Source organism: Dipodomys merriami, unplaced genomic scaffold (genome assembly GCF_024711535.1).
Source record: "Dipodomys merriami isolate MVZ:Mamm:240054 unplaced genomic scaffold, mDipMer1.0.p SCAF_404, whole genome shotgun sequence".
NCBI classification, from domain to species: domain Eukaryota; kingdom Metazoa; phylum Chordata; class Mammalia; order Rodentia; family Heteromyidae; genus Dipodomys; species Dipodomys merriami.
In genome coordinates this window covers 659,875-731,963 of record NW_027205649.1, presented here as the reverse complement: position 1 = coordinate 731,963, position 72,089 = coordinate 659,875, and positions in this window count along the sequence as shown.

Sequence of the window (72,089 nt, the reverse complement as noted above, 5' to 3'; positions counted from 1 at the left end):
AGGAGGTTTAGATGTGTCATTAAATTGTTAGTTTCCGATCTCTCCAATTTGTTGATGTAGGAGCTCAGAGCTATAAACTTGCCTCTGAGTATTGCCTTTGCTGTGTCCCAGAGGAGCTGGTAATTTGTGGGTTCATTTTTGTTGAATAACATGAACATTTGAATTTCCTTTCTAATCTCTTCCATGACCCACTCATGATTCAGCAGTGTGTTGTTCAGCCTCCATGTGATACCAGACTTTCTTTGGTGGCTTTTGGTGTTGAGTTCTAATTTTATTCCCTTGTGGTCAGAGAGAATGCAAGGTATAACTTCAATGTTTCTGAATTTAGACAAGTTTGCTTTGTGGCCTAAAATGTGGTCTATTTTAGAAAACGTTCCATGTGCCGCTGAGAAGAACGTGTATTCTGATGCTGCTGGGTGAAATGTTCGGTAAATGTCTGTTAAGTCTAGTTGATCTATGCAGCTGTTTAGATCTGCGGTTTCTCTGTTGAGTTTTTGCTGAGTTGATCTATCTAGTGGGGAGAGTGGTGTGTTAAAATCCCCAACAATTAATGTCTTTGGATCTATATGGGATTTGAGGGAAAGTAGTGTTTCTTTGATAAATTTGGGTGCTCCATTGTTTGGCGAATAGATATTTAGAATTGTAATATCCTCCTGAAGGAGAGATCCTTTAATTAGTATGTAGCGACCTTCTTTATCTCTTCTCACGAATTTTAGTTTGAAGTCTATTTTATCTGATATTAGGATTGCAACTCCCGCCTGTTTATGAGGGCCGTTGGCATGTTCCAGCCTTTAACATTGAAGATGTGTTTGTTTTTACGGGCAAGATGTGACTCCTGCAGGCAGCAGATAGAAGGGTCTTGTTTTTTAATCCAACTAGACAGTCTATGTCGCTTAATTGGAGAGTTCAGTCCGTTAACGTTAAGAGATAGGACTGAGAGGTATTTGGGAGTTCCTGCCATGTTTTCCACCTTCTTGGGGGCTGCGAAAACTGGGTTCTTCCTAAGGTTCTTGGATTCTCAATTTGGGTGCAGTTTCTTGGCCTTTGTTGCGTTCTTGTTGGTTTTCTATGTGTAGGACATCTTTAAGAATCTTTTGCAGGGCTGGTTTGATGGAGATGTATTGTTTCAATTTTTCTTTGCTATGGAAGGTTTTTATTTGGCCTTCAGTTATGAAGGAAAGTTTAGCTGGGTACAGTATTCTTGGTTGATAATTATTTGTTTTTAGGGCATGGCATACGTCATTCCAGGCTCTTCTTGCTTTGATTGTCTCTGCTGAGAAATCTGAGGTAATTCTAATTGGTTTCCTTTGTAGGTGATTACCCTTTTCTCCCTGACAGCTTTAAGGATCTTTTCCTTGGTCTGGGTCGATCGTGTGTGGATTATAATGTGATGGTGGGATGTCCTATTCTGGTCTGGTCTATTTGGGGTTCTAAAAGCTTCTTGTATCTGAATAGGCCTATCTTTTTGTATGTTTGGGAAGTTCTCTGCTAGGATCCTGTTAAACAAATTACCTAGACCATTAACTTCTGTTTCTAGGTGCTCCTCTACACCCATTATCCTTAGATTGGGCCTTCTGATGGTGTCTTCCAGGTGTTGGATAGACCTATCATATTTCTTGGACTTGTCTTGGATGGTTATATGTTCTTTCTCTATAATATCTAGGCTGTCTTCAATCCCTGAGATTCGATCTTCTGCATGGTCTAACCTGCTGTCAAGACTCTCTACTTTGTTTTTTTATCTCTTTTCCTTCTAATTGGTCACTTTGATGGCTTCAAGTTCTTTGTTGAAGCTCTGTTTTAGGTCTTGTATGAATTTCTGTACTTCCTTAATTTGGTGTTCAGTGTTTGTTCTCAAATCACTTAGTTGATTGGTTATGGTTTCTTTGGACTCCCATTCCTTCTGTTGGGTTCCATTCAGCATTCCCTTTGTGGTCTCCCTGACTTCCTTCAGCTCTTTGTTAATGGATTCCATGAATGCCTTTAGTGATCTTTGTGTATTCTCTACCTGGTCTCTTAATTCGTGAATTACTCTTTGATTAGTTTCCTCCCTTCTGTGGGATTCCTGCAGTTCTCTTTGAGTGTTCTCTGCCTGCTCACGCCATTCCTCCCTTTCTCTTTGAGTATTCTCAAGTTGTTCACGCAAATCCTGTATCAGTTTTTGAGAAGCTTCCTCACGCTTATGATATTCCTGTATAAACTTCTGGGATGCCTCCTCTCTCTCCCTATCACGCTCATACAGAGTCCTTTGTACATTGTCAAACTTCTCATTTATCATGTTTGCTATTAATGTTTGTAGAGCTATTTGGGAACTCTCCTCTGGATTATTCTTTATCTGTTCTAATCCCTGATTATCAAGGTTGGGAATTGAGATACCCGAATTTGCCATTATTCTTGTGTTTTTCCGAATTACTCGGCCCATTTGAGATAAAGATTGCACCAGTTTTGTGCTAGAACACTATCTTAAGGCAACCATCAACTAATGTTTGCTATAGTACAGTCAATAGTATACAGATACAATCTAGTTCAACAGATACATCTATTCAACATCAAACGACTATATGTTAAAGGACTTCGAACCGCAGAAAAGAATTTGGAAAACCAGAAATTATTAGGATTAGGGAGAGATGTGGGTAAAAAATAGGAGTAGATTGGTGTGGGGAGGCACAGGGAGAGTTAACTATGTCCTAATCACAGTGCAGGAAATGGGTTGGGTAGGATGCAAGTAGAGAGAGAGAGAAAAAGGAGAGAGGGAAAGGGGAATGAAAAAAGACCATAAAAAATATAAACGTAAAGATTAATGTTATTATAGAGAATAAAAACCATCTATTTAGAGAGGAATGTGAATATGTTGAGAGAAAGGGAGAGACAGAGAGGAGATGTGAAAATCTTTAAGGATGGGAAAGGGAGAAGAAAAGATCAGAAGTTCAGTAGAGCTAGACAAAAAACAAAAAGATAATTAAGAAAGAAAGAAAAAGAGAAAGAAGTCAAGAAATGAAAGGAAATCTCTCATTCACGTATTCCTAAAATAAAAATTATAAGATGAGAGAAAAAAAAAAGTTACTGGAAAACAATTATTTTTTCAGAAGAGGAAAAATTAAAGATTAATAAAAGTTTTAGAAGGGAAAAAAAAATATATATATATATATATAAGGTAACAAAAAACAAAAAACAGGCAAAAAATAGAAAAGAAGAAGAAGAAGAAAAAAAAAAGAAAAAATAAGTCTTTTGATTTTTTTTGGGGGGGGAGGAGTGGGAAGAATCCTGTATCTCCCTTTTGTCTGCAAACAGTCTCTTGTTGGAGTCTCTGGTCAGCTTGAGGTCCTGTGGCTTGATTGGTTTCTTAAGTCGGTTGGTTGGAAGAGGCAGAAAAATGCTCTGCTTTACCCAAGATTTTGAGATCCCCCTCCCAGGTTAGTTTTCTGGGAGGGTGGTCTGCTTTGAGAGTCACAAAAGAGGGGGATGTGGTGATGAGGCTAGGTTCTGGGTAGAGTTGAGGCCTTTCAACAAGCAGTAGCTTTTCCCCGGGGCTATTTTGTGATAAAGCTCACAGCGCCCAGCCTGGAGCCATTCTCAGGGTTTCTGTTTTTCAATTGATTGTGGTGGCTGCTAGAGGGAGGGGCAGCCTCTGGCTCTGGTTACCCATTGAGGCAAGGCACTCGGATGGCTGGCGCCTGAGCTGGGTGACTTTTCCCTGGATGAAGCTGAGTCTGGCAGGTCACTTTGCCGTTAAGTTCTTGTGACCTGCTAAATGACTCATTTTATTCCAAAGCCTGAGCTGGAGCTAGCAGCTCCTCCGAGCTTTGTCGGTATCCAAGATGGAGATCACCGGTGCTGGGGGAGGAGGGGTGGCCTTCCCTCCTCTGCTCCCTGAGGAGTGAGGACGTCGGGCTTGTACTCACGCCGAGTCTTGGATCCTGGGTCGTCTCTGGTCTGCAAACAGCAGGATGAAGATGTTCGCTCCTTGTCGGTTCTTGTTGGTGTTGAGTAGAATCCGCTCGTCTGCTGCGTCTGGCTCCTTCGTCCCGGACTCTCTGTGTCTCAGGTATGGCCCCGCGTCGGTGGTCGCCACCGCGACCCCGCCGCCGGAGCGGCAGCTGATGCGTTTCCTTGGCTTCCCCTCTCTTGTCTAACTCTCTGTCCTGTGATGGCACACTTGGTGTGATTCTCTTGCTTAGGACTGTTCACTGGAACTCTAAAACTACTTTCTATGCGAGAGCTTGTTCAGATTCCAGCTTCTCCTCCGCCATCTTCCCGGAACTCCCCCAGTCCTTGGTTTTAAACTCATGGCCTAGACGCTATCCCTGAGCTTTAGTGCTCAAGGCTAGCACTCTACTACTTGAATCACAGCTCTACTTCTGGCGTTTTGGGTGTTTAATTAGAGAAAAGTGTCTCATATAGACTTTCCTGCTTGTAATTGTGATTCTCAGAATTCAGCCTCCTGAGTACCTGAGATTACTGGGGTGAACTACAAGCTACCTCTTACCTCTAACTTCGGCCCTCCTGAGTCCCAGAAGAATATGTCTCACCAGGCTCATTTTTTTTTTTTTGCCAGTGTTGGGGCCTGAACTCAGGGTCTGGGCATGTTCCTTAGGTTCTTTTGCTCAAAGCTAGCCACAGTGCCACTTTTGTCTTTTTCTGTTTCTGTGGTACTGAGGAATCAAACCCAGGGCTTCGTACGCACTAGGTATACACTCTACTTCTAAGCCACATTCAAAGACCAAGGCTGACCTGTAACAGAAGTTATGAGGGTGGGATTTATTGGCTTAACCTTTTGGCATAGAAATCACTGACTATTTCATAACTTTGCTGAGATTTGGGACCAGTCTTTGACTCGGCAAAGAAGAATGATGAATAAGTGAGAGCCACCAGGTCCCAGAGGCCTAGGTTCACATCTTACAGAGGGATAGAGAATGTGGATCCAGAACCTTCGACCACTCCTGGAGGCAGTGGCTGGCTGCTAGTTGTCCTAATGGGACACCTCAGCTAGAACATAATGCATCTGCTGCATACACCACCCTAGGCAGAGCCTTCGGGCTTCAGTTATTAAATGGCAGAGGGTTGCTTTGTTCAACCTGCCAGCTCAGACTTATTGTTCTCTGAGAGGTGGGGTAGGTTGGGCGTGGGCAACCTACTGAATGCCCATCATCCATCCATCATCCTCCATACACAGAGACATGGAGTTACTGCTCCCTTTTTTTCCGGGGGTGCAGGTATGGGGTTTAACTATGAGACTAGGCCCTGTCCCTTAGCTCCTTTTGCTCAGGGGTAGCATTCTGCAACTTGAGCCACAGCCCCACTCATGTTTTTTTTTTCTTTCCTGTGATCTCTTAGAAATAAGAGTGTTGCTGACTTTCCTTCCCTGGATGAATTAAAATTGGCATTCTCTTCCTCTCAGCCTCCTGAGGATCTCGGATTCAGCAGGAGCCACTGACACGTGGATTTCTTTTCTTCTTCTTGTTCTTTTTTTTTTTTTTTTTGGTCCACTCATGGGGCCTGAACTCTGGGCCTGGGCGCTGTCCCTCAGCTCTTCAGCTCAAGGCTAGCACTCTACCACTTGAGCCACAGCACCAGTTCCAGCTTTTTTCTTTTTGCTTATGTGGTGCTGAAGAATCGAACACAGGGCCTCAGGCATGCAAGGCAAGCACTCTACCACTGAGCCACCTTCCCAGCCCTTGTTGTTGTTTATTAATCATGACAATCTGAAATATTCAAGGTATTCCAATGGTTTGCATTCGAAGTAAACTACCCAGTCCTGGAGTTCGAATGTACGACTGCTACCCACAAATGGAAGGAGATCCTGACAAACTCATTCTTATTTTTGTGAATGCTAATGGAATATTATAAAAGTAATAATTAAATTTGCAGTTAATTCATAATTGTATTTTAGAATGCCACGCAAATATTATTGGATTTATGTCTTCCATTCTAGCACCATGGTATTATTCCCCTAATAGAAGGATATTGATTAATTTTTAATTAATTCTCTTATAAATATTCTACCATGATACTTCATTAAATAGTGGCATAATGTAATAATTAATTATTGGTAATAATTTACATAATTGAATATTCTCACATTCCCTCTCTTTCTGTATATTACATTATATATATACATACACATATACATATCTATCAATGTATATATTGGGCACGACTGTGGCTTGATCAAAGGTCCTCAGAATTTCCTCGCAGCTCAGTTTGCTGGAGGCTGGTGTGCTAAGACTAAGACCCAATTTATGGATTGGGCATTCTAGGTTGTGAGTTAAAATCCCAGCAAGGCCAAAAATTTTTTGGCCTAGTAAGAAGCCAATTTTTACACATTTTTTCCTTTTCTGTGGAAGTCTTGGGTCTCAGTATGATGTATAATCAATATGCAAATATAATCTATGTGATAGGATGTAATAAATGAAGTGTTATATGTATAATAATACTAAAAAATAAGGGTAATAAACGTTATAGGCAGTAAACCCATGTGTGTAAATAGATCTCATATATGAATATTAATTTTTCCAGTGCTGAGGCCTTAATTCAGACCCTGGGAACTGGTCTGAATTTCTTGTCTTTAAGGATGGTGACCTTCCTCTTCACCCACAATGCCACAGAGTTACCCAGACCCTGAGTTCAAATGCCAGGCCTGCCAGAAAAATGAAACAAATTCAAAGCCAGGGCCTTATTATTTATTTGTTTGTTTGTTTGTTTGTTTGTTTATTGGCCAAGCACGGGGCTTGAACTTGGGTCTTGGCACCTCTGCCACAGCCGACTCTGGGATCCTAGGACCCTAGTTCAAATCTCAGGGCTGGCAAAAAAAAAAAAAGGAAAAGGATAAAACACAAGTTCAATAAGGTGGTTTTGCTTTTTTTTCCTTTGTATTGTGACCATCCTGGGTCTAAATGACAAGGCCCACAGAGTGCACATGTCCTTGCATTGCTGATGTTTGGTGGGCTATTTGGGAAGCCATACCTGAAACCGGCAACTTAGGCCTGGAGGTCTAATCCCGGAACTATCACAAAGGAATGGCATGACGGTCTAGAGCAGGATGAGAATACAAAAATATCGCTAAAGGCATTCATGTAATCCATAGAGAGCTGAAAGAAGTCAGGGTAACCACAAAGGGAATGGTGAATGGAGCCCAACAGAAGGAATGGGAGTCCAAGGAAACCATAACCAATCAACTAAGTGATTTGAGAATAAACACTGAACACCAAATTAAGGAAGTAAAGAAGGTCTTACAAGATCTAAAACAAAGATCCAACAAAGAATTTGAAGCCAACAAAGTCAACCAATTAGAAGGAAATTTAAAAAAATATAGAGAGTCTTGATAGTAGGTTAGTCCATGCAGAAGATTGATTCTTGGGGATTGACGACAGCCTACATATTATAGAGAAAGAACATACAACCATCCAAGACAAATCCAAGAAATATGATAGATTCTATTCAACACTTGAGGACACCATCTGAGAATAATGGGTGAAGAGGAGCACCTAGAGACTGAAGTTAATGATCTAGGCAATTTGTTTAACAGCATCCAAGCAGAGAACTTCCCAAACATGCAAAAAGAAAGGCCTATTCAAATACAAGAAGCTATTAGAACTCCAAATAGACCAGACCAGAAAAGGACATCCCACCATCACATTATAATCCACACAGGATCAATTCAGACCAAGGAAAAGATTCTTAAAGCTGTCAAGGAGAAAAGATCAATCACCTATAAAGGGAAACCAATTAGAATCACCTCAGATTTCTCATCTGATATAAAGCAAGAAGAGCCTGGAATGTTGTATGCCATTCCCTAAAGACAAACAACTATCAACCAAGAATACTGTACCCAGCTAAACGCTCCTTCATAACCAAAGATCAAATAAAAATCTTCCATAGCAAAGAAAAATTTAAACAATATATCTACAACAAACCAGCCCTACAAAAGATTCTTAAAGATGTCCTACATATAGAAAACTAAGAAGACCACAATAAAGCCCAAGAAACCACACCCAAACTGAGAATCCAAGAACCATAAGAAGAACCCAGTTGCCGCAGCAACCAAGAAGTGGATAAAATGGCAGGAACTCCCAAATACCTCAGTCCTATCCCTCAACATTAATGTAATTTTCTCTCCAATTAAGTGACATAGGCTGTCTAATTGGATGAAAAAGCAAGACATTTCTACCTGCTGCCTTCAGGGGTCACATCTTGCCCATAAAAACAAACACATTTTCAATATTAAAGGCTGGAACAAAATCTACAAGCAGACAGACCCCATACACAGGCACGAGTTGCAATACTAATATCAGATAAAATTTATTACAAATTAAAATTAGTGAGAAGAGATAAAGAAGGTCGCTACATACTAATTAAGGGATCTCTCCTTCAGGAGGATATAACAATTCTAAATATCTATTCACCACACAAAGGAGCACAAAAAATATTTCCAAGAAACTCTACTTTTCCTCAAATCCCAAATAGATCCAATGACATTAATTGTTGGGGACTTTAACACAACACTTTCCCAACTAGATATATCAACTCGGCAAAAACTCAACAGAGTAACCACAGATCTAAACAAGTACATAGATCAACTAGATTTAACAGACATCTACCAAATATTTCACCCAGCAGCATCAGAATACAAGTTTTTCTCAGCAGCATATGGAACATTTTCTAAAATAGACCACATTTTAGGCCACAAAGCAAACTTGTCTAAATTCAGAAACATTGACGTTATACCTTGCAATCTCTCAGACCACAAGGGAATAAAATTAGAACTCGGAGTCCGGGAAGATGGTGGAGGAGAAGCTGGAGTCTAAGTAAGCTGTCGCATAGAAAGCAGTTTTAGAGTTCCAGTGAACAGTCCTAAGACAGAGAATTACACCAAGTGTGCCATCACAGGACAGTGAGTTAGGCCAGAGAAGGAAACACAGGCAAGGAGACACTTCTGGGTTCTTGCCAGCAGCCACGGCGGCGGCGGCAGCTGTGGTGGCGGCAGGCAAGCTCAGGATCCATACCTGAGCAACAGAGAGTCGGGGACGAAGGAGTCAGACGCAGCAGGCGAGCGAATTCTACTCAACACCAGCAAGAACCAACAGGGAGCAGACATATTCATACTGCAGTTCGCAGACCAGAGACGACCCAGGAACTAAGACTTGGCATGAGTAGAAGCCTGACGTCCTCACTCCTTCTCAGGGAGCAGAGGAGGGAAAGCCACCCCTTCCCCCCCAGCACTGGTGATCTCCATCTTGGATACCGACAAAGCTCGGAGGAGCTGCTAGCTCCAACTCAGGCCTTGGAATAAAACGAGTCATTTAGCAGGTCACAAGAACTTAATGGCAGCGTGACCTGCCAGACTCAGCTCCACCCAGGGAAAAGTCACCCAGCTCAGGCGCCAGCCCTAGGAGTGGCTTTCTTCACTGGGTAATCAGAGCCAGAGGCTGCCCCTCCCTCTAGAAGCGTTGACAATCAATTGAAAATCAGTAAACAGAAACCCTGAGAATGGTTCCAGGCTGGGCTCTGTGAGGTTTTCACAAACTAGCACGGGAAGAGCTACTATCTGTTGAAAGGCCTCAACTCTACCCAGAACCTAGCCTCATAACTGCATCCCCCTCTTTTGTGATACTCAAAGCAGAACTGCCTCCCAATGAACTGGCCTGGGAGGAGGATCGTCAAATCCTGGGTGAAGCTGAGCATTTTTCTGCCTGTACGAATAAACTGATTTAAGAAACCAACCAAGCCACAGGACCACAAGCAGACCAGAGATTCCAACAAGAGGCTGGTTACTGACACAAGAGAGATACAGGATTTTTCCCACTCCTCCCAAAAAAATCAAAGAAGTTTTTTTTTCTCTCTCTCTCTTTTTCTTCTTCGTCTTCTTATTTTTTACTTTTTTTTTTGGTACCTTATATAAAATTTTTTATTCTTTTCTAAAACTTTTTTTAACCTTTAATCTTAGCCTTTTTTGAAAAAAAAAATGTTTTCCAGAAACTTTTTTTTCCTCTTATAATTTTATTTTAGGGATACGTGAGTGTGCGTTTTTCATTCTTTTTTGGTCTCCCTTCTCTTTTTTTAATCTTTTTTAATTATCCTTTTGTTTTTCGTTTAGCTCTACTGAACTTCTCATCTTTTTCTTCTTCCTTTCTTATCCTTTTCACCTTCTCCTCTCTTTCTTTCTTCTTTATGTGACTTAATTCCTGTCCTGCACATCCTCAGATAAACCCGTAGTTGACTATTAGACCCTATCCCCCATTGTGTACACACTTAATCCACAAATTTATTACTCAAGTCAAAACCTCTAAGACTTAAATTCCTTAATAGCAGTACTACCTCTTTATACCTATATAATATTTTAAGCATTTTTATTTTTAAATTTTTCACATCTCCTTTATATCCCACCCTTTCTCTCAATAACTTCACGTTCTTATCTAAATAGATTGTTATCGATTCTACATTATTTTATTCATTTTTACCTTTCTATTTTTTCCGGTCTCTTTTCTTTTCCTGTTCCCTTTCTTCTTTTTTTCTCTCTCTCTACTTTCATCCTACCCAACCTATTTCCTGCTTTGAGATTAGGACTTAGTTAACACTCCCTGAGCCTCCCCACATCAATCTATTCCTATTTTTTTTAATCACATCTCTCCCTAACCCTAATAATTTCTGGTCTTAAAAATTCTTCTTTGCGGTTCGAAGCCCATTAACGTATAGTGTTTGATGTTGAATAAAAGTATCTGTTGAACTAGATTGTATCTGTAGACTATTGACTGTGTAAATTCAGACTTTGGTTGATGCTTGCCTTAAGATAGTGTTCTAGCACAAAACTGGTGCTATTTTCATTTAAAATGGGCAGAGTAAGCCAGAAAAATACAAGAAAAATAGCAAGTCCGGGTATCTCAACTCCCACTCTTGATAATCAGGGGACAGGATCGATAATGAATAATCCAGAGGAGAATTCCCAAATAGCGCTACAAACACTGTGGGCAAACAGGAATCCCACGAATGGGAGGAAGCTAATCAAAGAGTAATACAGGAATTGAGAAAGCAGGAAGAGAATACACAAAGATCACTAAAGGCATTCATGGAATCCATTAACAAAGAGCTGAAGGAAGTGAGGTAGACCACAATGGGAATGCTGAATGGAACCCAACAGAAGGAATGGGAATCCAAGGAAACCATGACCAATCAACTAAGTGATCTGAGAATAAACTCTGAACATCAAATTAAGGAAGTAATGAAGTTCATACAAGATCTAAAACAAAGCTTCAACAAAGAATTTGAAGCCATCAAAGCTGACCAATTAGAAGGAAAAGAGATAAAAAACAAAGTAGAAAGTCTTGCCAGCAGGTTAGACTATGCAGAAGATCGAATATCAGGGATTGAAGACAGCCTAGATAGAACGACAAGTCCAAGAAATATGATAGATCTATCCAACACTTGGAAGACACCATCAGAAGGCCTAATCTAAGGATAATGGGTGTAGAGAAGGACCTAGAAACAGAAGTTAATGGCCTAGGAAATTTTTTAACAGGATCCTAGCAGAGAACTTCCCCAACATGCAAAAAGATAGGCCTATTCAGATACAAGAAGTTTTTAGAACTCCAAACAGACCAGACCAGAATAGGACATCCCACTGTCACATTATAATCCACAATGGATCAACTTAGACCAAGGAAAAGATCCTTCAAGCTGTCAAGGAGAAAAGATTAATCGCCTATAAAGGAAAACCAATTAGAATCACCTCAGGTTTCTCAGCAGAGACAATCAAAGCAAGAAGAGCCTGGAATGATGTATGCCATTCCTTAAAAACAAACAACTATCCACCAAGAATTCTGTACCCAGCTAAACTCCCCTTCATAACTGAAGGCCAAATAAAAACCTTCCATAGCAAAGAAAAATTGAAACAATACATCTCCACCAAACCAGCCCTACAAAAGATTCTTAAAGATGTCCTACATATAGAAAACCAACAAGACCACAATAACGGCAAAGAAACTGTACCCAAACTGAGAATCCAAGAACCTTAGGAAGAACCCAGTTTTCACAGCCCCCAAGAAGGTGGATAACATGGCAGGAACTCCCAAATACCTCTCCCAAATACCTCTCAGTCCTTTTGCTTAATGTTAACGGACTAAACTCTCTAATTAAGCGACATACACTGTCTAGTTGGATTAAAAAACAAGACCCTTCTATCTGCAGCCTTCAGGAGTCACATCTTGCCCGTAAACACAAACAAATTTTCAATGTTAAATGTTGGAACAAAATCTACCAAGCAAAGGCCCACATAAACAGCCGGAAGTTGCAATCCTAATATCAGATAAAATAAACTTCAAATTAAAATTTGTGAGAAGAGAAAAAGAAGGTCGCTACATACTAATTAAGGGATCTCTTTTTCAGGAGAATATTACAATTCTAAATATCTACTAGCCAAACAATGGAGCACCCAAATTTATCAAAGAAACACTACTTTCCCTCAAATGCAATATAAATCCGAAGACATTCATTGTTGGGGATTTTAACACACCACTCTCCACACTAGATAGATCAACTCGGCAAAAACTCAACATAGAAACCGCAGATCTACACAGCTACATAGATCAACTAGATTTAACATATATCTACCGAACATTTCTCCCAGCAGCATCAGAATACACGTTTTTCTCAGCAGCACATGGAACGTTTTCTAAAATAAACCACATTTTAGGCCACAAAGCAAACTTGTCTAAATTCAGAAACATTGAAGTTATACCTTGCATTCTCTCTGACCACAAGGGATAAAAATAGAACTCAACACCAAAAGCCACCAAAGAAAGTCTGGTATCACATGGAGGCTGAACAACACACTGCTGAATCATGAGTGGGTCATGGAAGAGATTAGAAAGGAAATTCAAATGTTCATGCTATTCAACAAAAATGAACCCACAAATTACCAGCTCCTCTGGGACACAGCATAAGCAGTACTCAGAGGCAAGTTTATAGCTCTGAGCTCCTACATCAACAAATTGGAAAGATCTGAAACCAATAATTTAATGACACATCTCAACCTCCTTGAAAAAGAGCAGCAAGATAAACCGCAATCCAGTAGACGAAAGAAATAATCAAAATTAAATCAGAATTAAATGAATTAGAATCCAAAAAAACTATAGAAAGAATCAACAAAACAAAGAGTTGGTTCTTCGAAAAAATTTACAAAATTGACAGACCCTTAACAAATCTTATCAGAAAAAGAAGAGAAGACACCCAAATAAATAAACTGAGAGATGAGAATGGAAACATCACCTCAGAACCAACCAAGATACAAAACACTATAAGGGAATACTTCTCAAATCTTTATGCTAATAAGCTTGAGAACTTGGCAGAAATGGACCTTTTCCTAGCACATATTGACATGACCAAACTAAATCAAGATGACTTAAACCATCTTAACAGGCCATATCAATCAATGAAATAGAAAGAGAACTAAGAGACCAACCATCTAAGAAAAGCCCAGGACCAAATGGTTTTACAGCGAAATTCCTCAAGGCATTCTACAAAGCAAAGCTCACACGAATACTCCTCCAACTCTTCAACGAAATTGAAAGAGAAAGTTCACTACCTAACACATTCTATGAAGCCATCATAACCCTCATCCCAAAACCAGGCAGGGACTCATCAAAGAAAGAGAACTATAGATCCATTTCTTTGATGAACATTGATGTAAAACTTCTCAACAAAATGTCTGCCAACCAAATTCAGCAATTCGTCAAAAAGTCATACACCATGATCAAACAGGATTCATTTAAGGGAAGCAAAACTGGTTCAATATATGCAAATCAATTAACATAATTCAACACATCAACAGGAGCAAAGATAAGAACAACATGATTATCTCAATCGATGCAGAAATAGCATTTGACAAGATCCAACACCCCTTTATGATGAAGGTTCTGGAAAAATTAGAAATCCATGGTACATTCCTCAATAAAATAAAGGCTGGATATGACAAACCTACAGCCAGCAGTATAATTAATGCTAAGAAACTAAAGCCATTTCCTCTTAACTTAGGAACGAGAGAAGGATGTCCACTCTCTCCACTTCTCTTCAGTCTAGTATTAGAAAGCATAGAAACAGCAATAAGACAAGATTCAAACATAATGGGGATCCAAATAGGGAAAGAAGAAGAAAAACTCTCCCTCTTTGCAGATAACATGCTCTTGTATTTAAAGAATCCCACAGATTCCACTCCCAATTTACTGAAGCTGATTCAAAACTTTGACAAAAGTAGCAAAGTATTAAATTAACCCTTAAAAATCAATGGTTTTTCTGGATGCCAACAATCAGAAGTGTGTGGCTGAAATCAGGAAAGGAACTCCATTCATATAAGCCGCCCCCAAAATAAAATACCCAGGAGTTAACTTAACCAAAGTAGTGAAGGACGTCTATGATGAAAACATTAAAAACTTGAAAAAGGAAATCAAATCAGTACTTAGAAAATGGCAAAAAAAAACCTCCCACGCTCCTGGATTGGACAGATAGACATCGGGGAAAATGGCAATACTTCCGAAGCTATCTACAAATTCAAGGCGACACCTATCATTATTGCAAACCCATTCTTAAAGGAAATAGAAGAGGCAATCCAAAAATTCATATGGAACAATAAAACACCATGAATAGCAAAAACGATCCTCAACAGAAAGAACAGTCATGGAGGAATATCAATTCCAAATTTCAAAACAGTACAAAGCCATAGTAATCAGAAACAGCTTGGTACTGGCAAAAGAACAGACCTCAGGACCAATGGAATAGAATTGAAAACCCAGAAATGAACCTACAGACCTATAGCCATCTAAACTTCGATAAGGGAGCTAAAAAAATAGAATGGAAGAAAGACAGCCTCTTCAGTAAATGGTGCTGGCATAATTGGTTAACTACTTGTAGAAAACTAAAGCTAGATCCTTATATACCACCCTGCACCAGAATCAACTAAATGGATCAAAGACCTCAGAGTCAAAGCAGACATGCTGAAAACATTACAGAATGGAATAGGAGAAACCATAGGTCTCCTTGGAGCAGGCCGAAATTTTCTCAATAGAGACCCGGAAACACAAAAAAATCAGAGAATGGTTGGACAAATGGGATTGCATGAAGTTGCAGAGCTTCTGCATTGCAAAGGACATAGCTAGCAAGATCAATAGAAAGCCCACGGATTGGGAGAAGATCTTCACTAGACGGAAGTTCCAGGAAGATGGCGGAGGAGAAGCTGGAATCTGAACAAGCTCTCGCATAGAAAGCAATTTTAGAGTTCTAGTGAACAGTCCTAAGCCAGAGAATCACACCAAGTGTGCCATCACAGGACAGAGAGTTAGACAAGAGAGGGGAAACCAAGGAAACATATCAGCTGCCGCTACGGCAGCAGGGTCGCGGCGGTGACCACCGCCGCGGGGTCATACCTGAGACACAGAGAGTCCGGGACGAAGGAGCCAGACGCAGCAGACGAGCGGATTCTACTCAACACCAACAAGAACCGACAAGGAGCGAACATCTTCATCCTGCTGTTTGCAGACCAGAGACGACCCAGGATCCAAGGCTCGGCGTGAGTAGAAGCCCGACATCCTCACTCCTCAGGGAGCAGAGGAGGGAAGGCCACCCTTCCCCCCCCATCACCGGTGATCTCCATCTTGGATACCGACAAAGCTCGGAGGAGCTGCTAGCTCCAGCTCAGGCCTTGGAATAAAACGAGTCATTTAGCATGTCACAAGAACTTAACGGCGAAGTGACCTACCAGACTCAGCACCATCCAGGGAAAAGTCACCCAGCTCAGGCGCCAGCCATCCGAGTGCCTTGCCTCACTGGGTAACCAGAGCTAGAGGCTGCCCCTCCCTCTAGCAGCCACCACAATCAATTGAAAAACAGAAACCCTGAGAATGGCTCCAGGCTGGGCGCTGTGAGCTTTATCACAAAATAGCCCCAGGGAAAAGCTACTGTTTGTTGAAAAGCCTCAACTCTACCCAGAACCTAGCCCCATCACCACATCCCCCTCTTTTGTGACTCTCAAAGCAGATCACCCTCCCAGAAAACTGACCTGGGAGGGGGATCTCAAAATCTTGGGTAAAGCAGAGCATTTTTCTGCCTCTTCCAACCAACCGACTTAAGAAACCAATCAAGCCACAGGACCTCAAGCTGACCAGAGGCTCCAACAAGAGACTGTTTAGAGACAAAAGGGAGATACAGGATTCTTCCCACTCTTCCCCCCCCCAAAAAAAAAAATCAAAAGACTTTTTTTTCTTTTTTCTTCTTCTTCTTCTTCTTCTTTTCTTTTTTTGCTTGTTTTTTGTTTTTTGCTACCTTATATATATATATATATATTTTTCCCTTCTAAAACTTTTGTTAATCTTTAATTTTTGCCTCTTCTGAAAAAATAATTGTTTTCCAGTAACTTTTTTTTTTCACATCTTATAATTTTTATTTTAGGAATATGTGAATGAGCGTTTTCCTTTCTTTTCTTGTCTTCTTTCTCTTTTTCTTTCTTTCTTAATTATCTTTTTGTTTTTTGTCTAGCTCTACTGAACTTCTGAGCTTTTCTTCTCCCTTTCCCAACCTTAAAGTTTTTCACATCTCCTCTATGTGCCTCCCCTTCTCGGAACATATTCACATTCCTCTCTAAATAGACGGTCTTTTAACTTCTATAATAACATTAATTTTTACGTTACTATATTTTTTCTGGTCTCTCTCTCTCTCTACTTGCATCCTACCCAACCCATTTCCTGCATTGTGATTAGGACATAGTTAACTCTCCCTGTGCCTCCCCACACCAATCTATTCCTATTTTTTACCCACATCTCTCACTGATCCTAATAATTTCTGGTTTTCCAAATTCTTTTCTGCGGTTCAAAGTACTTTAACATATAGTTGTTTGATGTTGAATAGATGTATCTGTTGAACTAGATTGTATCTGTAGACTATTGACTGTACAAACGCAAACTTTGGTTGATGGTTGCCTTAAGATAGTGTTCTAGCATAAAACTGATGCAATCTTCATATCAAATGGGCCGAGTAAGCCGGAAAAACACAAGAAAAATGGCAAATTCGGGTATCTCAATTCCCAATCTTGATAATCAGGGATTAGAACAGATAAAGAATAATCCAGAGGAGAGTTCCCAAATAGCTCTACAAACACTAATAGCAAACATGATAAATGAGAAGTTTGACAATGTACAAAGGACTCTGTATGAGCGTGATAGGGAGAGAGAGGAGGCATCCCAGAAGTTTATACAGGAATATCATAAGCGTGAGGAAGCTTCTCAAAAACTGATACAGGATTTGCGTGAACAACTTGAGAATGCTCAAAGAGAAAGGGAGGAATGGCGTGAGCAGGCAGAGAACACTCAAAGAGAACTGCAGGATTCCCACGAACGGGAAGAAAGAGAACTGCAAGAATCCCACAGACGAGAAGAAGCTAATCAAAGAGTAATTCAGGAATTGAGAGACCAGGTAGAGAATACAGGAAGATCACTAAAGGCATTCATGGAATCTATTAACAAAGAGCTGAAGGAAGTCAGGGAGACCACAAAGGGAATGCTGAATGGAACCCAACAGAAGGAATGGGAGTCCAAAGAAACCATAACCAATCAACTAAGTGATTTGAGAACAAACACTGAACACCAAATTAAGGAAGTAAAGAAATTCATACAAGACGTAAAACAGAGCTTCAACAAAGAACTTGAAGCCATCAAAGTGACCAATTAGAAGGAAAAGAGATAAAAAAACAAAGTAGAGAGTCTTGACAGCAGGTTAGACCATGCAGAAGATCGAATCTCAGGGATTGAAGACAGCCTAGATATTATAGAGAAAGAACATAGAACCATCCAAGACAAGTCCAAGAAATATGATAGTTCTGTCCAACACCTGGAAGACACCATTAGAAGGCCCAATCTAAGGATAATGGCTGTATAGGAGCACCTAGAAACAGAAGTTAATTGTCTAGGAAATTTGTTTAACAGGATCCTAGCAGAGAACTTCCCAAACATACAAAAAGATAGGCCTATTCAGATACAAGAAGCTTTTAGAACCCCAAATAGACCAGACCAGAATAGGACATCCCACCATCACATTATAATCCACACAGGATCGACCCAGACCAAGGAAAAGATCCTTAAAGCTGTCAGGGAGAAAAGGGTAATCACCTACAAAGGAAACCAATTAGAATTATCTCAGATTTCTCAGCAGAGACAATCAAAGCAAGAAGAGCCTGGAATGACGTATGCCATGCCCTAAAAACAAATAATTATCAGCCAAGAATACTGTACCCAGCTAAACTCTCCTTCATAACTGAAGGCCAAATAAAAACCTTCCATAGCAAAGAAAAATTGAAACAATACATCTCCATCAAACCAGCCCTGCAAAAGATTCTTAAAGATGTCCTACACATAGAAAACCAACAAGAACGCAACAAAGGCCAAGAAACTGCACCCAAATTGAGAATCCAAGAACCTTAGGAAGAACCCAGTTTTCGCAGCCCCCAAGAAGGTGGAAAACATGGCAGGAACTCCCAAATACCTCTCAGTCCTATCTCTTAACGTTAACGGACTGAACTCTCCAATTAAGCGACATAGACTGTCTAGTTGGATTAAAAAACAAGACCCTTCTATCTGCTGCCTGCAGGAGTCACATCTTGCCCGTAAAAACAAACACATCTTCAATGTTAAAGGCTGGAACATGCCAACGGCCCTCATAAACAGGCGGGAGTTGCAATCCTAATATCAGATAAAATAGACTTCAAACTAAAATTCGTGAGAAGAGATAAAGAAGGTCGCTACATACTAATTAAAGGATCTCTCCTTCAGGAGGATATTACAATTCTAAATATCTATTCGCCAAACAATGGAGCACCCAAATTTATCAAAGAAACACTACTTTCCCTCAAATCCCATATAGATCCAAAGACATTAATTGTTGGGGATTTTAACACACCACTCTCCCCACTAGATAGATCAACTCAGCAAAAACTCAACAGAGAAACCGCAGATCTAAACAGCTGCATAGATCAACTAGACTTAACAGACATTTACCGAACATTTCACCCAGCAGCATCAGAATACACGTTCTTCTCAGCGGCACATGGAACGTTTTCTAAAATAGACCACATTTTAGGCCACAAAGCAAACTTGTCTAAATTCAGAAACATTGAAGTTATACCTTGCATTCTCTCTGACCACAAGGGAATAAAATTAGAACTCAACACCAAAAGCCACCAAAGAAAGTCTGGTATCACATGGAGGCTGAACAACACACTGCTGAATCATGAGTGGGTCATGGAAGAGATTAGAAAGGAAATTCAAATGTTCATGTTATTCAACAAAAATGAACCCACAAATTACCAGCTCCTCTGGGACACAGCAAAGGCAATACTCAGAGGCAAGTTTATAGCTCTGAGCTCCTACATCAACAAATTGGAGAGATCGGAAACTAACAATTTAATGACACATCTAAACCTCCTTGAAAAAGAGCAGCAATATAAACCCCAATCCAGTAGATGGAAAGAAATAATCAAAATTAAATCAGAATTAAATGAATTAGAATCCAAAAAAACTATAGAAAGAATCAACAAAACAAAGAGTTGGTTTTTCGAAAAAATTAACAAATTCGACAGACCCTTAGCAAATCTAATCAGAAAAAGGACTGAACACACCCAAATAAATAAACTGAGAGATGAGAATGGAAACATCACCACAGAAACAACCAAGATTCAGAACAATATAAGGGAATACTTCTCAAAACTTTATGCTAATAAGTTTGAGAACTTGACAGAAATGGACCTTTTCCTAGCAAATATTGACATGCCAAAACTAAACCAAGATGAGTTAAACCAGCTTACCACACCCATATCAAGCATTGAAATAGAAACAGCAATAAGAGACCACCCAGCTAAGAAAAGTCCAGGACCAGATGGTTTTACACCAGAATTTTACAAGGCCTTCAAAGCAGAGCTCACACCAATACTCCTCCAACTCTTCAATGAACTTGAAAGAGAAAGCTCACTACCGAACACATTCTATGAAGCCATCATAACCCTCATCCCAAAACCAGGCAGGGACTCATCAAAGAAAGAGAACTATAGACCCATTTCTTTGATGAACATTGATGCAAAACTTCTCAACAAAATTTTGTCCAATCGACTTCAACAATTCATCCAAAAAATCATACACCATGATCAGACAGGATTCATTTCAGGGATGCAAACTGGTTCAATATACGCAAATCAATTAATATTATTCATCACATCAACAGGAGCAAGAATAAGAACCACATGGTTATCTCAATTGATGCAGAAAAATCATTTGACAAGATCCAACACCCCTTTATGATGAAGGTTCTGGAAAAATTAGGAATCCATGGAACATTGCTCAATACAATAAAGGCTGTATATGACAAACCTACAGCCAGCATTATACTCAATGGTGAAAAACTAAAGCCATTTCCTCTTAACTCAGGAACGAGACAAGGATGCCCACTCTCTCCACTTCTCTTCAATCTAGTATTAGAATGCCTAGCTACAGCAATAAGACAAGATGCAGACATAAAGGGGATCCAAATAGGGAAAGAAGAAATAAAACTCTCCTTCTTTGCAGATGACATGATCTTGTATTTAAAGAATACCATGGACTCCACTCGCAAATTACTCAAGCTGATTCAAAACTTTGGCAAAATAGCAGGTTATAAAATTAACCCCCAAAAATCAATGGCTTTTCTGTATGCCAACAATGAGAAAAGTGTGGCTGAAATTAGGAAAGCAACTCCATTTGTAATAGCCCCACAAAAAATAAAATACCTAGGAATTAACTTAACCAAAGAAGTGAAGGACCTCTATGATGAAAACTTTAAAATCTTGAAAAAGGAAATCAACACAGAACTTAAAAAATGGCAAAACCTCCCATGCTCCTGGATTGGCAAGATTAACATCGTGAAAATGGCAATACTTCCCAAGGCTATCTACAAATTCAACGCGATACCTATCAAAATTCCACCCTCATTCTTCAAGGAAATAGAGGAGGCAATCCAAAAATTCATATGGAACAATAAAAGACCCCGAGTAGCAAAAAAGTGCCTCAACGGAAAGAACAGTTCTGGAGGAATATCAATACCAAATTTCAAACTCTATTATAAAGCCATAGTACTCAAAACAGCTTGATATTGGCATAAGAACAGACTTCAGGACCAATGGAATAGAATTGAAAACCCAGAAATGAACCTACAGACCTATAGCCATCTAATCTTCGATAAGGAAGCTAAAACAATAGAATGGAAGAAAGACAGCCTCTTCAGTAAATGGTGCTGGCAAAATTGGTTAACTACATGTAGAAAACTAAAGCTAGATCCTTAAATATCACCCTGCACCAGAATCAACTCCAAATGGATCAAAGACCTTGAACTCAAAGCAGACACTCTGAATACATTACAGGATGAATAGGAGAAACCTTAGGTCTCCTTGGTTCAGGCCGAAATTTTCTGAATAGAGACCCGGAAGCACAACAAATCAAAGAAAGGTTGGACAAATGGGATTGCATAAGGTTTCAGAGCTTCTGCAGGGCAAATGACATAGCTAGCAAGATCAATAGAATGCCCACCGATTGGGAGAAGATCTTTACTAGCTATACAACGGACATTGGTCTCATATCTAAAATATACTTGGAACTCAAAAAATTAAACCACCCAACAACAAATCCTCAAAGAAACAACTGCCCAATAAATGAGTGGGCTAATCACTTGAAGAGAAGCTTCTCTGAAGAAGAAAGAAGGATGACCAATAGACACATGAAGAAATGTTCAACATCCCTAGCCATAAAAGAAATGCAAATCAAAACAACATTGAGATATCACCTCACTCCAGTTAGAACAGCAAAAATCAGGAACTCTAACAACAGATGCTGGAGGGGATGTGGACAGAAAGGAACCTTACTTCATTGTTGGTGGGAATGTAAACTTGTTCATCCACTTTGGAAAGCAGTATGGAGGTTCCTCAAAAGACTTCACATAGATCTCCCCTATGATCCAGCAATCCCACTTTTGGGCATATACCCAAATGTTTACAAACAAGTCCACACTAAAGCTACCAGCACAACTATGTTTATTGCATCATTATTTACCATAGCTAAGATATGGAACCAACCCAGATGCCCCTCAGTAGATGAATGGATCAAGAAAATGTGGTATATATACACAATGGAATTCTATGCCTCCATCAGAAAGAATGACATTTCCCCATTTGTTAGGAAATGGAAAGGTTTGGAAAAAATTATATTAAGTGAAGTAAGCCAGGCCCAAAGAATCATAGGTCCCATGGTTTCCCTTATTTGCAATATCTAGTATAGGTATGAGTCAAGCGGAAAAGGTCAGATAATGTGATGTTAGGAAAATGAACCCTTAAATATGTATTTTAATGTTTTCATTTCTTTCATGCATATGTTTCTAACGCATTTATAAGATTATTTCTTTGTTGCTTTGTATGTCCCTCCCCCACAATGTAACCCCCGCTTTCACTATATTTGATATCAGTATAACATTTGGAGGAGATGGGGGCAAACAAGTCGTTTAAGGATTCAGGTGGACCTGTTGCAACAATGAGAAGTACAAAATGTCATGTAAAAACCAGCTTTACAATGTCGGTGGGGGGGGAGGGGGGTATAATTGGGTGGGGGGAGGGGTAGGCTGGGAAGGGAGGTGAAGGGTAAACAAAGGAGGAGGCTGCAATGCTTGGTAAGAAATGTATGCATTATCCTGCCCATGTAATTGTAGCCCCTCTGTACAGTATGTTCTCAAATAAAATAAAATAATATTAAAAAAAAAAGATCTTCACTAGCCATACAACGGACAAGGGTCTCATATCTAAAATATACTTGGAACTCAAAAAATTAAATCCCCCAACAACAAATCCTCAGAGAAACAACTGCCCAATAAATAAGTGAGCTAATTACTTAAAGAGAAACTTCTGTAATGAAGAAAGAAGAATGGCCAATAAACACATGAAGAAATGCTCAACCTCCCTAGCCATAAAAGAAATGCAAGTCAAAACAACATAGAGATACCACCTCACCCCACTTAGAATGGCTAAAATCAAGAACTCTAATAACAACAGATGCTGGAGGGGATGTGGACAGAAGGGAACCTTACTTCATTGTTGGGGGAATGTAAACTTGTTCAAACAATTTGGAAAGCAGTATGGATATTCCCGAAAAGACTCCACATAGAGCTCCCCTATGACCCTGCATTCACACTTTGGGGCATTTACCCAATTGTTGACAAACAAGACCACACTGAAGCCACCAGCATGACTATGTTTATTGCAGCATTATTTACCATAGCTAAGATATGGAACCAACCCAAATGCCCCTCATTAGATGAATAGATCAAGAAAATGTGGTATATATACAAAATGGAATTCTATGCCTCCATCAGAAAGAATGACATCGCCCCATTTGTTAGGAAATGGAAAGCCTTGGAAAAAATTATTTTAAGTAAAGTAATCCAGGCCGAAATAAACATACGTCCCAGGATTTCCCTTATTTGCAATAACTAGTATATGTCTGAGTCAAGCAGAAAAGGTCAGATAAGTTGATGTTAGAGAAATGAACCCTAAGGTATGTATTCAAATGTTTATTTTTCTTTCATGCGATTGTTTCTAACACATTTATAAGATTATTTATTGTTTCTTTGTGTGTCCCTCCCCCATGGTATAACCCTTGCTTTCACTGTATATGATGTAGGTATAATTTGTGGAGGGCAAGCGAAAAAACAAAGAGTTTAAATAGGGATACAGGTGGACCCACCCAACAATGAGATGTACAAGTCGTTATGTCGAAACAAACTACACAATGTTGGTTGGGGGGTAGGAGCATTGAATGGTGATCGGGGAGATCATGGGAAGGGATAGTAAGGGAAACAAAGGAGAAGGCTACAATGCTTGATAAGAAATGTACTCATTATATTGCCCATGTAATTGTAAACCCTCTGTACAGTATTTTGACAATAAAAAATATATTGAATGGGAAAAAATAATATAGAACATTGACTCATTTTTCATTAATCCTTTTTAAGTGTTGAAACATTATACATAATTAAATGGAAGCTTTTGTCACAATCTTTACATGTTTAGATTCTCTCTAAGTATGAACTTTTTCTTCTGTATCTTTCGACACCTTCCTATTGGTATTTCTTTAAATGATTTATACTCATAAGCCTTTTCTTGAGGATAGGCAAGTTGAGGGATAAAATTGTAAGGGTGGGGCTAGAAATTTGGCTTAGTGGTAGAGAACTTGCTCAGAATGCATGTATGCCAGGGTTTGAATCCTCAGTGCCACATACAAAGAATAAACCAGAAGCTTTGCAATGGCTCAAGTGGTAGAGTGCTAGCCTTGAGAAAAAGAAGCTCAGAGGCAGTACCAAGGCCCAACGATAAAGCCCCAGAACTGTCAAAAACAATAGGCCAGTTGCCAGTGGCTCACAACTGGAACACTAGCTTCTCAGGAGGCTGAGATCTGAAGACTACAGTTTAAAGACAACCTAGGCAAAGAAAGCCTGTTAGACTCTTACATGAAATGAACCACCAAAAGACCCCATGTGGTGCTGTGGCTCAAGTGGTAGAGTGTTCGCCTTGAGCTGAAGGGCTCAGGGACAGTGCCCAGGCTTTAGTTTGAGACACACAATGGGAAAAAATGGGGTTAATCAAAGTACTTTACCTATTTGCTAATTAGGAGAACATTCTTTTGGAAAATGAATGCTGATATACACCAGAATTGGAGTCAGAGCTTAAGGGTCAAATGTAACCTATCCATATACACAGCCTTTCAGGCTCTAGCATTATATCCTTGTGTCCTACAGGGTTCTGAAAGGTCCAATGTTGAAAGGCTTAATATGCTCCAAAAGCCCTTTGTGATAAGCATTTGATTTGTACTGTCAATGTCATTACAGTTCTGAACCTAGCAGAGCACCAGTAGCTCATACCTGTCACCCTAGCTGAGGAGGCTGAGGTCTGAGGATCACAGGGTGAAGCAAACCAGGGATGGAAAGTCTATGACACTCTGACTTCCACTGCTGAAATGTCAGATGTTCAAGAGCTTCCTGGGTTTCCCTTGGTGATAAGGTACTTGCACTCTAAATGTTCTTAGAGTTCTTGAGCTATAGAAGCTGGAAAGAAATATTATTGACCCATCCTGGGTCAATAATTTGAACCCATCCTGGGTTAAAATGAAGTTCTTAGAGCCTTAGCTCTGTTAGTAGGAAGAACTGCAGTGTAACAATGTATTTGAAGGACAGGAAACAGTTTTAAAAGCCAGGTTAGGTGAAGAGACCAAGACCTGCAGGAATAGGAGGCAGATTGTACACTTGCAACAGGGAAGTGAGCTGCAAACCCACTTCATTCATTCCAGGCACGCCAGCAATGAAGGTAAACCTGAAACATTTATTAGAGTTACATCAGGGTCAGGCTTCTCAGCCTCTTCAAACAGTGACTAATTAACCTTCCTCCCTCAGCTGAAGGGAGCCTCAGGATATCTTTAGGTTAACAATAGGCAGCCAATTTAGAGGGGAGAAGGTAGGATCAGAATAGAAAAAGCCAGCTCTCTGATCTTAGGGAGTGGTTTTTTGACTCTCCATCTGTCAGACTTGACGGCCCTTCTTCTACCTCTGCCAGTCCATTCTTCTTCCTTCATTCTCTATATACTTAATGCAAATCCTCAGTCCAAGGAGAGGCAGGGCCCTTTCTCTACTGTGTCCAAGCATCTGAGTTAGAACCTGGTTCTGCCCTCTTGGCTTTGATGCCGTTGAGTGCCTGAGAAGTGGGACAGAGACAGTCTTCCTACTCTGTGGTTGTGTGAAGGCGATGCTGGTGTCCTGGCACACTGCAGAAGGTCTCATAACTGGGAATTTTTTCCTTCTTTCCTCTTGACATCCAAGACCGGAATCATCTATCAACTTTCTTTCTTTCTATCGATCTATCTATCTACCTACCTACCTATCTATCTATCTACGTACCTACTTATCATTCTATCTATCTATCTATCTATCTATCTATCTATCTATCTATCTATCTATCTATCTATCTATCTATCTATCTATCTATCTATCTATCTATCTATCTATCATTAATCCATCTATCTACCTACATACCTACCTACCTAACTAGCTATCTCTTTGCCAGTTCTTGGGTTGAACTCAAGGCCTGGGCACTGTCTCTAGCACTCTACTACAAGAGACACAGCACCAATTCTGCCTTTTTTTGTATGTGCTACCGAGGAATCAAACCCAGGGCTTCTTGCATACTTGGCAAGCACTCTCTCACTAATCCACATTCCCAGCCCCCTCATCTTTTTCTTTCTGTTAGCTTTTACGTAAGTATGCTACCATCTTACATCTCCAAGTTTAATTTTCTGAATACTGGTTATTTCTACAAAACCTAACCTTCTCTTCCCCTACTTGATTTGTAACTGTACCAGCCTTGGCCTCATAATAAAATGTAAATAAAAGCTGCTGAGAGTTTAAGTGTGCATCATATAAGGACACAGGCCTGCAACACTAGAAGAGAAAAGGGGTGGGCCTGAAATGAAGAGAATGATGTGGTATGTGCAATAAGCATATCTGGAAAATAAATCAGAAAATAAAAGCAGAAACATTGCATATGCTCAGGGAGGTAATATACACACATATGTAGTTAGAGCAATGATACATAACATGGCCTTCTCTTTTTGAATTTTTGTGGCCATCCCAGGGCCTAATGTCAGGCCCCCATGTGTTCTCCAGATGTTTTGCTCAAGGCTGAGGCTCTACCACCACCACAACTCTACTTCCAGCCATCTAGTCATTAATTGATAGAAGGGCCACCCAGGCTTGACTGATCTGGCCTGTATGTCTGGCTCGGCTCTCTCAAAGCTGGAGCTCTACCCACTGGGACACTGCTCCACTTCTGGTTTTCGGATGGATTATTGGACAAAAGAATCTCACAGACTTTTCTGCTTGGTCTGCCTTTGGATGGCGATCTCCTGAGGAGCCTTCAAGCGGCTTTCCTCAGGGATTCAACAAGGAGCTGCTCCACACAAAACCTTAGTCTAAATCTCAAGACGTACTAGAGAAAAACAGAAACATGAAGATGTTTCTAATGTGTTCTAAATATTTAAGATTGGAGACACATAACACTCATAACTACAGATCATTTTATAGGCAATAGGATCATTAAAAACAGTGTGAGGATCACTCCAGATTTTCGTCCTCTCATCTGGAGACAGTAAATTCACTGCAGCTCAAAGCCAAGTGACAGAGCTGGCATGAACTGTGCATCTTAGCTCCCAAATCCTATGACACTCATTTCTCACTTTTGGCTTCTAACCTGTGATCAGAGGGGAAGATGAGGAGAGAAAATCCTTCTCAGAGAAAGCAGATATAAAGAACATTGGGTAGTTTACTTATAAATTCAAACCATTGGTATGACACTGTTAAGAAATCAGATTGTCCAAATTAAAAAATGAAGAAGAAAAGAAAGGCAGGTGCCAGTGTCTGCTGACTATAATCCCAACTCCTCAGATGGATGAGATGTAGACATTCTCAGTTTGAATCCAGCCCAGGTGGGAAAGTCTTGACATGCTTATTTCTAAGAGATCACAGAAAAAACCCAGAAGTGTGACTGTGATTCAAGCTTAATGAGCTACCCTGGAGCAAAAGGAGCTCAGGGACAACCCCTAGTCTCATAGTTCAACCCCAGAACCTGCCCCACCAACAGAGCCTGTACCTCCATGTCTTTGTGTATATATGGATGCATTCCTATAGGTGAATCTCCAGAATATCCATTATGAATGGCACCAAGCTAGGAAATTTGTATTCAATACAATGATTTCATTGCACAGAGATAGTTTTCATTACAGTGTATGTTCTGGGTCTCCCCTTGCTGTTCACAGAGTAGCCTGAGGATTTCTCTGCACCTCAGGCCTGCTGGAAGAAGTTTCTCACATTGTCTGGACAGGCAGACTAAAGATCTCACTCCTGTACAGCTATGTAACAAACAAATCCATCCGGGCCAATTAGTGAAGAGGAGTGTGGGCGGGCTCTGAAGGTCAGGGGAAAAAGGCCTCTTTGTACCCCAAGATCTCTCTCTCCCCAGTGCTCTGTTTTGATATGAAGCCTTCATTTTTGCCACCTACCTTGGCAGGCCAAGTTGCCTGCACTTATCCTGCCTTTGTGAGACTATATTCCGCTGTTCAGATGCAGTGCTAATATAATTCAGGAGTCCTTCTGGCAGACAACTAGGGCACTGAACCTAATGAAATGTTTCATTGCTGGCGATGATGGGCCTATGATGCCTCTCCTAGGTTTCCAGAAGCTTGGGAAATCCAAGCACATTTCTGATATCACAAAGCTTCCTGTCATCTAGGGCTGGTGAAGCTCATCAGGGTTTGAAGGCTTTGACTTCTCCTAGTTGGGCCGTGAGTGGCTAGGTTTGATTGTGAACACAGGGCCTGGGTGCTGACCATGAGATCAGAGCAGACTAGTGCTTTACCATTTTGTATCACAGCTTCACTTCTGCTTTCTGTGTTTGTGTTTGTGTTTGTGTGTGTGTGTGTGTGTGTGTGTGTGTGTGTGTGTGTGTGTGTGAATACACTAGTCCTGCAGCTTGAACTTAGGACATGAGCACTGTATCTAGTTTCTCTTGTACAAGGATAGCCCTCTCCCACTTGAGCCACAGAGGCACTTCAGGCTTTTTTTCTGATAATGTGGTCCTGAGAAATCAAATCCAGGATTTCATATATGCAAAGCATTCTACCCCTATGGCACATTCCCAGCCCTCTACTTCAGATTTGTTAGTTTGTGTTTGTCTTTTTGTTGTTGTTATCAGTTGTAGGAGTTGAAGTCTGGGCCTGGGTGCTGTCCCTGAGTTCTTCAGCTAAAGTCTTGTGCCTTACCACTTGAGCCACAAGGCCACTTCAGGTTTTCTGGTGGTTCATTGGAGCTAAACGTCTCAAGACTTTCCGGCCTAGGCTAGCTTTGATCCATGATCTTCAGATCTCATCCTCCTGAGTAGCTAGGATGACAGGCATTAGACACAAGCACCAAGCTTCCACTTCAGGTTTCTTAGGGGTGAATTGGAGGTATAGTATTATGGGATCTTTTGTGTCTGGGATAGTTTGGAACCCTGATCTTCAGATCTCTACTTCCTGAGAAGGGAGGATGACAGACCTCAGCTATCAACCCCTAGGTCGTGGCACTCTGCGGGAAGGGGGTCCTTGGCTCCACGTGGTGGAGTGCTACCCATGAGCGCAAGAGGTCAGGGTCAGTGCTGAGGCTGCAAGTTCAAGGTTCATGTTTGAGAAAAAAACAAAACAAACAATTGTCTGCAGGAGACAACTCACCCACTCTTTAGTAAAACATAATTCCGTCCCTGCCATCGGGACATATCTGAGCCTCAATATTCTTGTCTGCATACTCATCTCAATTGTGGAGCTCTTACAAGGACCAGATAAAAGAATGCCCCCTGTGAAGGACACAGCACATGGCACTCTTTGCAGGACTCAGCACACAGCATCATGTGATAGACTCAGTACACAGCACCCAATGCAGGACTCAGCACATTGCACCTTGTGAAGGACTTAGCACATAACAGCCTGTTCAGGACTCAGAACAGAGCACCCTATGAAGGAATCAACACATAGCTCTATTCCAAAAGCTGTCAATAGAATTAGGGTGCTTTCATCAGTATCACCATTCTTTGAGGAACATTTCATAAACCACACAAGTTCACGTCTAATGGTTTAGTGGGGTGTTTTTTTTTTTTGGGGGGGGGTTACCCATGGGGCTTATACTCAATGCATGGGGATACTGTTCTAATAACATTTGTTCAAAGCTAGAGATCTACCACTTTGAGCCACATTTCCAGGAGTCTCACAGACACCCTGACAGGGCTGGGTTTTAAAGCCCCCTAGCAGCCAGGATGACGGGGGTAAACCAGCAGTGTCTGGTTTCGTGGAGCTGTGTTGCAGTGCTTTACATCTGGCTAAGTCAGGTTAGGTGGCACCTGTGAGCGCCAGACTCCTAGCTTGCTCTGTGATGAGGTATTTGAAGTCCTGGCCTTCTATAGTTGCGGTTAGAACATTCTACCTTTTTTTTGGCAGCAGTCCTGGGCCTTGAGTAACGGCTTAGAAAATGTCCCTAAAAGTTGGTGCTCCAGGCTAGCACTCAATTGATTGAATGACAAGAGAACGTCTGGATTTTCTGTTTATGTTCGAACCCAGGGATTCCTGCTTACTAGGGAAACAGTCAACTACTGAGCCCCAGGAGTGAACGAGATATAAATAGATAGAGATTGCTGTATATAAATACTATATACACAAAAAGAGAGATGTATTATTAACATAGATATTACTGTCATTTATTAGATATTAAATTACATCTCCACTATGTCCCAGTTGAACAATTAATTAAGCATTAATTAAAATTACTCAATATCCTGTTATTGTTTATCATATTTGTGCATATATAATACATATATTTACATATTTTATAGAATAAGACAGATGCCCATATATAATTAAATTATGCATCACGTGTCACTACCAATTATTAGGTATTTAATTATGATTCCATGCAATTTTTCCTCTGTTAATGCTTAATAAAATATTAATAAACCTTAATACACATCCTATAATTATTGCATCCAATTTTATTAGAATGATTCACTAATTCAACCCTTTATCATTTATTGTAGTGACAATTATTCCACCTATGACATTTATTACATTATGACATCCTATTACATAGCATATAGATTTTCATCCGAATTATACATTCTACCTGACAATGAGCACTTTCAAAGAAAAAGAAACTGTGTCATGCTCGGCTTCTCACTCCAAGATTACATTTTTGGCAGTGCTTGGATCTAAACTCTGGGCTTAGAAGTTCATGAATGGTGATTTTCAGCGCAGCATCCTCTAGCCAATTCAGCTCCTAGGCAGTTCCCAGGCCCTGAGATTGTGTCCCATATGTTGACTCTATAGTGTGCTTAGTGTAGATATTCATTTATGTTTTTGTTTTATTCATCTGTTTACCACTTATTTTATTGAGTGTTATTACACATGGAATATTTATTACAGAGGATATAGATTTGCCTATGTATGAAACTTCACAACTGACAAACAGGACATTAACAGAAAAGGAAAACATGTGTCACCATAGGCTTCTTACTCCACGATTCTAATTTGTGAGTGCTGGCATCTGAACTCACAGCCTACAAGCCTCAATGCATGAATGGGTGATTGTCAGCACACCAGCCTGGTGCATATTGAGCTGACAAGCAGTTCCAAGCACCTGAGGTCGAGCCCCAGGGGTTCACAAAATAAGAACAGATTGACATGCAGATGGTAGTACACAAATAAATATAGATCTTTAAAGAGTGCCAGAGATGTCTATACATTCTTCAGTTATATATGCTACATTCCTACCAATTGTTAGGTATTTATTATGCCTCCATGTAATTAATATTGTTTTCCTCCTAACTGAATTATTAATTAAATCAACCACTGTCCTTGAATTATTGTGTCATTTAAATAAAAGTATGCTTTTAATTGTCAAAAACATTCAGTAAAATCCATCAACCTCCTAAAATCACTCTAATTTTATAGTAGTATCATTCAGGAACAACTAATTCAATGTTGACATTCATTCCTTCCATTGGTATTCCTATGAATAGGAATGAGACTCTTAGGATCTCCCGCCATTGGTAAAGGTCAGGACCGGGCTTCAAGTCCAGAGCCTAAGTTGCCATGTTGGCCTATGGCTTCCCTGGAAGCCCGCCAGCCTTCAGCAATGCCAGGTTACGAACACTTTTCAGCCATGTCATTCAAAGGTCACCTTGCAAAGAAAACAAATATAAAACCTGAAGCTATCTGCAAGTTGCCTTGGTTTTTTTCCCTGTGTCGTTTTATTATTTTTTTTTCCTGTCAGCCTTTGGGGCCCAGGATACAGGTTTGGCTGTGGGTCCAGTGGCTCCACCCTAGCCTACAGTGATCAAAGTTGTGGCAGAGTGGCCATGACCTGAGTTCAAGCCCTGTCCTTGACAAAATAAAAATACATACATACATACATATATACATACATACATACATACATACATACATACATACATACATACATACATACATACATACATTAAAAATATTTAAAAATTTTGAGGCTCCTTGGCTTGGAATTTATTCCATTTTTTTCTGCCAGACCTGGGATTTTAACTCAGGGTCTGGGTAAATCTACAACATAGTGGGGGAAGGGGAAACTCACCATGCTGGAAGACAAGAAAGTCAAGCCTGTTTCCAGGGCCTGAATTCAAGTCCTATCACTCGTATTCATTTTAAATACATGATTTATAATTACATACACATGTTTACTGCATATTGTATTTAGTGCACTTATTCATTTTATTTTGTGTTTTATTTATTCATTATGTATTTTAGTGAGTATGATTACACATACAACATTTTTTACATCCTATTACATAGGACAGAGATTTGCCTATGTATTATACATCATTCCTGAGACCCAGGACTTTCATTGATAGGTAAAATAAGTGGGAAAATTGGCTTCTTCCACAAGGATTAAGTTTTTGTCAGTTCTATGATTTGAACTCAGGGCCTAGAATGCCCACTTCATGAATGGGTCAATGTTAAGCCATCAGTCTGATGCAAGTGAAGCTGTCCGGCAAATTTGAGGACCTGAGATCAAGCCCTAGGAGTGGCCAATATATAAACAGTTAGATGTGTACATTGCAGTGTGTGTGTATTTACATATGTATATGCATCTATAAATGTATACAGAGACAGATAGACATTTATGTAGATTCTAGTGTATAACTCTATATAAAGAATGATGCCTAGTCGGGCGCTGGTGGCTCACGCTGTAATCTTAGCTACTCAGGAGGATGAGATCTGAGGATCGCGGTTCAAAGCCAGCCCTGGCAGGAGAGACCGTGAGATTCCTATCTCCAATAAAAACCACCAGAAAACCGAAAGTGGCGCTGTAGCTCAAGTGGTAGAGAGCTTGCCTTGAGCTGAAGAGCTGAGGGACAGCTCCCAGGCCCAGAATTCAAGTCCCACGACCGACTAAAAAAAAAAAAAAGAATAATGCCTATATGTTATTTTATATGTTCTATTACTACCAATTATTTGATCTAAAATTATGCCTCCATTAATTAATCACAGCAGAAGACTTAATAATGTATTAAATTAATTGCATACAATCTTATTCTAGAATGACTAGCTTATTAGTAATTCAATTAGTACATTAAAACATTCGATTAGTGTTGCTATACATAGGAATGAGTTTCCTAGGATCTTCAGCAGTGTGTAGGTGCCAGTCCCAGGATCGAACTCAGGGCTTAGGTGTATGGGTTGGACTCGGGCTTCACTGACAGCCCAACAACCTTCAGCCATGCAAGGTCACGTTCAATTTTCAAGCTGAGTCACTGAGAACCAGGATGGTCACAGTGGCACGGAAACAAAGGTAAAACGGTTGTGTAAAACTTCCTGCTTTTGTCCTTCTGCATTTGTGTTGCCAGTGCTGGGAGTTGAACTCAGGTCCTAGGATCCCTGGATCATCTGTGGGTCTAAAAACTGCAGCATAGCCTTGGGTAATCATGGTTTAAGACGCAATAAAATGCTTCCTTTAGCAAAAAGAGCTCAGGGAAAATGTAGAGGCTAACAGTTCAAGCATCAGGACCTGCCACACAAAAATAGAGCCAGTAACTCCATGTGTCTATGTATGTATGCATGTATTTCTATTGGTGAACATCCAGAGTCTCTATGAAGAAAGGCACCCAGCTAGGAAATTTGCTTTGAATAGAATGATTTCATACCACAGAGAGTGCTTTCAAGACAGGGCATGTTCGGGGGCTCCCCTCACTATTCCCAGTGTAGCCTGAGTGTTTCTCCACACCCCAGGCTGCTGGAGGAAGTCTGTCTCATTGTTGGAACGGGCAGATAAAAAGCCTCACTCCTGTACAGCTGTGTAACAAACAATTCATCCGGGGGCAATTAGTGAGGATGAATGTGGTGGGTGGGTTCTGAAGTCCAGGAGAAAAAGGCCTCTTTGTACCCCAAGCTCTTTCTCTCCCCAGTGCTCTGTTTTGACTGGAAGCCTTCAGTTGTGCCACCTCTCATGGCAGGCCAAGTTCCTTGTACATATCCTCTCTTTGTTAGACTATGTCCCAGTGTTGAAACAAACTGCTACAACTCACTCGAGTCCTTCTGGCAGACAACTGGGGAGCTGAACCTAATGAAATGATTCATTATTGCCAACGGTGCCTCCCTAGGTTTCCAGAAGCTTGCTAAATCTATGTACATTTGTAATATCACAATATTTCTGGTCATCTAGGGCTGGTGAATCTCATCAGGTTTTGAAACCTTTGACCTCTCTTAGTTGGGCCCTGGGTGGCTAGGTTTGCCGTTGAACATAGGGCCAGGGTGCTGATTATGAGCACAGAGCAGAAGCTCTTTGCTTTATCATTTGGTGTCACACCTTCAATTCTGGTGTCTTTGTGTGTGTGTGTGTGTGTGTGTGTGTGTGTGTGTGTGTGCGTGTGTGTGTGTGTGTGTGTGTGTGTGTGTGTGTGTGTGTGTGTGTGTGTGTGTGTGTGTGTGTGCATACACCAGTAGTCCTGTAGATTGAACTTAGGACCTGAGCACTATACCTGAGTTTCTCCTGTACAAGGACAGCACTCTACCACTTGAGCCACAGAGTCACTTCATGCTTTTTTTATAGGGATGTGATACTGAGGATTCAAATCCAGGGTTTCATATATGCAAAGCACTCTACCCCTGAGACACATTCCCAACACTCCAGTTCAGGTTTCTTGCTTTCTTTTCCTGTAAGTTGGAGGAGTTGAAGTCTAGGCCTGGTTGCTGTCTCTGAGCTCTTCAGCTCAAGTCTAGCACTCTACCACTTGAGCTATAGCACCCCTTCATGCTTTCTGGTGGTTCACTGGAGATAACCATCTTAAGGAATTTCATGCCCAGGCTGGTTTGGACCGTGATCCTCAGTTCTCTGCCTCCTGAGCAGCTAGGATGACAGGCACTAGTCTGTGGCACCTGGCTTCCATTTCAAGTTGCTAAATGATGAGTAGGAGATAATAGTGTCATGGGATATTTTGTGTCCAGGATAGTTTGAACCCAGATTGTCAGATCTCAGCTTCCTAAGGAGGCAAGATGACAGACCTCAGCTACAGATGCCTAGGGTCCTTGGCTCCACGTGATAGGGCACTAGCCATGAACCCAACAGGAAAGGGTCAGTGCCTAGGCCCTGAATTCAACATTTATGACCAAGAAAAATAAACCAAAACATTGTCTGCAGGAGACAACATATTAGAGATCAGTACATACATAATTTTTGCCGTGACATGGGGACATATTTGAGCCTCAACTTTCTCATGTGTACAATCATCTTACTTGTGGAGCTCTTACAAGGACCAGATGAAAGTATGCCCCCCATGAAGGACTCAGCACACAACCTATCATGAAGGACTCATCACATAGCTGTATCCTACAAGCTGTCTTTAGTATTAGGGTATTTTCATTAGTATCACCATTTTTTCAGGGCAGAAAAGTTTGTGAGACTCTTATCTCCAATATATCTCTTGAAAACTAGAAACATCACTGTGGCTCAAGTGGTACAGTGCTATCCTTGAGCTGAAGTGCTGAGGGACAGTGCCCAGGCCTGGAGTACAAGGCACACGACAGACAAAAAAAATTGACATGCATTTTTACTTTATTATTTTAAGATTTTTTATTGTGAAAATACATACAGAGAGTTTACAATTACATGAACAAAGTAATGAGTACATTACTTATCAAGCATTGTTGTCTCCATAATTGTTTCCCCTTCCCATCCCTTTCCATCTCCCCTTGTGTCTCCCTCACCCTGCGCCAAAGTTGTAAAGTTCATTTTTCGACATAGCATCTTGTACATATCATTGTTGCAATGGGTCCAGCTGTATCCCAATTTGTTTTTCCGTTAACCTCCCCAAATTATACCAATAACAAATAGAGTGAAAACAGAGGTTATACTGTGGGGGAGGGACATACAAAGCAACAAAGAAATAATCTTATAAATACGCTAGAAAAAATAGGAAGGAAGAAAAACCATTTGAGTCCTTACCTTGGTGTTCATTTCACCTAACATACACTTCTCTGACAGTTTCTGTTTGTCTCAGACATATATTACTTATTGCAAATAAGGGAAAGCATGGAGCCTATGTTTCTTTGGGCCTGGATTACTTCACTTAATATAATTTTTTCCAAGTTTTTCCATTTCCTAACAAATGGGGCAATGTCATTCTTTCTGATGGAGGCATAGAATTCCATTGTGTATATATACCCCATTTTCTTGATCCATTCATCTACTGAGGGGCATCTGGGTTGGTTCCATATCTTAGCTAAGGTAAATAATGCTGCAATAAACATTGTTGTGCTGGTAGATTTAGTATGGTCTTGCTTGTGATCATTTGGGTAAATGCCCAAAAGTGGGATTGCTGGGTCATAGGGGAGCTCTATGTAGAGTCTTTTGAGAAACATTCAGACTACTTTCTAACGTGGTTGAACAAGATTGCATTCCCACCAACATCCCATCCAGCTTCTGTTGTAATTAGAGTTCTTGATTATGGTAATTCTAACTGGGGTACGGTGCTATTTCAGTGTTGTTTATATTTGTATTTCTTTTATTGCTAGGGAGGATGACCATCTCTTCATGTGTCTATTTTCTATCCTTCCTTCATCTTCAGAGAAGTTTCTCTGTAAGTCTTTAGATCACTTATTTATTAGGTAGTTGTTTCTTTGAGAATTTGTTGTTGGGGGATTTAATTTTTTGAGGTCCAGGTTTATTTTAGATATGAGAACCTTGTCCGTTGTATGGCTAGTGAAGATTTCTCCCAATCTGTGAGCTTTCTATTCATCTTGCTAGTTTTGTCCTTTTCCATGCAGATGCTCTGCAATTTCATGCAATCCCATTTGTCCAACCTTTCTTTGATTTGTTGTCTTTCTAGGTCTCTATTAAGAAAATTTCGGCCTGTGCCAAGGAGACCTAGGGTTTCTCCTATTTTGTCCTGTAATGTTTTCAGGGTGGCTGCTTCAACTCCGAGGTCTGTCATCAATTTGGAGTTGATCCTGGTGCAAGGTGATATATATGGATTTAGCTTTTGTTTTCTACATGTAATTAATCAATTTTGCCAGCACCATTTACTGAAGAGGCTGTCTTTCTTCCATTCTATTTTTTTAGGACCCTTATTGAAGATTAGGTGGCTATAGGACTGTAGGTTCATTTCTGGGTTTTCAATTCTATTCCATTGGTCCTGAGGTCTATTCTTGTGCGAGTACCATGCTATTTTCGTTACTATGGTTTTCTCGTAGAGTTTGAAAATTGGTATTGATATTCCTCCAGCACTGTTCTTTCTGTTAAGCATCATTTTTGCTATTTGGGGTCTTTTATTGTTCCATATGAATTTGTGGATGTCCTTTCTACTTTCTTGAGGAATGAGTTTGGAATACTCAAAGGTACACATTGAATTTGTATATGGCATTGGGAAGTATTGCAATTTTCATGATTTCCCTATTTGGATACCTTTTATGTTTGCATCTTGTCTTATAGATATTCTAATACTAAATTGAAGAGAATTGGAGTGAGTGGACATCCTTGTCTCGTTCCTGAGTTAAGAAAAAATGGCTTTAGTTTTCCACCATTAAGTGTAATGCTGGCTGTAGATTTGTCATATACAACCTTTATTGTATTGAGGAATGTTCCCTGGATTCATAGTTTTTCTAGAGCCTTCATCATAAAGGGCTGCTGGATCTTATCAAATGCTTTTTCTGCATCAATTGAGATAACCATGTGGTTCTTATCCTTGCTCCTGTTGATGTGATGAATTATTTTAATTGATTTGCACATATTGAACCAGCTTTGCATCCCTGAAATGAATCCTGTTTGATCATGGTGTATGATTTTTTGGAGGAATTGTTGAAGTCGATTGGCCAAAATTTTGTTGAATAGTTTTGCATCAATGTTCATCAAAGAAATGGTTCTATAGTTCTTTCTTTGATGATTCCCTGCCTGGTTTGGGGATGAGGAGTATGATGGCTTCATAGAATGAATTTGGTAGTGAACTTTCTCTTTCAATTTCATTGAAGAGTTGGAGGAGTATTAGTGTGAGCTCTGCTTTGAAGGCCTTATAGAATTCTGCTGTTAATAGATCTGGTTCTGGGCTTTTCTTAGATGGGAGGTCTCTTATTGCTGTTTCTATTTCTGTGCCTGATATGGGAATGTTAAGTTGATTTAACTAATCTTGGTTTAGTTTCGGCATGTTGATGTTGGCTAGGAAAAAGTCCATTTCTGCTAGGTTTTCAAACTTATTAGCATAAAGTTCTTAGAAGTATTCCCTTATAATGTTCTGAATTTTGCTTGTTTCTGTGGTGATGTTTCCATTCTTCCCTCTGGGTTTGTCTATTTTGATGTTTTCTCTTCTTTTTCTGATATGATTTGGTAAGGGTCTGTCAATTTTGTAAATTTTTTCGAAGAACCAACTCTTTGTTTTGTTGATTATTTTTATGGTGCTTTTGGGTTCTAATTCATTCGATTCTGATTTAATTTTAATAATTTCTTTCCGTCTACTCTATTGAGGTTTATCTTGCTGCTCTTTTGCAAGGAGGTTCAGATGTCTCATTAAATTGTTGGTTTCAGGATCTCTCTAATTTGTTAATGTAGGAACTGAGAGCTATAAACTTGGCTCTGAGTACTGCCTTTCTGTGTCCCAGAGGAGCTGGTAATTTGTGTGTTCATTTTTGTTGAATATCATAAACATCTGCCTTTCCTTTCTAATCTCTTCTGTGACCCAGTGGTGATTCAACAGTATGTTGTTCAGCCTCCATGTGTTACAGGACTTTCTTTGGTGACTTTTGGTGTTGAGTTCTAATTTTATTCCCTTAGATGCTGTTTCTTGATCTTTACTGTTGTCTTGTTGGTTTTCTATGTGTAGTATATCTTTACGTGGCTTTTGTAGGTCTGGATTGGTGGAGATATATTGTTTCAATTTTTCTTTGCTATAGACAGTTTTTATTTCACCTTCGGTTATGAAGGAGAGTTTAGCTGGGTACAGTATTCTTGGTTGATGGTTGTTTGTCTTCAGGGCGTGGCATAGTCCATTTCAGTCGATTATTGCTTTAATCGTCTCTGTTGAGAAATCTGAGGTGATTCTAATTGGTTTTTGTATATAGGTGATTGTTCTTTTCTCCTTGAAAGCTTCAAGGGTCCTTTCCTTGGTCTGAATTAATCCAGTGCAGAGTATAATGTTCTGGTCTGGTCTGGTCTATTTGGAGTTCTAAAAGTTTCTTGTATCTGAATAGGCCTATCTTTTTGCATGTTTGGGAAGTTCTCTGCTAGCATTCTGTTAAATAAATTTCCTAGACCATTAACTTCTGTCTCTAGGTACTCCTCTACACCCATTATGCTCAGATTAGGCCTTCTGATGGTGTCTTCCAAATGCTGAATAGATCTGTCATATTGATTGGATTTGTCTTGGATAGTTGTATGTTCTTTCTCTGTAGTATCTAGGCTGTCTTCAATCCCCGAGATCCGATCTTCTGCATGGTCTATTGTACTTTCAAGACTTTCTACTTTTTTTTTTTTTAATTTCATTTCCTTCTAATTGGTCGGCTTTGATGACTTCAAATTATTTGTTGGAGCTTTGTTTTAGATCTTGTTTGAACTTTACTCCCTTAATTCGGTGTTCAGTGTTAATTCCCAAATCACTTAGTTGACTGGTTATTGTTTCCTTGGTCACCCGTTCTTTATGTTGGGCTCCATCCAACATTCTATTTGTCTTCTCCCTGAATTGTTTCAGCTGTCTGTTTATGGATTCCGTGAATGCCTGTTTTGATCTTTTTCTATTCTCTTTCCGCTTTCTCAATTCCTGTATTATTCTTTGATTAGCTTCCTAATGTTCACACTGTTTCTGTAATTCTCTATGACTGTTCTCAGCCTGCTCATGCAATTCCTGTATTTCTCTTTAAATCTTTTCCTCCTGCTTACTCAATTCCTGCATTAATCTTCAAGTAGTTTCCTAATGCTCACAATATTACTGTATTAATCTTTTGTTTGCCTCCTCTCACTCCCTATCATGCTCACACTGAGTCCTTTCCAAGTTTGCAATCATTTCATTCACCATATTTACCAGGAGTGTTTGTGCAGCTTTTTGGGAACTCTCCTCTGGGTTATTCATTAACTATTCTGTAACATGATTATCATGAGTGGGAGTTCAGATAATTGGACTTGCCATTATCTTCTGTTTTTTCGGCTTGTTCTGTCCATTTGTTATGAAAGTAACATCAATTTTTTTGCAAGAACACTTTTTTAAGGCAAGCATCAACCAGAGTCCTGTATTTAGACAATCAAAATGGCTGCAGATACAATCTAGATCAACAGACACAATCTATTTAACCTCAAACAATTACATATTAATGGGCTACAAACAGCAAAGCAGGATTTGGCAAACCAGAAATAATTAGCTTTAAGGAGAAATGTGGGGACAATTAGGACTAGAGGGATTTTGAGAGGTAAAAGGAGAATAAATTTAACAAAGTCCTAATCTTAGAGAGGGAAATGGATTGGAAAATATGATAGGAGAGAGATTAAAAAAAACAAGGAAAATGGAATAACAAAAATTTAAATTTAAGAAGTGAAACACTTACATATTATATGTTTATAGAAATGATATTGAGAGAAGTAAAGGATAGGAAGAGAGGAGGGGAGGGATAGAAAGGAAACATGAAAACGAGAAAACATTTTTTTTAAATTAGTTACTTGAAAATTATGTAGGTGTAAAGAGAAAAGAGTGCTCTTAAAGAAGTTAAGCCTAAGAGGTTGTGAATTGAGTAATAAATTTCTGGATTAGTATGTACACAATGGGGGATAAGGTCTAATAACCGATGACAGGTATATATCTGGGGATAAGCAGAACAGCAATTGAGTCAAGCAAAAATGAAAGAAAGAGAAAAAATAAAAACAATAAAAAAGGAACAAAAGGTCAAAAGGGATTAAACACACAAACACAAACACACACACACACACACACACACACATAAAGCAAAAAAAAATTATGAGAAAAAATAGATTAACAGAAAACACTTTTAAAAAATAAAAATTTAAGAAAAGGTTCAAAAAAGAGTTCCTTGATTTTGGGGGGGTGGGGCTTCTGAATGGGAAGACCCTGTATCTCTCCTCTGTCCGTAACTTGTCTCTTGGTGGAGTCTCTGGTCCACTTGTGGTGTTTGGTTTTCCAATGGCTTGATTGGTTTCTTAAGTCAGTTTGTTTTGGCAGGCTGAAACTTCTCTGTGTTAGGCAGGATTTTGTGATCCTCCTCCCAGTCTAGTTCAGTGGGTGGGAGATCTGCTTTGAGTATCCCCAAAGAGGGAGATGGCTGTTTCCTCTAGTTCGGAGATGCTGTGATGAGGCTAGGTTCTGGGTAGGGTTGCGGACTTTCAGCAAACAGTAGCTTTTCCATGAGGGGCTAGCTCCTGAGACACTCACAAAGCCCAGCTTAGAGCCACTCTCTGGATTTATGTTTACTGAAATTCAATTGTTTTTCTAGGCTGCTGTAGGGAGGGGCAGCCTCTGGCTCTGTTTACCTGGTGAAGAAAGTAATTCCTCCAGGGGCTGAGTTTTCTCTGCCTGAGCAGTGTGACTTTCTCCTGGGTGGAACTGAGCCTAGCAGGTCACTACTAGTTCTTGTGACCTACAAAATGACTCTTTTGTTTTCTTCCAAGGCCTGAGTTGGAGATAGCTGCTCAGCTGGGCCTTTGTCAGTATCAAAGATGGAGATGCCCAGTGGTGAGGGGGAAGAGGTGGCCTTCCTGCCTCTGCTCCCTGAGACGGAGTGAGGATGACAGGGTTCTACTCATGTGAGAGTTTTGGTTCCTGGGCCCTCTCTCTTTTGTTATCTTCAGGATGAAGATATCTGCTCCTTTTTAATTCTTACTGCTATTGAGTAGAATCCACTCGTCAGCTGTGTTTCGCACCTTTGTCCTGGATTCTCTCTGTTGTAGGTATGGTGGCTATAACCCCCCCCACCGCCTCCACAGCCAACTGAAGCCATGGCTACTGACAAGTGCTCAGATCTGTCTCCTTGCCTGGATTTTCCCTTTCTGGCCAAACTTTCTGTACAGTGATGGCACACTTGGTGTGATTATCTATCCTAGGGCTGTTCACGGGAACATTATATTTGGTTTCTATGTGATGGCTTGTTTAGCCCCATCTTCTCCTCCACCATCTTCCTCCAAACTCCCTTAACACTTTATTATGACATGATATTGTGACATCACATTGACATTGTGATATCACTGTGCCATTCTGTTTTCACAAACCTATTATGACAACACATTTTAGAAAATTCATGTGGCTCCTTCGTTTAACTCATATCCTCATTGTAAACCAGTAGCAATTGAAATCAGGCATGTGATTGTAATATTACAAACTCGTAGTGACATCACTGTTCCATGGGTGACCTCATTACCACCATGATTCACAAACCTATTGCATCATCACCTCTTAGCACCTTTGAAAAAGCATATGTCCTTTGTGACATCAAAATTCAATTTTTTACCCATATAATCATTGTGTTCTAACAATTGAGATCAGTTATACCATTGTAATATTACAAACCCCTGGAGGCCGGATCACCAGTGTGACATCATTAACCGGTCTGCTACTTATAACTTTGACATGATGCCCTTGTGATACACAGGCCATTTCTAATCACATAATCTGTTTTTGACCTCATATTTCTGGTATGACATGTGATATTAGAAATGCATTCAGATATCATGAAAATTGTGTCAACACTCTGTCAGATATCATGAGCATTGTGTCACATTGTGACATCACATACCTGTTGGGATTTCATCACGTTTGGGCCAATGCATGACTTTGTAGATCTTACAATCACATGCTTAATTCATTTTATCATTGGGAGTTAATGAAAATTGAAGTCCAGCATGCCATTGTGACATCATCAACCCATTGTGACATCATAAAACTATTGTGACCTCATCATCATTATGGCATCACCAACTAATTATAACATAAAATATTATTATGGCTTGATATTTTGACATCATATTGCCATTGTGATATCACTGTCCCATTGGGTTTTGCAAACCTATTATGACCTCATAACATTTTACAAAATTCATAGACTTTGACACTATTAATTTGTGAACTCGTATACTTATGATGCATAAAACACAAGACAATTCAATGAGGGACATTGAAGATAACTTTATTTACACTAGAAATGGGTCTGCATTTACCTTGTCCTGGGCTGTACACTCAGTGACAAGCCAGGCCCAACCACCAAATCTCAGACTTCCAATGGGCAGCCCCGCACATAGTTAATTGGTCTGCAAACTACCAACCCCCCAAATTATCATTTCCAAACTCCAAACTTCAATAAGTACGGCTTTTTCTTTTCCCTTACTGCCTTCTTCTTTATAGAACTTTCCTTCATTTCCCTTTTTTCCTTCCATCACTTCCTTTTCCTCTTTAGGCCTCTCCATTATCCACAGGCCTACTTCTCTGGCCTGGTGGCTAATTTGCATCCTTGCCCTCCTGCTCTCCCTCAAATTCCTCTTCTCCCAGTTCTTTACCCTCCTGCTGTCTCACCAGTTCCTTCCTTCCAGGTCTTCCCTTGATCTTCTCCAATTCCATTGCTCTGATCAGACAGCCTATATATAGATTGAACCCCTCCATCACTCCAGTGGGTCTCCTGCCTAACAGTTTTCAAGCTACTTCCTGTTTGCAAGGGGTATCGTTAGTAGGGGTAAAATGCTGAGATGTGTTCCCCTCTGGAAGAAGACAGCAGGCAACAGCTGTCACTTGGGCATTGAGTGTTTAGATGAAATCAAGAGGAGGCAAGTCTCTTGGACGAAGTCTGGAGAAGTCTCATGAGGCATTGAGGGACTGAAAAAAAAATACTACAGAGCAAGTAATTGGCAAGAGGAGGACTTGGGGCTGAAAATGTTGGTAGAAATGTCTCTAGCTACTTCTGACATCTGGAGACTAGGTAGAGAAGAAGTCATGACAAAGGCAAGAATATAAATTTCTGTCCAGTTGAAAGTTCGACAGGTATGGACATTAGATGGGCAGTCTTCTTACTTATATTGACCTTCCTGCTCTGATTAATTTCGAACGGGCAGGCACAAAGTCGCTGATGTAATATCATTTTCTCTCATTCCTCTCCATTTTCCCTTGTTCCCCAGATTGGCTGAGTCTAGCTGCTCATTGTGGGATGGTTTGTCCCAGTTGGTATTCAAGGAGGTTTGAACTCAAGGCCTGGGAACTGTCCCTGAGCACTTCTGCTCAAAGCTAGTACTATACCACTTTGAGTTATAGTACCACTTGCAGTGTTTGCTGGTCAGAGATAAGAGCCTCGAGCCATGCTTCCAGCCTGGCTCTTTGCAGGTTAGTTGGGAGATGGAGTCTGAGGGATTTTTCTGCCCGGGCTGGCATTGAATTGCAATCTTTGCCACAAAAGCCCTTTGCTATTTCCAATTAAAGCAACAAGGAGATGAAATAGAATACAATAGAATAAGTAGACCTTACCTGGTCCTTATTAAGAATTGACCAAATATTCTGCAATGGCAAAATGCATTAGATGTAAGAATCTTAGCACAGATATGCCCAATATTTTAGAATCACATAGTCAGTACTTGGCTACACAACACAAAACATAATAGGCAAACTCAAAACCTAAAATTTTTGACAAAAAGGTTTAGACATCTTTGCTAACAATGCACATCAGATGGTTGGGCCTCAGGTACCAGGGTCTTTGAAAAGAGCAACTTGTTAGCAAGGCACATTAAAATGGATGGAGGAGGAGTAAGTTGGTGGAAGGGTAAGGATTGGATGGGGCCAAACCCTTAACCCACTATGTGGCTAAGATGCTGAACTCAAGATGGCAAACTTCTGAAAAAAATGCAAAGAAAGCCTGAACAAAATATCAAGCCTAGTTTGGCTAGCCTTTTAGAATGAACCTAGAGGGGGACCCCTGGACCCAGCCCATGTCGCACTCTTAAGGGCACAATCCAAAAAGTTGTAGATAAGAAAGGGAGAGGTATAGAAAGTTGGACATGAATGCAGAGAGCAAAGAACCTGATAGTAAAGAGACTTCTGACCGTGTACCATTACAGAGGCAAAAATTGTCTAAATCTGAGAACAAGAACAGCATAAAAATATTAGGTACAATGCTTCCCAGGGAGGGCAAGAGGAATTTCAGAGGTGTTTCATGGCTCGGGCATAACTCACAGCACCCCATTCAATGTGTAGAAGAGTCAGTGTGGTGAGTGGAGAGCTGATCAGGCAGAAGCAGTGCCCCCATTTCCCCCAGAGCCCTATAGAGAGAAATGGCCAAGCCCCCAAAACCAGGCATCCTCGGCTTCGGAGGTGACCAGCCTTTTGGCTAAAGGCTGTAGGAGTTCTCTGGCGTGGTGCCACATCTGAGCAACGATTGAGCAACAGAGAGCCATAGACAGTAGTTTCACTCACCAGAGTAGAGAAATGGTGTCCACGTGGATGTGAAGGTCAGCAATAGCATTGGTGAAAAGTCTCACATGGTGTCTCAAGGCAGTTTGGTTCGCAGAAAAAGGGTGGTGAGGAAATTCTAACATTTCCAACTCAAAAATCCTATCCGATTCACGGCACCATATATGTAAGGTTTAATAAATAGGTAGGTTTCATTCAGTAGCCAATGAAGAGAACATCACACACTATTCAGGCAGGAAAAGAAGTTTATTTACCGAACTGCTGCCCACACCATAAACGGTGGAGAAGTATGGCTGAAAAGGGAAGAGGGGGATACCAATTTGTATTTTGGTAGAAATTTATGCATTTCTAGGTTTTCCTTCCTTTGTGAGTAGAATCTGGAATTATTTCTTTATGATTGGATGTCTTGGATGTTTGTTGTAATTTTTCCTGTGGTATCTCTGATATTATTGATTTGGGTCTCCTCTCTTATTTTGTTAGTTACTCTTGCCAGTGTTCTGTCAGTTTTATTGATTTTTTTTAAAAAAACAGCTTTTCGCTTTATTAATTTTATTTATAATTTTCTTAGTCTCTATCTCATTAATTTCAGCTGTTATTTCTGTTATCTCTTTCTGTCTAGCAACTTTAGGTTCAATTTTTTCTTGTTTCTCTAGCAGTTTTAGTTGCATCATAAGATTGTTTACTTGGTCCATGTTTTCTTGATATGTGCACTGAGAGCAATAAACTTGCTCCTCAGGACTACTTTCTCAGGGTCCCTTAGGTTTCTTTGTGATGTACTTTCATTTCAACTGTTTGTTTAGCTTTTCTGTTTTTCTTCCTAATGCTCTTTCCCTTTCCCCGGAATTCTCTATCAGAGCATGTGGTTCTGTAACACTTTCTGAATAGTAAAAATCTCTTTCTTGAGCCTGATATTTTTCTATTAACTGTTCTTGTCCTCATCTTCTATTACATAGCACTTCCCCATCTTCTCTGCTAATTACTCTTTCCTTCTTTCTCTGTTGCTTTGAATTTCTGGTGATATACTTCTAAGCTTATAATCGACATGTACTTCAACCTAATACATTCTTATATCAGGTACAGCTACTTTTTCATGGCGACGATTTCTTCATGCAGCATCAGGATCTCTTCTTAGCCTCACTTGTGGTTAGCAAGGATGGGAGTATTGGTGACTTGTGCTTCTGTCGGCCTCTGACAATTTAGTCCCCTAATTTGCCTCAGGCTCACCCAGGCTAATGTATTTGAATTTCATTTGAATCTGAGGTTTTCTAGGTTCCTTTTGAGAATTTTCTTCTCATTTTTGACTCTCACAAGTACGTAATTTATGACTTCAAATCTTTTCTTCATGTCAAATAATTATCTCTCTTTACTCCACTGTGCTCTTCTATGTGCTTTTAACCTCTTGGTGGGTTTAGACGGGCACATATTGGAGATATAGTCTTTTATAAGCCTGTGTTTTGAGATAGAAGTGTGTGAATTTTTCTTTGCCACATTTCTTCTTAAGTTCAGAGGGCTGCTTTTTAAATTGAACACAGTTGGAATTCACAGCCCCAAACTCCTTTGCATGTTTCTCCAGAGATATGAACACATTTTCCAGGTGGTTAATGTGATTATTTAACCTGTCATTTTCTACCATTCACCTCCTTGGATATTCCTTTTCCCAATGTCCATTTTGCTTGCAATAAGCACACTGATCTAGAGGTTCCCTATTGCCATTTGCAAATGAATTGTACTGTCTTTGTCAAGGGTTCCTTGATCCCAATTCTGGTGCTCTTACCAAAACTCAACACCCTTTCTTAGACTCTTTTATTCCAGGGTATCTCTGTTATCAAATATCTACTTGGCAACCACTTCCAACTTAGACTATACCTTTCCCTCAAAACCTTCTAACTTTTGAAGCTTTCTTCTAAAATCTGGGACTGACTGGGTAACAAAGACCATATTTAGGGCTCTTTGATTCTCCAGGGCTTCAAGATCAAGAGGCCTATAAGTCCTGTAGGCTTCTGGGAGAAGTTTCAGAAAAGCATTAGGGTACTCACTGGGGAACTCTACCATCTCACTCACATTGATTTATACCTTGGGATTCTAGCCACTGTGGTATCCCTGTCAACCGAACCTGGCAATAATAGGTAAGCACTTCCATACCTCGATCACTATTAGTCTCAGCTTGGGTAAGTCTGGGGAAAGACTTGCTCCAAATGGTCTGGTTCAATAGTGGGGCTACTGTCTGGTCCAAGGACCACTTTCAAGTTACCGAGCAGGATTCACTCCCTTTTCTACCAGGTGAAAAGCTCCTGTAAATTTGCTGACACTCATCACAGATGTGCTTGTGTGTGAAAATTACTGTCTCTAATGAGGTAATGACCAGCTATTTTTTTTCTGAAAACGATGGATTTTGCTGTTTCCACTTATACAGGTCACTAGATGAAAAGGGAACATATATTAAAAAGGGGGCTTGCCCATCTTCTCCTCCATGTTCTTGTCTCAAGAGTAATAAGAGTAACATACCACACTGTACCACTTCAGGCTGCTACAGATAACCACTTTTGGTATGGGAGGACTTAACCTAAGAGGTGCTGATGGCAAAGAATAGGAGAGAGATTACAACAGTGCATCTTCTTCTGAGGGACTCTGCAACCCTGGGGGAGAATATTTTTTGGATATGACAACTTTAGCCCTTGTTCTCCCATCCTGAGAAAAGAAGTAAACAGATATGCATACAGGACACGGATAGAACTATCATCATAGACACACAGGCCAATAGCCACAGACACTTAACCCACATGTCCTACACCTCTCAATGTTGACCTCTACAGAGGTCCCAGATGACAGAGAGAACATCCCAGATTGCCTATTGAGGAGGCCACAGATGACCTCTGGAAGATGTCACATATGTCCTCCCTAAGATGTCCTAGATGACCTCTCATAGAGGTTCCAAATGGCTTCCCAAGAAAGTGTCAGATGACCTCCAAAGGAGGTCCCAGATGTCCTCTGAATGAGGCTGAGATTACCTCTCAAGTAGCTTCCATATGGCCACTCAAAGAGGCCACATATGTACCTCAGAGGAGGTTCCAGATAACCCTCTTGAGAAAAACACAGATGAACTCCAGAGAAGGTCCTATATGGATTCTCAAGGAAGTCCCAGATGATATCCAAAGAAATTCATAGATTTCTCATCAAGGTAATCTGAGATGACCTCCCAAAGAATCTCCAGATGTCCTCAGGTGGTGGTCCTAGATTGCCTCTTAAGGAAGCCCCAATGACTACTTTTGAAGAGGTCTCAGATGGCCTCCTGAGGAAGCCTCAGATGAACTCTGGAATAAGTCCAAGATGGCCCCTGGAGAAGGCCCCAGATGACCTCCAGAGTAGGTCTCAGATGGCTTCTCAAGGAAGTCACAGATGTACTGTTGATGAGGCTCCAGATGGCTCCCCAAGGAAGCCCTACATGACCTGTCAAGGAGGTTCCAAATGGCTTCCCAAGGAAGTCCTGCATGAACCTATCAAGGAGTTCCCAGATGGCTTCCCAAGGAAACCACAGATGACCTCCAGAGGTGGTCCCAAAAACAGGCTGGCAAGTTGCCCAGACATATCCCTAGAGGTACCTAAATGATTTTTGTCCATGTTGGTCCTCTGGAGACAAACACTCGAGGTAGTCTCTCAACCCTGAGTGTTGACACTCTCACATATGGAAATTTTTCCCTGGGGCCAAGGCCTGATGCCATCCAAATGGATTATCTCGATTGGGCCTCCGAAAATTAGGACCTCTGTAGTTCAAGAAAATCCATCGAGGCACATTTAATATAATAAATGTTCTCCAAACAATCAACCCCCAAAAATATGATATCCAAAGCTCCAAACATCAAAGGGCAAGCCATTTTTACCCTTCTATTTGTCTCTCCTTCACAGTTCTATACTTTCTTCGAGGACTTTCCCTTTTTCCCTTCTACCAGCTGCTTCTCTTCAGGCCTCTCCCCTCTGCACAGGCCCTAACTGCTTTGACTGCATCGTCAGTTGCCATCCTTCTCCTCCTGCCCTCCCTCAACTTCCTCTCCTCCCAGGTCTTTCCCCTTCTGCTATCACACCACTTCCTTCCTTCCAGGAGTTTTCCCTTTTTCTCTCCCCTTCTATTGGTCTGTACAAGCAGCCTATATAAAGTCAGTACCCTTTCTCTACTCCAAATGCCCAGTAGTTTTCAACTGTCACATCGCAAACTTCACAGCCCAATCATTCTTAACAACTCAACACGTGGATATTAATGCACCAGCCCTTCCGACGGAATGCCCCAACTTTTTTGTTGACATACTCTGTCCTCTACAGCTGGCCAGGAGATGGAGCCACGCTGATTATTGGACCCTATAGATTATCGGGGACCTGCTATTTATTACATTATCCTCTTTGTGAACTAGTAACAATTGAAATTCAAATTTGATTGTGATATTACAAACTCTTGTGACATCACAAACACATTTTGGTTTCATCACCACCATGACAGCACAAACTCCTTGTGAGAACATTGTCATTGTGACATCTTGCTTCCATTGTGACGTCTAAAAACTATTATAATCTTTTAGCTCCTTTGAAAAATCGCATGGCTTTTCAACATCACAGTCCCTTTGTGTACCCATATCCTTGTTGCTAACTAATGAAAATTGAGATCAGACATGCCACTATCACATCAAAGGTGTCTGTGACATCCTCAACAGTGTGACATCACTTTTTCATTATGAGAACATCAGCTCATTGTGACATCACCAAACTCAATGACATATCGCATTATGACAACAATTCTCATTGTGACATCATACACACATTGAGAATGCCTATTCTGTGATTCCATTGTATTTCAAATGTGGCATGAGAGTTGATATCATAAACTCAATTTTCTGCCTACATAACCATTTTGATATCATAATCACTTTGTGCTATTACAGTGCCATTGTGATATCACTAACACAATGTGACATCACAAACCTCTCCTATCCTCATAAATTTTGTGATATGCTGACATTGTGATATCTTAGAACTTTTGGCCCTCATAATTTGTTTTCAACCTCATATTTCATGTATTACATGAGATACCAGAAATCCACTGTGACATCATGAACATTGTGACATCACACTGATATGTCATAATCATCATGTTACACTGTGACATCACAAAAGGTTTTGATGTCACAATTAGTTGGTGGTGCCACACAGGTAAGGGGTCACCGTAGGTCTATGATGTCACAATTGGTTGGTGCTATCCAAGTAGCAGAAAACTCATTTTTCATGAAATCACAGAGAATATGAGTTCCCATACTGACTGTGGTATCTCCAAAGGCATGTGTTGTCACAAATGTGATGAAGTCCTAGGAGAATTGTGATGTCACAGTGTTACACAATGTTCATGATGTCTGTCAGTATGATATCATGGTCATGATGTCACAGTGGATATCTGATATCACATATCATAACAAATATAAGGTTGAAAGCAGATTACCAGCTCATAAAGGGCCGAAGACATCACAATTGCAGCACGTCTCAAGACTTATGAGAACAGGACAGGTTTTTGATATCACAGTGTGTTAGTGATATCACCATGGCACTGTGATGTCACAAAGTTATTATCATGTCATATAATTATGAGATCACAATGGTTTTCTGATATCAACCCCCATGCCACATTTGAAATAAAATAAAATAAGAGAATAGACATTTACAATGTGTCTATGACATCACAATGAAAATAATGTCATAATGCTATGAGGTCATTGTAGATTGGTGATGTTGCAAGGAGGTAATGGTGTCATAATGAATATGTGTTGTCATACTGGTGATGGGGTCACAAAATGATTGTGATTTTACAATGGCATATATGAATTCAATTGTTCATGTGTTCACAATGAGGATATGTGTACACATAGTGATTGTGATGTCACAAATGCCATATGTGTTTTCAAAGGTACATAGGGGTCATGATAGCTTTATGATACACAGTTGTGATGAGTTTACAATGGGTGTTTGATGTAATGATGATTTTGTAATATCTCACACACATGTCCAAATTCAATTGCTACTATTTCACAATGGGCACACAAGTTCACAGAAGGAGCTTGAAGTCCTAATTTTTTTAAATGTTTGTGGTCATATTAAGTTTGTGAACACATAATGGGACAGTGATATCACCATGGAAATGTCAACTCACTACATCATGTCAAAATATTGTTTTGGTGTCACAATTAGTTGATGATGCCACATTGGTCATGATGTCACAAAAGATTGGTGATGTCACAATATGTTGGGCATGTCACAATGACATAATGGCTTTCAATTTTCTTTAACTTACAATGAGTATATGTGTTCACAAAGAGTCTGTGGTTTCTCCAAAAGTATGTGTTTTCACAAATATATTGAAATCCTACAAGGTTTGTGATGTCAGCATTTGGCACAATATTTATGACATCTGGCAGTGTGATATCAACATGGTCGTGATATCACTGGGAATTTGTGATATCAGATGTCATATGTGAACATATGAGGACAAAAAGGCCTAAGGTATCAGAATTGCATGTCACAAAAGTTATGATGACAGGATAGATTTGTGATGTCACAGTGGGTTAGTGATATCACAAAGGCAATGTGATGTACAAAGGGATTGTGATGTCACAATGGTTATGAGTTCACATTTGAATGAGAATGATGAAATTTTAAAAAGTCATTCATAATGTGTATATGATGTCATAATGACAATGTGAAGTTATAATTCTATCATATCATTTTAGTTTTGTGATTTCACAATGAACAGATGGTGTCAAAATGACAATGTGATGTCACAATTGTGATAATCTCACAAACTGTTTTTGAAGTTAAAATGACATATCTGAATCTCAATTAAAAGTTCACAGTGGGGATTTGGGTACAAAAAGGGACTGTGATGTCACAAAGCTATGTATTTTTTTTAAAGGATATAAGAGGTTATAATAGATTTAGGAGGTCACAATGTGATCCTGGTGTCAAAAGAGCAATGTGATGTCACAATGGGTTTGTGATGTCACAGCGGTGATGAGGTCACAATGGGTTAGTTATTTCATCAGTTTGTAATATCACAATTATTTGTCCAATTTCAATTGCTCCTACTGCACCATGAGGACAGTGTAATAACCATCAGTGCCCCTATAATCCACGGATACAGATAGTCATCATGTCCTCCTGATCTGGACCACCAGAGAGGGGGTGCATACCGCTGGAGGGGGCAGAACATGCTGTTGAAGGAGATAGGATGTCAAGCCTCATATGGTGAGCTGCCAACAAGTGATTGTGCATGGCCATTTGGGAAGTGATGGTTGAAAACTGTTATGCAAGAAACATATTGCAGTGGGGGAAGGGTACAGATTATATATAGGCTGCGTGTTCAGAGCAACAGAAGGGGAGAGAAAAAAGGGAAAGGCCTGGAAGGAAAGAAGTGATGAGACTGCAGGAGGGTAAAGACCTGGGAGGAGAGGAAATTGAGGGAGAGCAGGAGGTGAAGAATGGCAGCTGGTCATCTGGATAAGGCAGGGCAGGCCTATCAAGAGTAGAGCAGCCTGAAGAGAAGAAAGGAATGGTGGCAGGAAAAAATGAAAACATCTGAAATGTAGGACAGTTCGGGAAAGGAGAATGAAGAGAAAGTAAAAAGCCTTATCCTTTGAAGTGTGTAGCTTTAGAGATCTTTATTTTGGGGGTTGGTTGTTTGAAGACTAGTTAACAAATGGCTGGGCTGCTCTTTGGATGTCTGAGGGTTCATGGTTGAGGCTGCATTTAGCTCTGGGCATCCAACCCCGGTCAAGGTAGTGGCTTGTTATAAAATTTCTGAGGACAAGACAGATTTGTGATGTTACATTGTATTAATGATATCACATTATCAATATGAGGTCGCAAAAGGATTGTAATGTCACAATGGTGATGTGGTCACAATGGATTTCTGAAACCAACGTATATGCCATATTTGAGATAGAATGAAATCACAGAATAGGCAATCACATTGTCTCTATGACCTCACAATGAAAATGTAATGTCATAATGCTATGATGTCATTGTCATTTGGGGATGCCACAATGGTATCCTAACAACAATGTGATTTCACTCTGGAGATGATGTCACAAAGCGTTTGTAATGGTACAATGGCATGTCTGATGTCAGTTGTCCTTTGTTCACAATGAGGATACGGTTACAGAAAGCACTGTGATGTCACAAACACCATGTGCTTTTTCAAAGGTGCTAAGAAGTCACAACAGGTTTGGGATATCACAAAGTGATCTTAATATCACTGTGGCAATCTGATGTCACAATGGGTTTGTGATGTCACAGTTGTGATAAGATTACACTTGGCACAACTGTAATGAGTCTTAACAGGTTTGTGATGTCACAATGTTACTCAGTGGTCATGACATCTGGCAGTGTGATGTCACAGTGGTCATGATGTCACAGTGGATTTCTGATATCACATGTCATAACTGAAGTATTATGAGTTAAAAAATGTATGAGCTCACAGAGGCCAGAGATCACACTGGCAGCATGTCAAAACATTTATGAGGATAGGACAGTTTTGTGATGTCACAGTGGGTTAGTGATATCATAATGGCAATATGGTGTCATCAAGGTATTGTGATATCATAATGGTTGTATGGTCACAATGTATTTCTGATATCAACACACCTGCTACATTTGAAATAGAATGAAATCACAGAATAGGCATTCCAATGTATCTGTGATATCACAATGATCATTTGATGTCATAATGCTATGATGTCATTGCGGTTTTATGATGTCACAATGGGCTGATGACAATGTGATGTTACAATGGTGATGATGTCACAAAGGTTTTGCAATGTTAAAATGGCATGTCTGATCTCAATTGTCATTAGCTCAATATGAGGATATGGGTACACAAAGGGCCTGTGATGTCACAAAGGCCATGCTTTCTTTCAAAGCTTCTGAGGTCATAATAGGATTGGGATGTCACAATGTGATCATAGTGGCACAATGGCAATGTGATATCACAAACATCACCGCGGTGATGAGGTCACAATGGGTTATTTATGTCTCATCAAGTTTGTAATATAACAATGACATATACAATTTAAATTGCTTTTAATTCACTATGAGGATAATGTAATAATCAGTGGAGCCAGAATTATGTGTGGAAGCCAATAACCATACTAAATTCTTGGCCTGGCCCACCAGAGAGTGTGGGACATGCCACCAAAGGTGGAGGTGTCAACCCTCACATGGTGAGCTGTCAAGAAGTGATTGAGCATTGGGTTTGGGAAGTGATAGTTTAAAACCGTTAGACAGGAGACCCGTTGGAGTGAGGAGGGTTAAAACTTACATATGGGTTGCATTTTCAGAGCACTGGAACGGGAGATAAAAATGGGAGCTACCCGGATGGAAGAAGTGGTGAGATAACAGGAAGGGAAAAACCCGAGAAGAGAGGAAGTTGAGGGAGAGCAGAAAGTTGGAAAGTGGTCACTGGGGCAGAGTAGGGCAGGCCTGTGGAGAGTGGAAAGGCCTGAAGAGAAGGAAGTGGTGGAAGGGAAAAAGGGAAAGACCAGGAAGGAAGGACAGGTCTGTAGCGAAGGAGGGAAGAATGGAAAAGCAAAAAGCCTTGCACATTGAGGTTTGGCGCTTTGGAGATGATAATGTTTTGGCTGTTGGTTTGCAGACCAATTAAGAAAGGGTCAGGCTGCCCATTGAAGGTCTGAGGTTTGGTGGTCAAGGCTGCTCTTGCACCTGGGTATCCAGTCCAGTATAAGGTAATCCCAGTGCCCTTTCTAGTGTAAATTAGTTCATTTTATTAAATGTGACTCGATGGTTTTTCTCCTTGCCTTAGAGGTCATAAGTACACGAGTTCACAGAAAGAGCTTGAAGTCTCAAAGACCATGAATTTTTTAAGATGTGATGTGGACATAATAGGTTTGTAAAAAGAAATGGGACAGTGATATCACAATGGCAGTACCACAATGTCATGTCAAAATAATGCCACAATTAGTTGTTGATGCCATTCTTGTGATGAGGTCATGAAAGACTGGACAATACTGAACAGGTTAATATTATAGTTACTAACCACTCGTTTTGCTTCTGTTATTTGCTTTTTGCTAAATAAGTATTTCGTGATGCTTGAACCTCGACTCACTACAGATAAAAAGGTCTTGATCGAGCAATTCTCTGAACCACACAGATGGTCCTGATCTGTTACACAAACACAGGCTATCAGCACAGATAGTGCCTTAACAGCACAGATGCCTTATCAGCACAGTTGGTGCCTTAAAACCACAGGTGGTGCCTTATCAACACAGAAAGTGCCTTATCAACATATCTGAAATACTAGAAAGCCCTTCCTGGGCTCTGGAAATCACTATCTTAGTCACAAGCATCTGCGGTTTAGCAGTAGAACTGGAGTTTACCTAGTATATCCAACCAATCAGTTTAATGCAAATCGGCTCTTAAACTAACCAATCCCCTGTCCCTTATACTTTCCTGCTCTGTAATACACTAATCATATGGTTAAGTAATGTTATGATTTTTCTGCCATGTGTGATGATTTGTTACAAAATGTTATGATGTGTGTTAAGTCCCTGCCCTACCTCAAGAAGTATATAAAAAATGTTCTAACCCAAGCCTTTGGGCCTCTTAGCGTCACCGGTTACCGAGTGCACGGAGCACCAAGCATGTAAATGATTCTTTGCTGATTGCATTGGTCGCAGTCTCTGGTGGTCTCTTCGGGGGATCCACAGTCGTGGGGATCACTTCAGTCACAATAAGTTTGTGATGTCAAAATGGGTTCATGATGTCAGAGTGGCATGGCAGATCTCAATTGTCATTAATTGGCAATGAATATATGAGTTCAAAAAGGGACTGTAATGTCTCCAAAGGCATGTGTTGTCACAAATGTGATGCCATTCTAACAGGTTTGTGATGTCACAATGTGACACAATGGTCATGACATCTGGGGATTTCTGATATCACATGTCATACCAGAAATATAATATTGAAAACAGATTATGAGCTCACAAAGGGCCTAATATATGACAATGGCAGCATGTTACAAAACTTATAAGGACAGGACTGGTTTGTGATGGCACAGCAGGTTAATGATATCACAATGGTAATGTGATATCACAAAGGATTGTGATATCACAATTATTATATGGTCAAAATGGATTTGTGAAATAGAATGAATTCACAGAATAGGCCTTAATGCTGTTATGTCTATGAAGTAACAATGACACTGTGGTTTATAATACTGTGATGCTATTGTTGTTTGGTGATGGATGTCACAATGAGCCGATGGTGAAATAATGCCAATTTGATGTCACTGCTGATTTATGATGTTACAATGGTTATGAGCTCATATTATGTTTCTTTTATCAACACACATGTCAAATTTGAAATAGAATGAAAAAGCTGGGCGCCGGTGGCTCACACCTGTAATCCTAGCTACTCAGGCGGGTGAGATCTGAGGATCACAGTTCAAAGCCACCTCAGACAGGAAAGTCCATGAGACTCTTATCTCCAATAAAAAAACAGTAAAAAACCAGAAATGGTGCTGTGGTTCAAGCGATAGAGTGCTCGCCTAGAGCTTAAGAGCAGGGACAGCACCCAAACCCAGAGTTCAAGCCCCACAACCAAAAAAAAAAAAGATTAGAAGCAGGCATTCACAATCTGTCTATAACATCACAATGACAATGTGATCTCATAATGCTATCTTGTTGTAGTTTTGTGATGTCAAAAGTAGTTGATGTTGTCATAATGACAATGGTGTCACACTGGTGATGTCATAAAGCTTTGATGATGTTACAATGGCATGTCTGATATCAATTCTCAGTTCATAATGAAGGTATGGTTACACAAAGGGACTGTGATGTCACAAAGGCCATATGTTTTTTCAAAGGTGCTGAGATCCTAATAGGTTTGGGATGTCACATTGGTGATGAAATCAAATAGTTTTGTGAAGTCACATCTCATAATCACATGTCCAATTTCAGTTGCTACTATTTCACAATAAGGATATGAGTTCATAGAAGAAGACTAAAGTATAAAAGACCATGAATTTTCTAAAACGCTAGGAAGACATACTAGGTTTTTGAAAACACAGAGGAACAGTGATATCACGATGGCAATATGATGTTGCAATATGATGACTTAATAATGTTTTGATATCACAATTGGTGATGCCACACTGGTGATGAGTTTACAAAAGGTGTGTGATGTCACAATGGGTTGGTGATATCAAAATGAAACATGTGATCTCAATTGTCAACTCACAAGGAGTGTATGAGCTCACAAAGGGATTGTGATGTCTCCAAAGGTTTGCGCTGTCTCAAAAGTGATGCAATCCTAATAGGTATGGGTTCTTTTTGAGTGTTCTCAGCCTGCTCACGCCATTCCTACCTTTCTCTTTGAGTATTCTCAATCTGCTCATGCAAATCCTGTATCAGTTTTTGAGTAGCTTCCTCATGCTTATGATATTCCTGTATAAATTTTGGATTGCCTCATCTCTCTCCATATCACGCTCATACAGAGTCCTTTGTATGGTTTGCCAGCAGTGTTTGTAGAGCTATTTGGGAACTCTCCTCTGGATTATTCATTATCTGTTCTGTCCCTTCATTAGCATGAGTGGGAGTTGAGATACCTGGACTTGCCATTTTTCTTGTGGTTTTCCGGCTTACTCTGCCCATTTGGGATCAAATTAACACCAGTTTTGTGCTAGAACACTATCTTAAGGCAAGCATCACCAAAGTCTGAATTTGCACAGTCAATAGTCTGCAGATACAATCTAGTTCAACAGATACATCTATTCAACATCAAACAACTATATATTAATGGGCTACGAATCGCATAAAAATGAAATATAAATATGTAATGTGTTCCAACTGAACCAAAAATTCTAAGTTCATACAGGCAAAAATATTTTCTTTCCACTAAAGTCTTTGAAGTAATACCATTGGAAATATTGAGGCAAGAGGAGGAAGAATTAAAATAATGTCAAACAATGTCTGTTATTCTGCTATCCCCTCCACTATGAAGACCTGCCCATTCCCAGTTGTCACAAAATTTCAAGTGTCTCTCTTAGAATCTATTTGGAAAAGTTCTAAATCACTGACTATTTTTGTAATTTCTGTTATATGAAACAAAATATTGACACAAAACAATTGAAATAAAATAACCACATATGTTGAAGTCACCACAACTGGAAAAACAACCAACAAAGCAGAACTCCCCCAGGAACAAAAACGTGTTGTGCCCAGTTTTTTTTTAAGCACAAAAACCTCAAATGCATGTTAACTTGGAGTAGAGCCATAAATAAACCTGTGTCCCAGAAATATGGTTGCATTAATTTGTAATTAAATTCATCTAGATGAACCTAATGTAGCAAACCACTTGAATGGATCAAGTTGTTTAAAACAAATGTGACTGTATGCGGAGTGAGATCTGCACATATTTAAAAGAATAAAGTAACAAAATCATGACATACTTAAAAATTCAGAAAAGCAATGAATAAGTCCAATATTATCCATACTGAGAACTAATTCCTACTGATTTAACAAGAAAAAATATGCAACTAATAGAACCTGAGCAGTGTACATGAGTGTATATAACTTTAAACTATTCCAAATTAAACTTTGTAGAAGATTGAATGTGGGTAATCTAAAGGAGAACATCAACACATGATATAAAAGAAATTTAAAATCTCATGAAAAGAGAGAAGTAGTTTCTGGAAAATAATAGCTTAGCAAATGGTGGTCAAAATCTTTCTAGTACTGATAAAATTGCATACCTATTTATTTACATCCAAAAAATGATCCCAGTTACTCATGCTGATTTGAAACTTTGGCAAAGTAGTAGGATACATCTGTAACATTATTATGGATGTTGACTTTAGCATGGAATTCATTTCCTCTTTGATCTGACAAATGAGTATATGAAAGAACATAATTTCTCCAACTAAATATCAAGACAACTAAACATATCACCAGAAAAGTCATTATGTAAGCCATATGGCAACTGGGGTAAAAGAAAAATCAGTCATAGTGATTCTGTATTTATTGTAAATTATTTCCTTTAGTTTGCATTTTCAAAATAGTGTGTTACATGATGTATATCTTGGTAACTAATTTTGAATACCTCCTTAAATTTTGTTCTGTGTATAATGTCTCTCTTCTCTTCCTAACCCGTGAAATGATGTTGATTCCAAAAACATTCTAATAACCACTGTTTATAATACACAAAATCTCATAAGCATTACACCAGTAACCATTGGTTAACATTTTGATACCAGGGTCTCATGACTTATGAGGCTTATCTGTATGAGTTACATTGTACCTAGATTCCTCAGCCTGAATTTAGCGAATGTTAAAAAATGTTTATACCTTTATTTGTCACCCATCAGAGATTAAATCTGAGTATAAAGCCTAAGGAAAACAATAAAGTAAGAATTTACCTTTTCTTGATATAAAGTAAACAAAATGCAGCATAGAGTAACTCACTGGATTAAAGTCAACCTATTTCACCAAAAAATTCTAAGTATTACTTTACAATGTGTGTTATTCTCATGAATGGAATAGGAAATATGAAAAGAGGACTAACCAAGTACTGTCTTCAAATACATATAATTTGGATTTATCTCTATATTTCGCTATAAACATTTCTGATAAAACTGTTTGAATAATTGATTTATAATATATCCTTGTTTCTTATACCAAATTACATTCAGAAAATGGGATATAACAATTAACTAAAGAAAGTCCTGGCAGAAAAAATGGCACCTCTATACTATGTGACACCCAATTCTGAGGTATTTTATTATGCCTCCATTTAATGAATGTGATTGTTTAAATGTTTCATAAAGTAATAATTAAAATTGATCAGTGTATTATAATCTAATCGTTTACAATTTTATCCTAGAATCATTTAAGAACTTCCCATTCAATCATGATATACATCACATTCCAATGGTATTCATATGGATAGGAATGAGTTTCTTAGGATCTCCTGCCATTTGGAGGTAGGAGGACCAGGATTCGAACTGTGGGCTCCAGCTCCCACCACTTCAACCCGAGGATAGGGAACTCACTGGTCTGTTCAAGAATAACAGCAAGACCAATGATTAGGCAGGCACCAGTGGCTCTCAGAAGTCCTCCTTGATACTTACAAGGTTGTGATAGGAGGATCATTGTGAAAGTCACCCTAGCCAGAAAAGTCCTTTAGAGACCTGTCCAACTTCAGTGCCAACAAAGCCAGAAGTATAGCCATATGACTCCAGTGTTAGAGGGCTAGCCTTAAGTAAAGCAGCTCACGGACTGTGCTCAGATCCTGAGTTCAAGGTCCAGGAGTGGCAACAAACAGACATACACAACAATCTGTGCAGACATCTGCCTAAATCAGTCACCCTCAGCAGCCTTTATTTACATTTTATTATGAGGCCAATGCAGGAACAGTCACAAACCAAGAAGTGGAAGAGAAAATCAGGTTTCTTAGAAGTAACCTGTATTCAGAAAATTAAAATTGGGGATATAAAATGATAGCATACTTATGTAAAAACTACTATTAAGAAAAAGATGAAGGGGCAGGGAATGTGGATTAGTGAGAAAGTGCTTGTCTAGCATGCAAGAAGCCCTGGGTTTGATTTCTCAGTAGCACAATCATGAAAAAGCCAGAATTGGACTTGGATGTCAGGAGGAAAGAAGGGAACACTTCCCAGTCATGAGGTCTTCTGCAGTGTGCCAGGACACAAACGGTCTTCACACAACCACAGAACAGGAAGAGTGTCTCTTTCCCACTTCTCAGGCAACCGAGGCCCCCAGAGTCAAGAGGGCAGAGCCAGGTTCTAACTCAGGGCTTGGAGCCAGAAGAGAAAGGGCTCTGCCTCTCCTTGGACTGGGGATTTGAATTAATGAAGGAAGGAGAATGGACTGACAGAAGTAGAAGAAGGGCCTTCAAATCTGACAAATGGAGAGTAAAAAACCCACTCCCTGAGAACAAAGTGCAAGGCTCTCTATTTTTAACCTAAAGATAGCCTGAGATTCCCTTAACCTGAGGGAGGAAGGTTAATTAGTCATTGTTTGAAGAGGCTGAGAAAAGCCTGATCCTTGGGTAACTCTGACAAATGTTTCAGGTTTTCCCTCATTGGTGGCCGTGTCTGGAATGAATGAAGTGGTTTTGAAGCTCACTTACCTGTTGAGTGTGTACATTCTGCCTCCTAATCCTGTAGGCCTAGGCCTCTTTGCCTAGTCTGGCTTTTGAAACTGCCTTCAAATATTATTACACTGGAGTTCTTCCTGCTAACAGGGGTAGGGCTTGAAAGCTGAGAACTTCAGGTGAACCCAGGATTGATCATTGATGTTTCTTTCCTGTTTTTATAACTCACGAACTCTAAGAACATTTAGAGTGCAAGTAGCTTCTCATTACCAAGGGAAACACAGGAAACTCTTGAACATCTGACCTTTCAGCAATAGAAGTCAGAGTATCATAGATGTTCCAGCCCTTGCTGGCTTCATCCTGCAATCCTCACACTTCAGCCTTCTGAGCTAGGGTGATGGACATGAACTACTGGTGCTTTGCTAATTTCAGAACTGTAATAACATTGGCATTACAAGTCAACTGCTTATCACAAAGGGCTTGGGAAGCATATTAGGCCTTTCAACATTGGACCTTTCAGACACCAGGTTATAATGCTAGAGTCTGAGAGGCTATGAATATGGATGGGCTACACTTGAAGCTTGAGTTCTAACTCCAATTCTGGTGTACATGAACATTCATTTTTCCAGAGAATGTTCTCCTAATTAGCAAATAGGAAAAGTACTTTGCTTAACCCTCACTTTTTTCCAGTTTTGTGTCTCAAATTCAAGCCTTGGCCCTGTCCCTGAGCCCTTCAGCTCAAGGCGAACACTCTACCACTTGATCCACAGCACCACATACGGTCTTTTCATGTTTCATTGGAGATAAGAGTCTAACAGGGCTTGGTAAGAAATGTATGCATTATCCTGCCCATGTAATTGTAGCCCCTCTGTACAGTATGTTCTCAAATAAAATAATATTAAAAAAAAAGAGTCTAACAGGTTTTCCTTGCCTAGGCTATCTTTGAACTGTGATCTTCAGATCTCAGCCTCCTGAGAAGCTAAGGTTCCTGTTTTGAGCCACAGACATCTGTTCTGCTGTTTTTGCCAAACCCAGGGCTTGAACTAAGGGCCTGGGTAGTGTCTCTGAGTTCCTTTTTCTTAACCCTAGCGCTGTACCACTTGAGCCACTCCACAGCTTCTTGCTTTTTCTGAGTATGTGCACTGAGGATTCAAACCTTACCATTCATGCATGCTGAGCCAGCTCTCTACCATTAAGCCACATTTCTAACACCACCCTTACAATTTTATCCCTCAACTTGCCTATCCCCAAGAAAAGGCTTCTGAGTATAAATCATGTAAAGAAATTCCTATAGGAATGTTCTAAAGATAAAGGAGACAAAGTTCATACTTGGGAGAGACTCTAAACCTGTGAAGACTGTGACAAATGCTTCAACACTTAATAAAATATTAATGAAAAATGAGTCAATGTCCTAAATTATTTATAATAAATGTACAGCATGTACTAAATATTATGTGTATTATAATACTAAATACAATAAACAATAAGCAAATGAAAAGTAAAAAATAAAATAAATATAAAATCAATAATGAAAATTATGATATATAATAAACATACATATGTAATATATATCATATATTACACATATATAGAAATAATTTTTGCGTTGCAGTGCCTTCATTCAGAAAGAACTCTAGCCTGAATTTCTATTCCTGAAAGACAGTGAGCTTTGCTTTCACTCATGATACAAAAGAGTTACCTGGGTGGTGAGATCAAATCCCAGCAATGATGGAAATACTGGCCCCAGTTCCAAGACAGTGACTTAATTTTTTTTAATGGAAGTAGTTATTTTTATTCAGTTACATATTGAACATTAAAAAAAAGCAGTGTAGAATTTTGTACATCTATCAGACACCTTTCTCTTAACCCCAAAATGCTTGTTTGAGCACTACTTTTTTCATTTTTTTATTGTAAAAATGTTGTACAGAGGGGTTACAGTTAAATGAGCTTGGCAATAAGTACATTTTCTATTGAGCGTTGTTGCCTCCTCCTTTCTTTTCCCCCTACCATTCCTTCTCTCCCATCTCCACAACTACTCCCCCTACCGAGCTCAGTGACTTAATTTTTATTTTTGGATTTGCATGGGGTTTGAACTAAAGTAGGGGCAAATCTGCACTTTCCCTCACATTGGTTCATATTTACCAAGACCCTGAGTTCAAATCCCAGGCTAGAAAAGAAAACTGGTAGAAATTCAAAACAAGGGAGCCTTATTTCTTTTTTAATTTAGTTAAATAATAAATTAATATTTTTATTTATTTTTTATTTTGCTAACATGGCGCTTGAACCCAGGTCATGGCAAATCTGCCTCAGCTTCAATCCCCCTAGGGTGGGGCACCCTCGGACCCATAGCCAATCTAGGGATCCTAGTCCCAGAGGGGTTTCAGGAAGAAAAAAAAAAACGTAGCATAGCACAAAAGGTGGCAAGCTGCAGAGGGCTGAGGGTTTTACGTTTTTTTCTTTGCACAGTGACCATTCTGGGTCTGAATAACATGGCTGCAAAGTGGACCTGACCTGCCTTATCTGAAGGCTGGCGTGCTATCAGGGAATCCATAGGCCAACCTGTGAATATAGGCCTGGGTTCAAATCCCAGTACTGGCACCTACCAATGGCAGAAGATCAGAAGAGAGTCATTCCTATGCATAGAAATACCAATTGAAAGAGTAGTTCATGTTTCGGTGTAGTCTAAAATTGGATGCAATAGTCCTAGGACCTGATTGATGTTAATTAATAGGTTATTATGCATGAAATGAATAATATTCCTTCAATGGCGGTATAATAAATTCCTAATAGTTGGTAGGAATGTAGTAGGTGTCATTCAATCATAGATAGATGGATCTGGCACTCCTTACTAATATATGTTTATTTGTATTCCACCCTCTGCCTATCCATGTATCACTGTTTTGGCCAAACCTAGAGCTGGATCTCAGCACCTGGGAACCACCTGCCAGCTTCATTGGAACCAGGCCGCCATGCTCACACTCATCCATTCATGAATTGGGCTTGTTAAACCCTGAGTTCACAGCCTAGCACTACCAAAAATTTAATGTTGGAGTAAGAAGCCAAGTGTGACACATGTTTTTCTTTTCTGTGAGAGTCCTGGGTGTCAGGCATGATGGAGAACATATTTACAAATCTGGATGCTGTGATAGGATGTAAACAATGTAATAAATGGTAGAGGGATCTTCAGAGACAATGAAATAAATGCTAAATAAATGAATAAACAAGTAATAAAATGAATAACCACACCCAAAAAAATATGGTCTGACTATTTGTATGAAAGTATAAATCCTATCTTTAGAAGGGATATAAGGAGTATATTTTCCAGCCCTGAGGCTTGAATTCAGGCCTAGGGAACAGGTTTGACTTTCTTGTCTTCAAGCATGTTCAGATTCCCTTCTGTCACAGTGCTGGATATTTACCCAGACCTTGAGTTCAAATCCCAGGCCTGGCAGAAAAAATGTCATGAATTGCAAACCAGTGAGCTAAATATTTTTTTTTTAATTGAGGGCTATTGGAGAAGCAATAGTCCCGCACAGCAACATAGGCCTACAGTTCGAATACAGTCATGCCACTTCCAGATGGTCAGAGATCTTAAGAAATTTGCTCCCATCCACAGGAATAATGATGGAATGTTATCAATGTCACAGTTGAATACATGCTCATGAATGATACTTGTACATAATTAGACTTCAAGATTGCAGTTGCCTGATTGATTTTAATATATTATGAAACATTAAAAGAATATTATTTCTCACAGAGAAGCAATAATTTCAGGACACTGATTTACTTAATACTTTATTAAAGATAAAAATAATAACTTTTATTTATTTATTTTTGTGGATCCTGGGGCCTGAACTCTGGGCCTGGGTGCTCTTCAGCTCAAGGCTAGTGCCCTATCCCATGGTTTCCCTTATTTGCAATAACTAGTATATGTCTGAGTCAAGCAGAAAAAGGTCAGATAAGGTGATGTTAGGGAAATGAACCCTAAGATATGTACTCAAATTTTTTTCTTTCATGTGATTGTTTCTAACACATTTATAAGATTGTTTCTTTATTGCTTTGTATGTATCTCCCCCACAGTATAACCCCTGCTTTCACTGTATTTGATGTCAGTATAATTTGTGGAGGGGAAGGGGAAAAACAAATCGTTTAAATAGGGATACAGGTGGACCCATTGCAACAAAGATGTACAAGTCGTTATGTCGAAAACAAACTTTACAGCTTTGGTGGGGGGTGGGGTGAGGGAGCAGGGAGGATTGGGTGGTGGGGCAGAGGGGAGGATGGGAAGAGATGGGAAGGGGAAAAAAAGGAGGAGGCTACAATGCTTGATAAAAAATGTACTCATTATCTTGCCCATGTAATTGTAACCCCCTGTACATTATTTTCATAATAAAAAATAAAAAATTAGATAATAAAAAATAATATTAATTACATGGAGGCATAATAAATACCCAAGATTTGGTAGGAATGTAGTATACATAACTGAAGAATTGATAGACATCTCTGGCACTCTGTAAAGATATATGTATTTATTAGTGTACTACAATCTGCGTGTCAATCTGTTCTTATTTTGTCAACACCTGGTGCCCAATCTCAGATCCTGGGAACTGCCAATCAGCTCAATTATTTCCAGGATGGCATGCTGACACACATGCATTCATGAATTTGGCAGTGTAGACCTTGAGTTCAGATGCCATCATGCCCAAACAATGAATCAGGGAGTGAGAAACTGATGGTGACACATGTTTTACTTTTCTGTGAAAATCCTGGGTGTCAGTAAAAGTGGAATATATATGCAGATCTATATCCTATTTAATCAATGTAACCAATGTTCTATGTGCCATATTAGTCATTAAAATAAACAGTCAATACATGTTGGGTCTTTGTTTGCCCCCCAAAGATGGATGGGGCCCAAGGAAAGGTAAGTGTGCCACTTGCCCGTTCCCCAGTCTCCCTTAGCCAGGGAGAAATTCAGAGTGAGGAGTCAAGTCAAGCAAGAACTCGTTTATTACCACACAGCAAGCACCTTTTAAAGGGTAAAATTGAGAGGCATGGAAGGGGAGGGAAAGGAACCAACCAATCACTGTAAAGGTCACACCCTAACATGCACCTAAGCTTTATCCAATCAGATTTTAAGGTAAACAATTGGGCTTTGCCCACTCAACTTCCTCTCAGCACCATCATTGCTGCCCATGTGCCCCCAAAACACATGAATAAAACAAAAATAAAATGAATAACTACACTGAATGCAATATGGAGTCAACCTATGTATGTAAATATAAATCATATATTTAAAATGTACACAAATAGGATGTATTCTAGTACTGGGGATCGATTTCAGACCTAAAGAACAGACATGAATTTCTTGACATCAATGCTAGCTTCCCCTTTCAACACAGTGCAACAGAGTTACCCAGACCATGAGTTCCATTCCCAGTCCTAGCAGAAAAAATGGCACCTTTATACTATGTGACGCCCAATTCTTAGGTATTTCATTATGCTTCCATTTAATGAACGTGATTGTTTAAATGCTTCATAAAGTATTGATTAAAATCGATCAGTGTCCTATATATAATTGTGTATAATTTTATCCTAGAATTATTTAAGAGCTACCCGTTCAATCATAACATACATCATGTTCCATTAGTATTCATATAGCTAGGAATGAGTTTCTAAGGATCTCTTTCCATTTGGAGGTGGCAAGAACAGGATTCGAACTGTGGTCTCCAGCTCCCACCATTTTAACTCGAGGATAGGAAACTCACTGGTCTGTTCTAGAATTGCAAGACCAATGATTCAGCAGGCACCAGTGGCTCTCAGCAATCCGTATTGATGTTTACAAGGCTGTGATAGGAGGATCATAGTCAATTTCACACTAGGCAGGGAAGTAATTGAGATCCCTGCCCAACTTCAGTGCCAACAAAGCCAGAAGTAGAGCTGTGTAGCTCCAGTGGTAGAGGGATAGCCCTGATTAAAAGCAGCACACACACACACACACACACACACACACACACACACACACACACACACACACACACACACACACAATCTGCAGTCTAATCATCTATTTATATATTGGCCATTCCTAGGATTTGATCTCAGGTCCTCAAATTTGTCCGCCAACTTCTCTTGCATCAGACTGGTGTGCTAACATTTACCCACTCATGAAGTGAGCCTGCTGGGCCCTGAGTTCAACTCACAGAACTGCCAAAAACTTAATCCTGGTGGAAAGCCAATTTTCCCACTTGGTTTCTTTATCGGTGAAATTAATGAGACTCAGGAATGATGTAGAATGCATAGGCAAAACTATGTCTTATGTAATAGGATGCAAAAAATATTTTATGTGTAATCATATTCACTAAAATATATAAGAAAGAAAACACAAAATAAAATGTATACACTAACTGCAATATGCAGTAAAAATGTGTAGGTCAATAAAATTCATGTACTTAAAATATATACGAATATTATTTTTTCGAGTGCTAGGACTTGAATTCAGGCCCTAGAAACAGGCCTGACTTTCTTGTCTTCCAGAATGATGATCTTCCCCACCCCGCACAGTGCTGAATATTTACCCAGACCCTGAGTTCAAATACCAGGCCTGGCAGAAAAAATGGCATGAATTCCAAGCCATGGAGCCTCATAATTTTTAAAACATTTTAATGTATGTATGTATGTATGTATGTATGTATGTATGTATGTATGTATGTATGTATGTATGTATGAATGTATGTATGTATTTTTATTTTGTCAACCACCGGGCTTGAACTCAGCTCATGGCAATTCTGCCTCAGCTTTTATCACTCTAGGCTGGGTGCAGCCACTGGACCCACAGCCGAACCTGGGTTCCTGGGACCCAAAGGCTGACAAGAAAAAAAATAATTAATGCGACACAGAAAAAAAAAAAAACTGGCAACTTGCAGATGGCTACCGGGTTTACATTTGTTCTCTTTGCTAGGTGACCATCCTGTGTCTGAGTAACCCAGTTGAAGAATGTTGGTAACTTGGCATTGCTGAAGGCTGGCGGGCTACCAGGGAAGCCATAGGCCAACATGGCAATATAGGCCCTGTGTTTGAAGCCGGGTCCTGACCCCTACCAATGGAGGGAGATCCTAAGTGTCCCATTCCTATTCATAGGAATACCAATGGAAGATTATGAATGGCAAGGTTGAAGTAGTTGTTTCTGAATACTACTATATAAATAGAGTGATTTTAGGAGGCCAATGGACTTTAATGAATACTTTTGACACATTCAAATAATACTATTAATTACATGGACACAATAATTTCAGGGTAGTTGTTGATTTAATCAATAATTAAGGATGAAAACAATATTAATTACATGGAGGTATACTAAATACCAAAAATTGATAAGAATGTAGCCTATATAACTGAATAATGTATAGACATCTCTGGCACTCTATAAAAATCAATAATTATTTTTGTACTACCATCTGCATGTCAATCTGTTCTAATTTTGTCAACTCCTAGAGCTGGATCTCAAGTTCTGGAAATACTTGTCAGCTCAATATGCCTCAGGCTAGCATGCTAACACTCATCCATTCATGAATTGAGCCTTGTAGGCTGTGATTTTAGATGCCAGCACTCACAAAAATTGAATCGTGGAGTAAGAAGCCCATGGAGACACATGTTTTCCTTTTCTGTGAAAGTCCTGGGTATCAGGTGTGAAGTTTCATACATAGGAAAATCTATATCCTATGTAATAAATGTAATAAATATTTCATTTGTAATAACAGTCAATAAAATAAGTGGTAAATAAATGAATAAAACAAAAAATAAAATGAATAAGTATACTAAGCACAATATGGCGTCAACATATGGGGTTTGATTTCAGGGCCTGGGAAGTGCCTGGCAGCTGAATTGGCTAGAGACTGCTGTGTTGACAGTCAGCCATTCATGAAACGAGCCTTCTAGGCCCTGAGTTAGATCCCACCACTGCCAAAAAAATGTAATCTTGGAGTGAGAAGCCGAGCGTGACACATGTTTTCTTTTTCTTTGAAAGTGCTCAGTGACAGGTAGGATATATAATTCAGATGCAAATCTATATGATATGTAAAAGGATGTCATAAATTTAAATAATGTCATAGGTGGAAGAATTTTCACTACAATAAATGAAAAACAGATTATTAGTGAATAATTCTAGGATAAAATTAGACACAAAATTATAGGATGTAAATTAAATTTAATATTTTATTAAGTATTACCAGTATAAAAATTGCATGGAAACATAAATACCTAATAATTCATAGCAACAACATGATGAATAATTCAATAATGTATAGACATCTGTCCCATTCTATAAAATATGAAATTATTTGTATGGATGTATGTACATATGTGATAAACAATAATAGGATATTGAGTAATTTAGTTAATGCTTTATTAATTGTTAACTGGGACACATCATAAAAATGGAGACATAATTTAATAAGTAATAATTGGTAGTAATATCTATAAATTAATAATATACAGACATCTTTCTGTGTATATAATGCTTATATATATCTATCTTTGTCTATTCATACCTCGTTCACTCCTGGGGCTCGGTGGTTAAGTGCTCACCTAGTGAGCATGAAGCCCTGGGTTTGATTCTTCAGTGCCACATAAACAGAATACCCGGAAGTTCTGCTGTCTTTCAATCAATTGAGTTTTACCCTTGAGTACAAATGCTTAGGTATAGTGTCAAAGCCCTTACTCAAGCCCCAGGACTGCCACCAAAAAAAGGTACAATGTTCTAACTGCAACTACAAATACCACATGACAGAGCAAGCTAGGAGTCTGGTGCTGACAGCTGTCACCTAACCTGACTTAGCCAGATATAAACTGCTGCAACCCAGCTCCATGGGTTACCTCCATCATCCTGCCTTCCCCTGGCTTACCCCTCATATCCTGGCTGCTCTGGGGCTTTAAAACCTGGCGGGAAGTCTGCTAAACTCTGAAATATGTCTCGAAGTGTTAGAGTTCTAGCCTTGTACAAATGTTATTAGAACTATAATATCCCCAAGCTTTATGCTCAAGGTACATGACTAACCCCCCCCCCAAAAAAAATAAAACATTCCACTAAACACTTAGGTGTGAACTTGTGTGGTTTGTGAAATGTTCCTCAAAGAATGGTGATATTGATTATAGCACCCTAAGTCTAATGACAGCTTGAGGAACAGAGCTATGTGCTGAGTCCTCCATAGGGTACTCTGTGATGAATCCTGCCCATGATGCTATGGGCCAAGTCCTTCACAAGGTGCAGTGTGCTGAGTCCTGCATTGGTGCTGGGTTCTGAGTCTTTCACAGGATGCTGTGTGTTGAGTCATGCAAGGAGCTCCATGTGCTGTGTCCTTCACCAGGTGTATTCTTTCATTGGGTCCTTGCAAGATCTCCCCACTGAGATGATTATGCAGACAAGAATATTGAGGCTCAGATATGTCTCCATGGCAGGGACAAAATTATGTATTACTGAAGACTAGAGCGTTGTCTACTACAGACAATATTATTTTGTTTTGTTTTTTCTCAGTCATGAACATTGAACTAGGGGCCTAAGCTCTCACTCTTACCTCTTGGGCTCATCACTAGCACTCTACCACATGGAGCCCTGGACCCCCTTGCAGCAGAGGCCACAGCCTAGGGGTCTATAACTGAGGTCTCTCATCCTGCCTTCTCAGGAAGCTAAGATCTGAGGATCTGGGTTCCAAATTATGCCAGACACAAAACTTCCCATGAGCCTATTATCTCCAATTCACTACCAAGAAACCTGAAGTGGAAGCTAGGTGCTTGTCACTCATGCCTGTCACCTACCTACTCAAGAGTATGAGATCTGAGGAGCAAAGTTCAAAGCCAGCCTGGACAGGAGAGTCCTTGAGACACTTAGCTCCAATGGACCACAAGAAAAACTGAAGTGGCTTTTGGCTCAAGTGGTAGAACACAAGACTTGAGCTGAAGAGCTGAAGAACAGCACCCAGGCCCTGACATCAACTATTACAATAATGAAAAAAGAAAGAAACAAACTAACAAACCTGAAGTATAGGGCTGAACAAACCTGAATTATGGGTCAATAATGTTTCTTTCTTGCTTCTATAGTTCAAGAACTCTAAGAACACTTAGAGTGCAAGTACTTCTCATCAACAAGGGAAACACAGGAAGCTCTTGAACATCTGACCTTTCAGAAATGGAAGTTAGAGTGGCAAAGACTTTTCTTCCCTGGCTGGATTCACCCTGTGATCCTCAGACCTCATCCTCCTGAGCTAGGATGACGGGCCTGAAATACTGGTGTTCTGCTAGGTTCAGAACTGTAATGACCTTGACAATACAAGTCAGCTGCTTATCACAAAGGGTTTGGGGAGCATATTAAGCTTTTCAACATTGGATC